At 49.6% G+C, this 69,041-nt stretch overlaps 5 protein-coding genes across 7 annotated transcripts; 2 read left to right on the top strand and 3 right to left on the bottom strand.

The window, feature by feature from the left end:
* Positions 1–6,439: 6,439 nt before the first annotated feature.
* On the bottom strand, positions 6,440–13,176 carry LOC149271626 (branched-chain-amino-acid aminotransferase, cytosolic-like). Of its 2 annotated transcripts, XM_089507265.1 has the most exons (10): positions 13,168–13,176; positions 11,012–11,212; positions 10,688–10,798; positions 9,989–10,108; positions 9,608–9,771; positions 9,343–9,485; positions 7,277–7,362; positions 7,037–7,177; positions 6,616–6,690; positions 6,440–6,481 (listed from the first exon to the last, which is right to left on the bottom strand). In XM_089507265.1, exons 2-10 carry the CDS (start codon positions 11,120–11,122, stop codon positions 6,440–6,442), a joined length of 993 nt encoding a protein of 330 aa, XP_089363391.1. In that variant the 5' UTR covers positions 11,123–11,212; positions 13,168–13,176. The 2 variants fall into 2 exon arrangements, with proteins under 2 accessions (XP_089363391.1, XP_089363392.1); XM_089507266.1 differs by lacking the exon at positions 13,168–13,176 and having other exon boundaries at positions 9,971–10,108; positions 11,012–11,200.
* An 11,385-nt stretch (positions 13,177–24,561) lies between these two features.
* On the top strand, positions 24,562–44,574 carry LOC149271625 (inositol 1,4,5-triphosphate receptor associated 2-like). The gene is made up of 33 exons (XM_089507264.1): positions 24,562–25,156; positions 25,742–25,852; positions 26,118–26,298; positions 26,804–26,880; positions 26,976–27,054; positions 27,158–27,316; positions 27,453–27,570; positions 27,750–27,800; positions 27,876–27,953; positions 28,229–28,285; positions 28,729–28,788; positions 29,041–29,105; positions 30,386–30,488; positions 30,824–30,931; positions 31,035–31,136; positions 31,340–31,503; positions 32,808–32,922; positions 33,171–33,363; positions 33,918–33,979; positions 34,110–34,181; positions 34,350–34,458; positions 34,754–34,916; positions 39,710–39,780; positions 40,217–40,327; positions 40,776–40,834; positions 41,475–41,615; positions 41,775–41,909; positions 42,244–42,429; positions 42,777–42,839; positions 43,139–43,194; positions 43,374–43,478; positions 43,588–43,683; positions 44,427–44,574. Exons 1-33 carry the CDS (start codon positions 24,562–24,564, stop codon positions 44,572–44,574), a joined length of 3,993 nt encoding a protein of 1,330 aa, XP_089363390.1.
* Positions 44,575–44,966: 392 nt separating this feature from the next.
* LOC149271624 (dynein axonemal intermediate chain 7-like) lies at positions 44,967–51,202 on the bottom strand. The gene is made up of 14 exons (XM_089507263.1): positions 51,191–51,202; positions 50,926–51,031; positions 50,524–50,615; positions 50,275–50,379; positions 49,735–49,872; positions 49,424–49,570; positions 48,587–48,690; positions 48,035–48,287; positions 47,665–47,773; positions 47,300–47,463; positions 46,924–47,119; positions 46,603–46,817; positions 46,238–46,402; positions 44,967–45,242 (listed from the first exon to the last, which is right to left on the bottom strand). Exons 1-14 carry the CDS (start codon positions 51,200–51,202, stop codon positions 44,967–44,969), a joined length of 2,082 nt encoding a protein of 693 aa, XP_089363389.1.
* Positions 51,203–54,009: 2,807 nt separating this feature from the next.
* On the top strand, positions 54,010–54,616 carry LOC149271623 (electron transfer flavoprotein regulatory factor 1-like). The gene is made up of 2 exons (XM_089507262.1): positions 54,010–54,054; positions 54,398–54,616. The coding sequence occupies exons 1-2, from the start codon at positions 54,010–54,012 to the stop codon at positions 54,614–54,616; spliced, it is 264 nt and encodes an 87-aa protein (XP_089363388.1).
* Positions 54,617–57,611: 2,995 nt separating this feature from the next.
* Positions 57,612–60,302, bottom strand: LOC149271622 (GTPase KRas-like). Of its 2 annotated transcripts, XM_089507269.1 has the most exons (5): positions 60,192–60,302; positions 59,696–59,874; positions 59,423–59,582; positions 58,248–58,363; positions 57,612–57,729 (listed from the first exon to the last, which is right to left on the bottom strand). In XM_089507269.1, exons 1-5 carry the CDS (start codon positions 60,300–60,302, stop codon positions 57,612–57,614), a joined length of 684 nt encoding a protein of 227 aa, XP_089363395.1. The 2 variants fall into 2 exon arrangements, with proteins under 2 accessions (XP_089363395.1, XP_089363396.1); XM_089507270.1 differs by lacking the exon at positions 58,248–58,363 and having other exon boundaries at positions 57,612–57,728.
* Between the last annotated feature and the right edge of the window lie 8,739 nt (positions 60,303–69,041).

Genomic DNA, 69,041 nt, shown 5'->3' with positions numbered 1-69,041 from the left:
CCTGGCCGGGGATATTAAAGAGTTTCTTCCCAAAGTTACTTTTATTCTGTATTTTTTTCTGTTTTCTGGTCCTTTCTGAATATTCAGTAATAGGAGAAGGAACACGGAGGTTCTCCACCGAGTCATTCGTTTCTGCGTCCACCAAGGCCACAAAGTTCCTTCTAATGAAGTCAGCCTTTGGGTAAAGGGTCCACAAAATCCCCTGAAATTCAGATCCGCCATGGTGGATAACACAGGATCCGGAATATAATGGCGCGATATAAAAGAATAAATAATACTAATAATACTGATAATAATAATAATCTGTGCATCTTAATTTATCATTTATTTATGTAAATCAAGACTGAAAAAATAAGATGCTTTCATCATGGCGTAGAGGGCATGGATGACGCTCAATACGAGGCCCGCTCTCCACCTTAAAATGCCTCTAATTTTCTTAAAATGACTTAATTTGGGTTTCATTTGCACAAGACCTGCTCCCCCCCCCCCGCCCTTGTAGTAACGGGATCCAGCGACCCCCTATTTAATATAATAGCCCCTCTCATGACCCAGCGGTAGCCGCTCCAGAGCCCCCCCTGCTGGTGCCGTTGGCTGGAGGTCCCTCCATTAGCGATTCCTCCTTCGTGGTCTGCGCGCCCGTGGATTCTGTGCTCTGGTACGTGGCCTCTGGTCCCTGGGAGCTGTTGAGGGGCCCTCAAGATAAGTATGAACCCGGGTCGTCTGCCCCTTCTGCCCCTTTTGCCCCCGGAGAATTAATCCTCTCCTCTCAGTAACCGGCGGAATATCCTCGGCACCGGTTGAGTTGAGTTCGGGTAAATGTATCTAATAAAAGGTTTAGTTAATGGTTTTATATTTTTTTACCGATATAAAAGGACAGGAATTGGTTAAAAGATGGAAAACCCTGGAAAATAACAACTTTTCTTTCTTCCCTGATAACCTGGCTTGAATCCTCCGCAGCCGTCTTTTCCCCGTCGAACGCTCAGCCTCACGCACCGAGTGAAGTGCTCTACAGAACAAAAGGCATTAGAATCCATTGTTTCAAGATTATGGATTCAATAAATTTGCCATCGTTTTTACGGGAGGTCGGAGGCCGCGCCGCGCAGGAACGTATTTATCTGCCGTCTACAAGCATTGATTAGAGTATTCAAATCCCCCTAATGCTGCATAATAGCTCCTTACAGGTGGAACGTATTCAGCTGTGCGGGGGTCCGGCGCGCAAACCGCACGCAGGGAACACATCATTAACCCTTTACTACAACCACCACATCCCAGGTTCGAGACGCCCGCTATGAGGACGGCCGGGGTCATCAAATTCCTAGTTTTTGGGACCCCTCTGTCTCTCGCTCATGCAGCTTCTGACCATAGAGCTCAATCCTTAAACCTGCACTGGAGGGCTATGGAGGAGGGCGTTTGAAGGCCCCTCTGGACAGGGCGTTTACGCGTTTGGTAACTTTATAAAATATCGTCTGACAGAGTAACGCTTTGTTTATAGTTCTCCGATCAGTCGTCTTTTGTCATTTCCATGACCATACTTAAGGATTTTGAATTTTTTCCTATAAAAAAAAAAAACTCCTATTTGAAAAGAACCTTTCTAAGCCTCCGTCTCCCCCAGAAAACAATTCCGAAAAGACTTGTTTGTTTTCAGCTCTAATTTCATGTTGTTTCAAACCGAAGTTTCAAGAAAAGCCCGGTGTAAGAGCGGCCTTCAAGTTTTTGGAATGAGCTCAGAGGGAGCGACAAACAGTCCTTGTTCTGAGTTATTTGCTCAGCGCGGGAAGGAGGCCGCTGCGCAGGTGCTGCAAAGTTTCCCTAAATCGACACCGCAAAAATCCCTCTATTAAAACTTTGCCCTAATGAAAGAAGAACGGGGGCTCCTGTGCTTGGCGGGGAGAGGAATCTGCTGGAAATATGTCCTGTTTGTTTTTCAGAGGACTATTTATAGAGAGGGGCAGTTACGGCACTAAAGGCCCTTTCTGCTGCCCGCCGTAACGCACATCCCCGCGGCTGGCTTCTGTCACATTCATTCTGTTTATGTTTTTGTCACATTTTAACACTTTTTTACTTTCGCAACATTGTATCGTCTCGAGAAGATTGTGTCGCAGCGACACCTGGTGGTGGGTGAGAGGAGTGCACCGCAGACCGACTTTTCTCATACACCGTATATATTTGCTTTCAGTCCTTTATCCCGATTATTATAAAACCGTAACTGAATCCAGAACCGAAAACCACATAAAAACCCCAGATTCTGCCGGCAGATCAGCCCCATCCAGTCTGCCCATTTAAAAGGGGATTTTAATTAACGATTTAATTTTTTTAATAATTTATTAATATATAGTAGTTGAATTTTATATAAATTCCTGAATAATCCAGTTCTGTGACTGTTACCCTTTAAACACCTGACAAGGTCATGAAGCCCATTTTAGAACTCGATTTATTTCCTCTATAGGTGCCATCGATCTGGAGCCCACCCTGTGCCCCCTCTTCCAGCCCTAATGTTTTCACACCTTCTTGCGGCCCTAATGGGTACTAAAATTTCAGGTTTTTTTCTGTACAACATTCTTTTTATATACATTTTGGTATATAAATCACTTTCAGTGTCTAGCAATTTCATGTAAATGTAATTAATTTTAATTTAAATGGCATTTATTACGTTTTTGTTAAAATGTTTGTGGTAGAACCCGATCCACTAATGTTTGGCACAGAATAAATATTTAGTGGATCGGGATCTACTACAAAGATAAAAATATAAATAAAAGAAATGTGTTAAAATGCACCTTTAATGAAATAAAAAATGAATTCAATGTAATCTTATCTCCGCAAGGTCTACTGAAGCAGGGGTGTTTTACTGAAACTGTCAGGGGTTAAAATAGGGTGAAATATTCTTATATTATTAAATTAAAATTAATTATATTTACAGTAATTGTTTGCGGGACAATTTATTGGAGAGTCAGTATTATGACTACAGCTGTACATTTTTAGAATTACAAGCATTGGGGTTTCTGGACAGGGGGGTCTGGGGATTGGGGTGACCCCCCCCATCCGACACTGGGATTTTCTCATATTTTCTGGCATGTGGCGCCATCTGCTGTTCAGATTCATAACTACGATGAGGCCGCCGGCTTCGCAGGAGTTTGAAGTTTTTCAAATTATCATTTTTTTTAAATTATTTTCTAGAAATAAAGAAATAATTTACTAAAATCATAAGAAGAAACAGGTGACTAGACGAGGGCCGACGGGGGGGCCGATCTGCCGGTGGGCTCTGGGTTTCTATCAAGATACAAGACTTGATACAAAGTAACCGTCCCAAAAGCTGAGAGTCTCCTTGACACCAGAGACTTGGCTGGCCGAAGTACGGCAGCCAAGATGAACCCCAGCGGCCATTGCGTCATTAGGGTAGTTTTTCTACTAATTATTTTTGGGGTTCTAGTTCTGGAATCCCCTCTTTCTTTATCAAAGGTCACTTTGGGGGCAGAAAGGGATTCTTCCCTCTTTGGAAATCTCTTCAGTTGGGGTTTTGTTTCTTCTGGATCAGCAGCGAGGGGGCAACAGGACGGACGACGGACTTTGGGACTTTTTCCAACTTTAATAGTCCAGCTTCTCACTTTTTAGGGTAATCCAGACCTCCAGGGGGCCCCCTAACTCTCCCAGGGGTCGGCCCTTTCCCATTACCCTTGGACCGCTCCATCTCAATGAAGCCGACATTCCTCCTTCGCACTGTATAGATGGACAGACAGTCCGAACGCGTTGGGATTTCTGCCGTGGCGACCAATGGTGACCGGCACGGCTAACGATTCATTCATCGCGACGAGGGTCCGGGGGGTCGACCGGCTTCCGTGGGGCAAATAAATGGAAGCGTCTCCTGGTCAAATCACGTTATCTTTGTTTAAATGATTACAAAGACAATGAGTGCTCCCTCTGCATGCGCGGCGGACGCCGGCGACATTTCTCAACAGCAGAAAGGATCGATTAGACAAACGGTGGACTCGTCACACGAAACGACGGCTTTTTCCCCATAATGGACGTTTTTCAAAGCGTTTTGCTCATAATAAGGCAGATGTGTGAACCGCCGTCTATAGCGGTGTCAGAGCCGTCAGGTTTAGTAAACGGGCGATTAAAGATATATAAAGTCTTTGATTGACGACAGACATCTGGCGGCGCGCATGTTGCGTGACTAAACGCCCAGTAATCACCGCTGTTTCTGTTACCCGTAAAGTCGGCGGTTACCGCAATCATCCGGACCTCGCATCTCCTGTAAAGTCATTTCACGGACAGCTGGGGGGGTTTGCAGCTCGTTAGGAAACGTTCGTTACGCGGGGTGCGGAAATATCACCCGGGTATTTAAGGCTAAAAAACCTACGAAAAACGCAGGTGGATGACACCCCCAACATGCTCTTCCGTGCAGATTTATTACACCGGTGCGTTAAACGGGGCAAATAACGATAAATCCCCCCCCCCCCGGATTTCCTGAAGATCCTGCCTTTATTTAAGGGAGATAAAATGTCACTTTAATTATAACCCCTCTGTAGTTACCCCACTGCCAACTGCCTGTGACCGAGCTCCGCGCCCCTCGTATTATCCCCGGGGGATATAAGGACCCCATTGGGTGGTTTTTGCTACATTTAGTCCCAGAATTTCATGGTAATTTATACATCCGGCATCCTGAACGCTGATCTTCCCCGCCAGCCATGAAAAAAAGGCAGTTTTAGTAACTTAATAAATAATAATAAATTATAATCCTTTTACGTGGCGGTGCTGCCCCCTACGGGTATCACAGGGTTGCTTTTTGAACTGAACACCTGGAACGCTGATGGAGGATCCCCAGCACTAACCTACAGGCAGATCGGCCCCATCCGGCCCCCGTCTAGTCCCCCGTTTCTCCTGCTGTAACGACTCAAACCTTAATCAGTCGTTGGTCTCGTCTTAGATTCAGGAGCCGTATGTCTATCCCATGCATGTTTAATCCCCTCACTGTATTACCCTCTACCACTTCTGCTGGGAGCCTGTTCTACTTATCTACCACCTTCTCATTACATCTAACCCTCTGTAATGTTAGACTGCTGCCTCTTCTCCGGATGAATATAAATATAATGTTTCATTCTGCCTGGATTTTGCCTGATACAGGACTATGGATTAATCCGGTTTTGGCACACAGGGGGTTAAACATAAGGGTGCGATATATTTGCACGAAACATAGTAAAGTTATTAAGTTGTTTTTTTTTAAATGTTAGGAATCTAAATCCAGGAATCTGTAAAGGCCGAAGCGTCAGACCCTGAGCCGCTATGATGTCAGACAGAGGGGACGCCGTCAGAACGCACCGCTTTATTGTGATTCTGCGGGAAAAATTCACATTTCATCAACACAATTTAACACAAAACAGCTGGAGTGACGCGAATGTCACACAAACACTTAATATCATCGTATAAACACCTGACATCATCGTATAAACACCTGACATCATCGTATAAACACCTGACATCATCGTATAAACACCTGACATCATCGAGATTGTGCTGAGCGCGGATTCGCGGAGCCCCCCTGAGAAACAACGTAACAAAACGGGACGATTGCACGGAAACTTCTTCATTAATAAATCACTTCCCAAAATGACACCAAACTTTTTCTCCCTGATTATTATTATTTTTGGAATTATTGCAAATAATCGGAAGTAATCTTCGGTTTCTCTGCGTATTTTTCTCGTCGTAAAACATTTTGGATTTCTCTTAAAAAAAAGTTTTGCAAACCATTAATTTGGACTGAAAACCAAAACGACTTCCGCTCACCCTAAAATCTGAAATTCCCGATCCTGCGCTCAGTCGCAGCGTAACCCGCGGGAAATAACGGGAAATCACCCATAAATCTTTCAATAAAAGAATTTCGGGAATATTTTTGGTTCTCAGTTGGGAAAAAAAACAGCGAAAAAACTGACTTTGGTGGAAAAGACCTGAAAAACATAACTGAAAACACGAGATTTTCACAGTTTTTTTATATTTGTCCGAAGCCTCCCAGAGACGCCAGCAGAGCGTACGGGGCAGGGGTTGGGGGGCAACAGGGCAATCCCCCCCCCCGAAAGACGGCAGCGTCATTATTCCCGTGATTCTAAGTAAGAGGCGGGGTTGAGCGGGGGGGGTTAGTGTGAGTGTCCAGGTGTGTGTTAGTGAGTGATTGCCTAAACGCTGCGGTATATACTTACTGATACTGAAAATCACTATTTTCACGAGAATAAACACCAAATATGGCAATTTTACCCAAAATACACATTTCTGTATAAAGGAGTGAAAAAGAACCTAAAACACGACATGTAATGATTGACAGGATTTGGGATACGGGGAGGGGGGTAATAGATGCGTCAGCAAACGGGAGTATTTATCTCACGGAATAGCCGGATGTCACGCGTGTCACGTGACGTGTGCCTCGCGGACGGTGTGGGAGCGGCGGCGTTTAGGACACGGTGGCCATCCATTCGCTCTCCACTCTTCCGTACTGAAACACAAAGAGGAAAAAATTTTTATGCGGCAACAGCGCGGCAACAGCGCTTTTTTTTGCTTTGCAATCAGTGCGACGGCAAGAATCAAGCGGCGGGAACCAAAGGGTTAATACGAAGAAACCCCCCTCACCTGGATGTCGCTGAGCTCCGCGAGGGCCCGGCGGGCGATCTTAGGTCCGTTCTCCATGGTTGGGATGCTCAGGTTCTACAGAAATACAACAAGCGCAGGCATTAAGCAGACGCGCGACGCTCGGAATTCCTCCTCCAGTAACCTGGCCGTCCGGGGGAGCCGTGGTAACGGGCCATAGAAACCCAGAACCTGCCGGCACATCTGCCCCATCCGGCCCCCGTCTAGTCGCCCGTTCCTCCTGCTGTAAAGACTCAAACCTTAATCAGTCGTTGGTCTCGTCTTAGATTCAGGAGCCGTATGTCTGTCCCATGCATGTTTAATACCCTCACTGTATTACCCTCTACCACCACTGCTGGGAGGCTGTTCCGCTTATCCTCCCTCTCAGAAGAAGCCCAGCCAGCACCTGTAATTGTTTCCTTACCTCGTCCTTGTACAGAATGTTGCCGATCGGACACACGGAGCAGGCGGTTCCCGTCCCGAAAATCTCCTTCACGCGGTTTGCCTTTAGTGCCGCCACCAGATCCTTCATGGTGATGTATCTCTCGGAGACCTTAAACTCACCCTGCGGACAGACGCGGCCGATAAGTCTGGGGGTGGTGGGAGTTGAAGTGACCGCGAGGCCTCTGATTGGCTACGGCCGTTACGCGGCATCGTCACCTACCCACTTGCGACTCAGGTCCAGAACGCTCTGCCTCAGCACCCCGGGGAGGATGATGCCGTCCAGCGGGGGGGTGGCCAGCTCCTCCTCTGCAATAAACAGCGATTTAGGTTAAAACTCACAATAATATTCAGTCTCTGCAAGAAAACGCAAAATAAACATTTCCCTTCATTCTTTTAGGGACGTATTTACTAAACGAGGCGTCGGATACATTTACAAATTCTCATTGGCTCTTGAAAATCTAAACAGCGAATCTCTGTGTTTGTAAATTAATCCATTACTTAATTTACCCATGAGGGGGGCAGATTCGCAATAACTGCCCCCACCCCTTAGATGGAGCACAGAATAATTTAATAACTCCTCTCAGCATGGAGGAGAGAAGAGAGAGAGAGGGAATGGGAGAGGAGAGAGACAGGATGGGAGAGAGAGAAGAGTGGAGACAGAGAGGATGGTAGAAAGAGACGGGGAGAGTGAGGGGGAGAGAAGAGAGAGAGAGGTGATGGGAGAGAGACAAATACATAAAGTAACTTTATTTCAAAGGAGGAGAAACGTTATAATAAGAGACCGCAATCTAACACTAGAGAGTCACAGACTGAGATGGAACGGAAGGAAGTTTTACTTTACTGAGAGTGGGGGATAAGTGGAACAGTCTCCCAGCAGAGGTGGTAGCGGGTAATACAGTGCGGGGATTAAACATGCATGGGATAGACATACGGCTCCTGAATCTAAGACAAGGCCAACGACTGATGGGCCGGATGGGGCCGACCTGCTGGGGGGTTCTGGGTGTCTCTTAGCGGTTTATTTATTTTATAATTCAGTATTCTGCGATGACATGTAATAAAAGGGTTAATCGCACAGAGCTGGTTTATAAAGATTTTTAACCCTTCGTTTCGTTTTTCGCCATCTCTTTAAACATAGAGAATGAAAAGGGGGGGCGATGACCCCGCGGGAATTATTTGGGAAACGGCCCAAGCGGGAGGTCCGAGTGACTCAATGACTCGGCCGCTGCGTGGAATAACTGGCTTAACGGTATAAATAGGACAGCGAGTGACCGACTTATCCTCCAGCAACACGCAACGGCTCGGAATGCCCCCCCAGTGACCCGGACGTCCGGGGAGCCGTGGAAACGGGTTAAAAACCCAGAACCCATCGGCAGAATCCTGCTGTAAAGAATCAAACCTTAATCAGTCGTTGGTCTCGTCTTAGATTCAGGAGCTGTATGTCTATCCCATGCATGTTTAATACCCTCACTGTATTACCCTCTACCACTGCTGCTGGGAGGCTGTTCCACTTATCCACCACCCTCTCAGTTATGAAAAGCCAGGAGAGCCTCATCACGTTGAAATGCTGAGTATCCCATTTGCTGAAGATAGTATTTTATGAATCACATTAGCCATAGTCTGCTAGGTTTTCCCAGCCCCGGGGCCAGCATAAAAATGCAAAAGGTCAGCAAATTTGGTAAAGATCATCTGGGGCGGGGGGGGGGGGGGTGAGGGGGGTTCCCTCCGTCGGATAAATCATTTTGATTGGGTGCTGCCTACCGGATAAATAAATCCAAGGCTAAGAGAAGCCCCTAACTGGGGCACAATCTGCTCACTAATCTCAGTGAAAATCCCTCAAATCTCCGGTTATTTCGCGTCTCGCGGAGAAGCGATTTGATTGGTTATTAGGCAGCCTGCTGCCGGCTGAGGATGACCAGAGTTGTTGGAGGTTTAAAAGTTACTGTTTGCTCTTTTTTAAGGGTCTCTCGCCTCTCTCTTGGGGGGATGGACCAGGAGTTTCCTACCAAACACTGAGGGTTCACTGATGAGTCTATGGGGGGCTGCAGGGTTCACTGATAAGTCTATGGGGGGCTGCAGGGTTCACTGATAAGTCTATGGGGGGCTGCAGGGTTCACTGATGAGTCTATGGGGGGCTGCAGGGTTCACTGATAAGTCTATGGGGGGCTGCAGGGTTCACTGATAAGTCTATGGGGGGCTGCAGGATTCATAAGTTTTCATACTTTTGCGTTTTTCAGTAATTCGTGTTACTAGGCAGAATCTGGGTGAGAAAACATCATTTCTACAAACCTCCGTCCTCATTCTTCCAGAACACGAAAACGTTCATGGTCCCGGCCTCCGTGATCTGATCGTCTTCCCCGTACAGCCACAGCACCTGCTGACACCCCTTTTCTATGGCTTCTTCCTGGGGGTAGATGGTCGGGCCGTAGTTCCTTAAAAATGACACAAGGACCACCATAAGGACGTGCAGGACCCCCGTGATGGGCCTAATTACCTATTCATTCAGTAGCTGCCTCAGCTCTCCGTGGCGGTCCAAGGCAGGGAGGACCCTCACCCTCCGGTCTTGCAGTCCCCGGTTCCCCCCTTCCAGGCTCTCACGAATTTTGGGTCGGCCCACAAAGAAATCGGTTTGAAGCTTCCTTTGGCAAAATAAGCTCCGACCGGACTCAGGATGACGTAGAGCAGCGCGGAGGATGACTTCTTCACGCCCAGCGACTCCTGAGCGATAAATGTATATATATTCATAGAAATCATTATATTATTATATATATTCATGTAAATATTACATTATTATATTATATATATTCATAGAAATAATTAAATATTATTATATATTTTCATGTAAATATTATCTGATACAGTAAATTCGCGTTACTATTAAGTAACAGGAAATGTGTTTCACGAGACCCCCCAGTGCTACGGCGTGACGACGGACCTCGGTTCCGATGAACGCGGGGCGGATGTACAGACTGGCGTCGCTGGAGTCCGGAACCCAATCTTTATCCAGATCGACCAATTTCAGGATACATTTCAGTAATTCCTCCTTATCAAACGCCTGGAAACACAGAAAATGTGAGTGTGAGAAATCGAGGACGCTTTGCGCACGCTCAGCGTTACACTAGTGATCAGACAGCTCTCTCCCGCACGCTCAGCGTTACACTAGTGATCAGACAGCTCTCTCCCGCACGCTCAGCGTTACACTAGTGATCAGACAGCTCTCTCCCGCACGCTCAGCGTTACACTAGTGATCAGGCAGCTCTCTCCCGCACGCTCAGCGTTACACTAGTGATCAGGCAGCTCTCTCCCGCACGCTCAGCATTACACTAGTGATCAGGCAGCTCTCTCCCGCACGCTCAGCGTTACACTAGTGATCAGGCAGCTCTCTCCCGCACGCTCAGCGTTACACTAGTGATCAGACAGCTCTCTCCCGCACGCTCAGCGTTACACTAGTGATCAGACAGCTCTCTCCCGCACGCTCAGCGTTACACTAGTGATCAGACAGCTCTCTCCCGCACGCTCAGCGTTACACTAGTGATCAGACAGCTCTCTCCCGCACGCTCAGCGTTACACTAGTGATCAGGCGCTGATAAAGTAAACAAGTCTCGCACCAGCGCTGTGGGGGGGAATAACGCACCGGCAGAGACATACGTATAGCAGATTGCAGCATTCGTTCCATGTTAAGTTTGGGGCGAAACACGCGAACCTTCCCGTCAGCTCCTCGGTAAGCCTTGAATCCTTCAAAGAGCTAGACACGGAGAGTAGAGAGTTAAACCAATTCACCTGTGCACAAGCAGGGCAATCCCGGCAAACAGTCAGTAAAATGAAATGTAAAAAACTCACAAACCTGGAAAAAGTGACATGAGAGCCGCCTGTAACCGTGTCATCAGGTTATATATATAGGGTATATATATATATACTGTATATATATAGGGGGCTGTGATATGGGGGGGCGACTCACCTGCATGCCGTAGTGAAGGGCCGGGGACGCGGGGTGAATGGAGAATTTCCCAAAAGGCTTAATGACGGGTTTCTGCCACCCGGTGGGCGCTGTCCACTCGATGGTGAGCATGTGATCGGTGAACACGGTGCCGAACACGAGGCCCGACAGATCCGGCTTCTCTCTGGGTTTGGTCACCCGGCTGATTATTAAGTCTGATGCCTAAAAACAAAGAAACCTCACAATCACCCGAGTGTCCCTGATTAAGTTGGCCAGTCCCTCCCAAATCCCTATTTCCTTATCTGATGCCTCCCCTGATGCCCCTCTCTCCCCCCCCTGATGCCCCCCTCTCTCCTCCCCTGATGCCCCTCTTTTCTAGGAGGTCAGAATGTTTGCTGGGTACGAGGGGATCGCAGGGTTCTACGGCCCTAAAAGCCCCGATAATGTGTATAGAAACAGCAGGGAACGGCTTTATACATTAAACGGTGTAAATAAACTCCATTATTTTATATAAAGTTGTATCTTTCGCTCAGATTTATAAACGCGTGGGGCTGGTGGTCTCGGGGTCTCGGCGACGTAAGATGTGAAGAAGTTGTTGACGTGGCAACAAAGTTCTAAACAGGACGGAGATTAAAGGGCCGATGGAGGCCGACCAAGGAGGATCCGATCCACCAAGTGGGACGCTGAGAACCCCCGCTTCTTCCCTGTTGTGCGTCTCGGCGGGGTCTTCTGGCTCGTCCCGCATTTTGGGGGGGTTTTGATATAAAGTGACCTTCTTATGAGGTCATTCATCGCGTGACCTTCGCCGACATCAAAAAAATGGAGTTCTCGTCATTCTTAGTTTAGAAGACGATTTTGTGCTCGTGTGGGTCGGGGGAAGACAACGCCATGCAGCTACTGGGTCAGGGGTAATAAAAGGGTTATTACCCCAGTCTCGGGGTGAAGGGGCAGATTCTCAGAGTTATTACCCCAGTCTCGGGGTGAAGGGGCAGATTCCGGGGTCTCCTTCATATTCTCCTCTGATTTAATGATATCTGAGCGGGAGAAGCGGGCGAGTAGACGGGGCAGACTCCGGGTTGCTATGGTTACTACGAGAGATATGAGCGTGACGCGCGGACACGTGAATTATTAACTCCTCGTCTACCAGCAGGGGACGTCCGGTCAGCGCAAGTTTCATCCCATCCTGAGCCAAAACGTCCCCCACAGGGAGGAAAAAGAGTTTAAACCTCCAGCGGGGACAAATAAACAAATAAAACAAGTTGCCATCTCAGCAGAAAAAAACGTTTAAACAGAACGTTTCTTCCAGCAGCGCAGAAAAGGTCGGTGACATCAGATCTCACGCTGTGATGTCACCGAAAGGCTGCACCGCCATTTGTCGGATTTGGGGGCGAGGGGGTGTTAGGGTCTTGGGGTTAAAGTGACACCCCCGGCATTCTGTAGATGTTAACCCTTTAGGTGAGCGTTGCTCGGTAAGGAGCAATTACATGGACAACGGGGTAAATCATGCTTCAATCTTATTAACCCCGTGTGGGGCATCCGTCTTGGACGTGGCGGATAGGAGGAGCGGATTGTTCTGCTATGCACTACTTGTACTGCGCTGCGGAGTATGATGGCGATATATGAGTCACTTATATTAGGATATCCCTGCAGACCCAGAAGAGAGAGAGCGCCGGATCTGCCCCAGCAAACTGCCCCCTCGGGTGTCACGCGTTCCCAGATTATCCTAAAATCCGATTCTCGGCGTTAATAATCTTTATACATTCCTGCCCAAACTGCCCCAAACTGCCAGGAAAAGCCCCAAATCCCCCTAACATTCCCAGGCAGCGCAGGCACCTGATCCTATTAGATCCATTTGGTGCAAGTTACCCCTCTAACCGCAAGTTACCCCTCCAACCGCAAGTTACCCCTCCAACCGCAAGTTACCCCTCTAACCCAAAGTTACCCCAAAACGCTGGGAATGGACCAAAAAACTTGATGATTTTGAGTCACAAACGCCATTGTTTTATATCACGTTCCGAGAAACCCTGCGATACCCTCAGAGGAGGAGAGAGGCGAACAGAGCGTGAATGGGGGGCATCAGGGGAGTGAAGAGGGGCATCGGGGGAGGGACGAGGAGCCCAGGGATAAGGGAGAGGGACTGGCCAAACTAAACAGGGACACTTGTCACATAATCTCACCTTGAAGGAGTCGGCGGCGCGTTCTCCATCGCTGCGTCCCCCGTCGCCCTGGCAGCCATCTTTACAATTCTGTAACATAGAAGAGAGCGGGGAGAGAGGGGTTAATAAGAGCGCCCGCCAGTCATCCCTAGGCGTCCCCCCTACCTGTGTCATTCCCGGACCTCATGACATCATCAGAGACCCCCTTCCAAATGGATATCGCCTCAGGAATCAGGGGTCAGAGGTCAGTAAAGCCCTGGCTGCGGGGGCAATAATCTTCTCACGGGGAATTTAGCGGGGCAGGAATATTTGAAGCCATTGTATTAGCCTCTACCACTTCTGCTGGGAGGCTGTTATACCTATCCACAACTGCCTCAGTGGACTACAATGCTTTTCCTCCCCACTTATCATTACAGGATATTTGTAAATGTTTGCGGCGGTCGCACTGATACCCCCATGACTGGGAGGCAGATCTGTGTGTGGTGTCAGCGGGTGCGTCGGACGGCAGGTCAGCGGCTCTGAGATCCCCCCCAATTCTATATATAATTTCCAGGCTCCAGATGATTCTTTTATAGAATTTATTCCTCCCCAGACAGGAATCAAATAGAAATTCCCTAAAATTCCCTAACACACCGGGGCAAATGCAGGGGGCAGGTACATGACAGGGGCAGGTACATGACAGGGGCAGGTACATGACAGGGGCAGATGCAGGGGGCAGGTACATGACAGGGGCAGATGCAGGGGGCAGGTACATGACAGGGGCAGATGCAGGGGGCAGGTATATGACAGGGGTAATCCGTGTGTGGGCGTGCCGTGTATCCGCGCGTTTTCGGTGTCCGTTCGCAGAGCATCCGGTTCTATCTCTCCGGGTTTCCGGCCCCCGTCATGTATTGTGAGCGGATTTATCGTGCACCCCCCCCCCCGGGTTTTCGCGGTTTATTCTGAGGTTTATTCCCAGGCTCCGTTACCTCTCCCGGTGCGCAGCTCGCCATGGTCTGCCCCGCCCCGCCCCCGCAACGTCAAAGTCCCGCCCCTAAGCTTCCCTCCCCATCCCCTCCTCTCCCCCAAATCCTGACCCCTCTCTCCATCCTTTCCCTCCCTACTCTCCTAACCGCTCTTCCATATCTCCTCCTTGCCCCCCCATTGTGACCCCATCCTCACCCCCCCAATCCTGACTCCTCTCCCCTTCATCTTTACTTCTCCCCATCCTCCTCTCCCCTCCATCCTCACTCTTTTCTGCCCTCCTTACTCCCTCAACCCTCTCCCCATCTACCTTCCTCCCCATCCTCACTCCTTTCTCCCATACATACACCTCTCCTCCCTATCCTCACCCCCTTCCATCCCCCTTCTCTCCTCCATCCTTTCTCCCTTATCCTCCGATCTCCTCTTTGCTCTCCTTCTTCACTCCTCTCCCCTCCCTCTTTACTCCTCTCCTCTCAATCCTTACTCTTCTCCCCCTTTATCACCACTTCTCCCCCACCCTCTCCTTTCTCACCATTCTCCTACTCCTCCTCTCCCCTCCATCCTCACTCCCCCATACTTACTCCTCTTCTCCCCATCCTCATCCCCCCCTTCCATCCTCCTTCTCTCCTCCATCCTTTACTCCCCTGTCCTTCTCACTTCTCTCCCCCTCGTCCTCTAATTGCTGCCGGTTTATGAAGCAGGTGGTATTGGGCAGTAAGTCACAGACTGGCACCTGCCGGTACCGGCTTTGGGGAATGGCAGCCGGGCAGGGTTGGCCCACAGGGGCCGGTTATTGATGGGAGTTGATATCCCTGTTTAACCGGTTTGACGTCTGCGGTTTCTGGTTAATGATTTCAACAGAAATTCTTTACATTCGACCCGAAAAAGACCTGAAATTCCAGGAGGAAGTTTATTGGCAGCCGAGAGAATCCGAGCGTCGCGGAGAAAACGTAAAGACCCCAAAACTTCTCATCAACCCTACAAAGCGATTTAACAATAGGGGAGCGAGAACTTAATGGGGAGGAATAAGTGCAGACCCTGAGAACAGGAAGTTGAGGCGGACGCTCCCATGGGACACACATACGGGGGGGTTAATACGCAGATATTGATTATATTAATCCCTGAACACAAATATATATTATATTATTGTACGCGGGGGGGGAGCGCCGCGCCCTGTGATTTTTGGCAGCGTTCGGTAGGAAGCCGAGTGTCACGCGTGTGCGAGCCGCAGCCAACATTCTATAACGTGATAATCGGGGTCATACGGGGATAAAGACTCCTCAACAAACAATCGACACGGAGCCTGCCGGCAGATCGGCCCCATCCGGCCCCCGTCTAGTCGCCCGTTTCTCCTGCTGTAAAGACTCGAACCTTAATCAGTCGTTGGTCTCGTCTTAGATTCAGGAGCCGTATGTCTATCCCATGCGCGTTTAATCCCCTCACTGGATTACCCTCTACCACCTCTGCTGGGAGGCTGTTCCACTTCTCCACCACCCTCTCAGTAAAGTAAAACTTCCTTCCGTTCCATCTCAGCCTCTGATAATATAACGGGATATAAAGTCAGTGCTGGGATTATATAGGAACCGCAGTCCGTTCAGGGATCGGTAGAACAGGTAGATGTGGCCAGGAGCAGGTGGCTTCCCGAAAAACCCAACCAGCCCCCGGGGAGAGGCACGGAGCAGATAATTAAATCACGGTAAATACAGACACGCCTAGGACACGCTACCCGCCGGCCCCATGGCACAGAACACGCCAATGTCACCGGCTCACGTATCCCCGATATTCTGGTTTCTCATCTGTAGAAACATATAACCGGGACGCACCGCGCACGCACAGCCCGAGGTCTCAAAGCTCCGCCCCTCCGGCGCACTCTGCTACATAGTAACAGAACAGCCAATTCCAAAACTGACCCCCAACACTTATCTTAAAATCCTCAGCGGACCCCCAGCCCTGACCTTGAGATTGTGAACTGACTTTGACATCCCGAACTATCTGACCCCAGCCCTGGGCTTTTCCTGGGGGGGGGGTATCTATCTGGGCTTTTCCTGGGGGGGGTATCTATCTGGGCTTTTCCTGGGGGGGGCGGGTATCTATCTGGGCTTTTCCTGCGGGGGGGGGGTATTTAATGTAATTTGGATTGTATATGAGAACAGGACTGGAATTGTTTCTTCTTCTGTATCGAGGTTTGTGTCCTTAGCTGCGTTTCTGCCCCCGGCGGGGGGGTGGGGGGGTTGCGCATGGCGCGTGTCCCTGACTTACTGGGGCAACTAGGAAGCCTCTTGCACCGTTATATAAGGTTCTGCCCCGTAAGATGTCTCGTGGGGCTCACAATGACCCATTCATACCACCAACAGCTGAGCAGCGGATCAAATGTAACTAAATCTACCACGGGGTGAGTGGGGGGGCTGGGGGGGTAAAGGTTTATCACATCAGGCTTCACCCTTTCAGTGCCGCCCAGGGCTCAACAATTATAATAATTATGCAATAAGAATAACAAATTTGCCTATTTCCCCCCTGCCCCCCCCGGTGTTTCACATTTATTTATTTATTTATTTATTTTATAAAAACAAAGTCTTTTCTGTAATTTTGTTGCTTGTTTCGTATAATCCACCTGATTACTGAAATCCCGGAAAATACCTCAAATCTCAGGTCATTTTACTAATTCTGCTGCTTTTACCCCCGGGACTGATACCCCTGACATGCCGGGGGGGGGGCTGGGGGGGTAGAAAGTGGCTAAAAATAGTTTCTGGTGGCAGGGAGATTTCCAGCAAAGTGTGACAGCCGGGGCCGGTGACAGCTGACGGCTCCCCACAGCGGCCTGGCCACGGATCAGCGGCCCCCGCGGCCCCAGGTCACAGAAACTGATCCAGATGCCACGGACGGGCTGGAACCTGTCCACGGGGCGGTTCAACTGCTATGACTGGCTGGGCAGGTGTGACCCCTGGGGGCTAATGTCTGGTCATGTGACAGTGGAGGAGGGGAAGAGGTGAACCAGTGCCCCCCCCCTTCCCGCTCAGTTCTGTAATAAATACCCCCAGCAGTGCCACAGACCCTGTAAATACCCCAGGGGTGCCACAGACCCTGTAAATACCCCAGGGGGGGCTCCGCGTCCTTAAACTCCCCATTTCAGCAATTTTTCAAGGAAGACAGAATTTCTTCAAACTCAGCCCCGGTGTTCTTGGGGTGCCTAATCCTGCCCCACAGTCTAGGGGCAAGTGCTGTTTTGGGGGGTATTAAAGTTTACGTGTAGCGGTGGCGCTGCCCGGGGCTTCATCCAGGTATTAATATTATTAACAAAGAGCTGTTCCGGTGAAAAGTTTGAAAAGTGGTGTTATCGCCATAGCAACCAACAGAATGGTCCAATCAGAAGGGACATTTTACTGGTTGCTATGGTGATGAGAACCAGAAGCAGTAAGGACTGTTTTTTGAAAAATTCAGGACACTTGGTTACAATACGGAGAATTTCCAGCTCTACAAATCTATGGATTGCATCATACGGTGTTATATACAGGCATACAAGCCGGCCCCCGCAGGGTGTTATAGAGAGGCGCAGGGTGTTATAGAGAGCCATCATGGGTGTTATAGAGAGGCGCAGGGTGTTATAGGGAGGTGCAGGGTGTTATAGAGAGGCGCAGGGTGTTATAGGGAGGTGCAGGGTGTTATAGAGAGGCGCAGGGTGTTATAGAGAGGTGCAGGGTGTTATAGGGAGGCGCAGGGTGTTATAGAGAGCCGTTAGGGTGCTATAGAGAGGCAAAGGGTGTTATAGAGACCCGTCAGGGTGTTATAGAGAGGCGTAGACTTTAAGAAGCATGAGGGTTTGGGGTTATACAGGGGTATTTGGGGTTATACAGGGGTATTTTGGGTTATACAGGGGTATTTGGGGTTATAGTGGGTTATACAGGGGTATTTGGGGTTATACAGGGGTATTTGGGGGTTATACAGGGGTATTTGGGGGTTATACAGGGGTATTAGGGGGTTATACAGGGGTATTAGGGGTTATACAGGGGTATTAGGGGGTTATACAGGGGTATTAGGGGGTTATACAGGGGAATTTTGGGTTATACAGGGGTATTAGGGGGTTATACAGGGGTATTTGGGGGTTATACAGGGGTATTTGGGGTTATACAGGGGTATTTGGGGTTAAACAGGGGTATTAGGGGTTATACAGGGGTATTAGGGGTTATACAGGGGTATTTGGGGTTATACAGGGGTATTAGGGGGTTATACAGGGGTATTAGGGGTTATACAGGGGTATTAGGGGGTTATACAGGGGTATTAGGGGGTTATACAGGGGTATTAGGGGTTATACAGGGGTATTTGGGGTTATACAGGGGTATTAGGGGTTATACAGGGGTATTTGGGGTTATACAGGGGTATTAGGGGTTATACAGGGGTATTAGGGGTTATGCCGAGCTGTAGCCCCCCACGTGTTGCGCGGACCGGATCTCAGACTTTTCCTGTTGCATAAACTGAAACATATGTTGCGTTTTCTTAAATTCAACAAATAAACAGAGAGAGGAGGGTGAGTGATCTCTGCACACCCAGCTCCCTCCACTCACAGCTCCCTCCACACTCATCTCCCTCCACTCACAGCTTCCCCTCCACTCACAGCTCCCTCCACTCACAGCTCCCTCCACACTCATCTCCCTCCACTCACAGCTTCCCCTCCACTCACAGCTTCCCCTCCACTCATCTTCCTCCACTCACAGCTCACTCATCTCCCTCCTCTCATCATGCCCCGGGTAGCACTTGCCTCGTTGCTGGCCATGCCTGGCTGAGCTCCGTCCTCGCACTGGGAGTCACTGGGGCGGACTGGGAGCTGCAGACACGTTGCAGGCTGCAGGATGTGTGACATCAGCTGTGGGAGTGATCGGCTCCGGCTGCCAACCTGCCGGGTAAACTGGGCAATCTGGGCACTGCACACTGCTATACTGGGCACTGCACACTGCTATACTGGGGAGACTGGGCACTGCACACTGCTGTACTGGGGAGACTGGGCACTGCGCACTGCTATACTGGGGAGACTGGGCACTGCACACTGCTGTACTGGGGAGACTGAGCACTGCACACTGCTGTACTGGGGAGACTGAGCACTGCACACTACTATACTGGGGAGACTGGGCACTGCACACTACTATACTGGGGAGACTGGGCACTGCACACTGCTGTACTGGGGAGACTGGGCACTGCACACTGCTGTACTGGGGAGACTGGGCACTGCGCACTGCTATACTGGGGAGACTGGGCACTGCACACTGCTATACTGGGGAGACTGGGCACTGCACACTGCTGTACTGGGGAGACTGAGCACTGCACACTACTATACTGGGGAGACTGGGCACTGCACACTGCTGTACTGGGGAGACTGGGCACTGCACACTGCTGTACTGGGGAGACTGCACACTGCTATACTGGGGAGACTGGGCACTGCACACTACTATACTGGGGAGACTGGGCACTGCACACTGCTGTACTGGGGAGACTGGGCACTGCACACTGCTATACTGGGGAGACTGGGCACTGCACACTGCTGTACTGGGGAGACTGGGCACTGCACACTACTATACTGGGGAGACTGGGCACTGCACACTACTATACTGGGGAGACTGGGCACTGCTATACTGGGGAGACTGGGCACTGCACACTGCTATACTGGGGAGACTGGGCACTGCACACTGCTATACTGGAGAGACTGGGCACTGCACACTGCTGTACTGGGGAGACTGGGCACTGCACACTGATATACTGGGGAGACTGGGCACTGCTATACTGGGGAGACTGGGCACTGCACACTGATATACTGGGGAGACTGGGCACTGCACACTGCTATACTGGGGAGACTGGGCACTGCTATACTGGGGAGACTGGGCACTGCACACTGCTATACTGGGGAGACTGGGCACTGCACACTGCTATACTGGGGAGACTGGGCACTGCTATAGTGGGGAGACTGGGCACTGCACACTGCTGTACTGGGGAGACTGGGCACTGCACACTGCTATACTGGGGAGACTGGGCACTGCTGTACTGGGGAGACTGGGCACTGCACACTGCTGTACTGGGGAGACTGCACACTGCTATACTGGGGAGACTGGGCACTGCACACTACTATACTGGGGAGACTGGGCACTGCACACTGCTGTACTGGGGAGACTGGGCACTGCACACTGCTATACTGGGGAGACTGGGCACTGCACACTGCTGTACTGGGGAGACTGGGCACTGCACACTACTATACTGGGGAGACTGGGCACTGCACACTACTATACTGGGGAGACTGGGCACTGCTATACTGGGGAGACTGGGCACTGCACACTGCTATACTGGGGAGACTGGGCACTGCACACTGCTATACTGGAGAGACTGGGCACTGCACACTGCTGTACTGGGGAGACTGGGCACTGCACACTGATATACTGGGGAGACTGGGCACTGCTATACTGGGGAGACTGGGCACTGCACACTGATATACTGGGGAGACTGGGCACTGCACACTGCTATACTGGGGAGACTGGGCACTGCTATACTGGGGAGACTGGGCACTGCACACTGCTATACTGGGGAGACTGGGCACTGCACACTGCTATACTGGGGAGACTGGGCACTGCTATAGTGGGGAGACTGGGCACTGCACACTGCTGTACTGGGGAGACTGGGCACTGCACACTGCTATACTGGGGAGACTGGGCACTGCTGTACTGGGGAGACTGGGCACTGCACACTACTATACTGGGGAGACTGGGCACTGCACACTGCTATACTGGGGAGACTGGGCACTGCACACTGCTGTACTGGGGAGACTGGGCGCTGTACTGGGGAGACTGGGCACTGCACACTGCTGTACTGGGGAGACTGGGCACTGCACACTGCTATACTGGGGAGACTGGGCACTGCACACTGCTGTACTGGGGAGACTGGGCACTGCACACTACTATACTGGGGAGACTGGGCACTGCACACTACTATACTGGGGAGACTGGGCAATGCTATACTGGGGAGACTGGGCACTGCACACTGCTATACTGGGGAGACTGGGCACTGCACACTGCTATACTGGAGAGACTGGGCACTGCACACTGCTGTACTGGGGAGACTGGGCACTGCACACTGCTGTACTGGGGAGACTGGGCACTGCACACTGATATACTGGGGAGACTGGGCACTGCACACTGATATACTGGGGAGACTGGGCACTGCACACTGATATACTGGGGAGACTGGGCACTGCTATACTGGGGAGACTGGGCACTGCACACTGATATACTGGGGAGACTGGGCACTGCACACTGCTATACTGGGGAGACTGGGCACTGCTATACTGGGGAGACTGGGCACTGCACACTGCTATACTGGGGAGACTGGGCACTGCTATACTGGGGAGACTGGGCACTGCACACTGCTATACTGGGGAGACTGGGCACTGCTGAATGTCATCTCGCTATGTGTGCGACTGTCTCTCCGTATCACAGGCTGATCACTGATTGGTGGATAAACCCTGTTAGATGTTTTTGTTACTTTCACAGGTTTGTCTTTGAGGATGCCAGACTGTCTAACCCCTGTCCCAGCTAACGTCTCTCCACTTCCACAGCTCTCTCTAACGTCTCTCCCCATCCACAGCTGTCTCTCTCTAACATCTCTCCCCATCCATGGCTGTCTCGCTAACATCTCTCTCCATCCACGGCTCTCTCTCTAACGTCTCTCCCCATCCACAGCACTCTCTGTAACGTTTCTCCCCATCCACGGCTCTCTCTAACGTCTCTCCCCATCCACAGCTGTCTCTCTAACGTCTCTCCCCATCCACGGCTCTCTCTAATGTCTCTCTCTGTAACGTCTCTCCCCATCCACAGCTGTCTCTCTCTAACATCTCCCCCCATCCATGGCTGTCTCGCTAACATCTCTCTCCATCCACGGCTCTCTCTCTAACGTTTCTCCCCATCCACGGCTCTCTAATGTCTCTCCCCGGCCACGGCTCTCTCTCTAATGCCTCTCCCCATCCACAGCTCTCTCTAACGTCTCTCTCCATCCATGGCTCTCTCTCTAACGTCTCTCTTTCCATCCATGGCTCTCTCTCTGAGGTCTCTCTCCATGCGCAGCTTGTTGACATGTCCGTGGCCTTGTTAAGGCAAAGTCAAGGTTGAAGGAACTGATCGCTGAGCAAATAAAGAGGTGTAAACAGCCGCCAGGGGCCGAGAGCGCTAAACACACAACACACCTACACTCACACCCCTCAGGGTCAACGCGGCGCGAAAACACCGGCCCCCGGGTCCCAGCGCAGTCACAACACGGCTCGAATCGGGTCAGGGCAGAGGGAATCGGGTCAGGGCAGAGGGAATCGGACACCATCAACACGAAAGCTGGCACTTTAAGGCTGCAGCTGCCTAAGCCACGCGTTACGTTTTTATGCCCCAGGTATCCAGCCGGCTCACTAGATCCCCGTTCTCTGGTGCTGGAAGATTAAAGCTGCTGTTCCACCCACTCTGCGGAATTTAACCATTTAGTAACTAAACGCAGACAGAGGGATCGTTCCCAGCCCTGCCCAGAAATGATCCTGTAACCTCGCATCATTTATGCCGGGAACTCCTAATAGTCACGTGACATGAAACAGCCTCTTAAAACTCTTTATGTTGTTTCTTATGTGATCAGATTTCACGATACCGCTGAGGGGCCCTGGCCAAACAGCAGCCCTGCCGGGGGCCACGGCCATTGCTATGGGCTTGTGAGTGTTGTCTGTGGCCCTCGTTGCCCCAGCGGGGGCCTCTGAATTATTTCTGATAATTGTTACAATGAAAGCTCGTCCTTCTGCTGTAAGAATAATCACAGTGACTGGGAGTTCAGGGGTTAATGGGGATTTTAACCCTCTTTTTGCCTCTTCTGGTCATTTATTGAGCTTTGGAGTGTAAGCTCTTGAGGGCAGACTGCAGTTTTTTTCGTTTTTTTTCTAACATAAAAAATTAGAAATACGGAAATAAAACCTCCGGGCCGCGTCACCCGCCTTTCCACGCAAAATGAACTAATTCCTGAGACCACTAGGTGGCGACAAAATCCTTCCGCATCCTGTTAGCCAATCCCTTCTTTAAATCCTCTCGCTGTATTACCCTCTACCACTTCTGCTGGGAGGCTGCTCCACTTATCTTCCACCCTCTCGGTAAAGTAAATCTTTCGTTCCACCTCAGTCTCTGACTCTCTAGTGTTGGATTCCGCTCTCTTGTTGTAATTTTTCTCCTCCTTTGGAAAAAAAATTCCCTGCCGTCGTTTATTAAATACCAAAGTTAGATTGTAAGCTTTAAGGCCCAGCGCCCGCCACACCTTTTATTATCGTTATAGCCCATTGTACAGCGCTACTGTATCTGCTGGTGCTGAATACATAGAGCGGAAATGGAGCATCACATAAAATGGGGATGCTGCCCCTTTAAGTCTCCATAATTACCCCAGCCGAAGGGGCAGATTAGTATTAAGTATTGATTTATATAGCGCCGTCATATTCCGTAGCGCTGTACAGTGTGCCGTATTCCGAGTACACTTCGTGGAGGGTTTAGGTTTGGTTATATTAGCCGGTGGCCCCAGCGGCCCTCCGAGCCGCTGTCCCGGGGAGGGATTAAGTTTGGGCAGGGAGGCGCTGCAGGGGTTAATAAGTGATTAAGACACCTGCGTGGGGGAAGCCAGACTCCGCTCCCTGCCGCTGCCGGAGGGTCTCTGCTCCCCGCCGCTCCAAGCATACAAACCAGGTGGGTCTGGAGGGATAAAAATGTTTGTTTTTATTTTCTAAATTAAGCCGGTCCCGCAGAAAAAGGCAAATATGGATTTTTTATTATTTTTAATGACATTGAAGTCTCTGTTATGCGAGTCCTGCCCCGGCCGGCGCTTACCTGCTTAATGCCAAAGGGTCCTCTGCACGGCTTACAACGTAAAAGGGAACGAAAAGCAAAGCGGGGGCCGAGTGGAGCCGACATGGGGGGCCGGGGAACAAAATACACGAAAAGCCCGTCGTTTCTGTGTAAATATGAAGCGTAACTTTACTGCGAGTCTCTAAAAATCCGAGAAATGTGTTTAATGCCCAGAACCCCCCGGCAGATCGGCCCCATCCGGCCCCCGTCTAGTCGCCCGTTTCCCCTGCTGTAAAGACTCAAACTTTAATCAGTCGTTGGTCTCGTCTTAGATTCAGGAGCCGTATGTCTATCCCATGCATGTTTAATACCCTCACTGTATTACCCTCTACCACCTCTGCCGGGAGGCTGTTCCACTTATCTACCACTCTCAGTAAAGTAATACAGGGGTGAGCCAAGATTACCGAGCTCCCGAAGAGGCGCTCTCGCGGTTCACGGGGAAATGTTTGCTTTTAATTCTATTTTAATTTTTTTATAGGAATTTAAATAACTTAATGTTTTGTTTTTTTTCTTCATGTGTTTTTTCGTTTTTTTTGTTAGTTTTTATCAGAATTTAACGCTCTGAGTCATGGCCGAATCCGGATCCACCACCAAACGGCACAATCCGGTGGACAGTATCTGCCGGAAAATCAAGACCATTCAGATGCGCGACCAGGACTCCAACCCCAACCTGCAGATTCCCAAATTCCAGTCCCGGAACTTTGACAGCCCCCAGTCCAGCACCAAGAAAAACCTGGAGGAGGTTCTGAAGAACCGGACCGTGAAGAACACGGACCGGGACCTCGTCTGCTTCTCCAGTCCCTGCGTCAACAACACCTTTTCCCCGAATCCCCAGGTCTCCTCTCCCTGCCCCCCCCGGCACGCGCCGGACAGCGACTCCCCGCTGGGCAACGGCACCTATTCCGTCAACGCGGTGTCCAAGGACAAGGTCGCTAAGGTTTGGCCCTCGTGCCGGGCGCAGAGCTGCTCCACGCCTATGGTCTTCCCCCGAGATCTGCCCTTCAAGTTCCCCCACTCTGCCCTGCCTGTCCCCGAGGGCCGGAGCCTCTTCGTCGACGACCGGGTGCTCCCTGCCCCCCACAGCTTCTACTTCACGGACCGGAGATCCGATCATTTCCCTCTCCAGTCCCCGGTGGTGAAGAGACTGTCGATGAGCGAAGCCGGTAACTTCTCTAAAAACATGCATTTCCAATAAAAAAAATAAATAAAAATCCTCTGAGCTGCTATTGGCTGCGGGGAAGCTGTGACATCATCCCAGCCAATAAAAATATTACATATGATGATGACGCCTTCATTGCTGAACAGTTGGATTAGAGTGCGAGCTTTGGAGACCACTTCAGTCTCTTAATAAGCCAATAAACTTTCCTAGAAACCCAGAACCCCCCGGCAGATCGGCCCCATCCGGCCCCCGTCTAGTCGCCCGTTCCTCCTGCTGTAACGACTCAAACCTTAATCAGTCGTTGGTCTCGTCTTAAATTCAGGAGCCGTATGTCTATCCCATGCATGTTTAATCCCCTCACTGTATTACCCTCTACCACCTCTGCTGGGACGCTGTTCTACTTATCTATTACCCATCTCCCACTCGTCTGTCTGTGACCCGGGCTGGTGTTTGTCAAACATATTCGTGATGGGAATATCTCATTCGGTATTCTATGTATTTCTATAATAACTTTATTATCCGTGAAGCCGCCGTTTCCGTGACGATACTTTTGCGTTTAAAGAACCTTTTAACGGTTTCTGTGTTTTAGGTCTGCGACGGGCGATGGAAGCCAAGACTGAGACAGCGTCCGAAGTGAGTTTAATCTGCGAGGAAGACTTGCTGAACAGCATTTTCCACGCGTGTGACACGGACCACAGAGGTTGGTGGCCGCCGCTCGTAGGGGGGATGCTTTAGAGCGGCGCGCGGATTGTTTGAGCGCCGTTTAGATTAATAGATTGTTAATAATTTCTTTGAATTGACCAAATAATCAAAATCTTCCTCCAAATAAAGTAATTTCTTATCGGTGGGCGGGGTTATATTTATTCGCGTGGCAGGAAGTCCGTTTCGGCGGCCTTGGCACAGGAAGTAATGCGCGCGCGGGAATAAGGCTTCCCCCATGTGATGCGCGTGGCGTTATTATGCAGGCAAGGTGGCCGTGTCGAGGATCGTGGATTACTTGCGCCACACCACGAGCCGTGGCTCCGAGGACAGCGGTCTGGACGAGCTGTGTAACATGCTGGATCCCGAGCGACGCGACATTTCCATGGACCTGGACACGTATCACGCCATCATGAAAGAGTGGATCGACGACTGCCGGAACAACGGGTGAGTCGGGTGAAAAGTCGCGTCCGGCGCACCCCCCTTACGAAAAATTACTGCAGTTTTTTGGACATGAAAAAAACTGCAATGCTGCACTTTTACTGCATTTGTACTTCACTGTACTGCACTTTTACTGCAGTTATTTTTGTAAGGAAGTACAAATGCGATAAAGCTGCGGTGCATTGAATTACAACTGCAGGTTTGCAATATAACGACGTAAAAGTGCGGTATTGTAGTATTTTCATGTCCAAAAAACTGCAGTAATTTTTCTTAAGGGCCGGCCCGCCTATCCTTCCGTTATTTATTTTCTGGACGGTTTTTATTTTTTATTATTTGGAAAGTTTATTATTTTTATGGAGAGTTTATTTTCTGGACTTATTTATTATTTATTATTATTATTATTATGAGAGTTTTATTATTTTTCTGGACAGATTATTATTTATTATTAGGAAAGTTTTTTTTTATTTTTTTTTTATATATTTTTTTTTACCGGTGGTTTTCTCCTTTTCAGGGCGGATAGTAAATGTAAAGACTCTGTCCTCGGCGTGGAGGACTCCATGTTTAAGCTGCGCGAGAGTCTTCTTGCAGGTCCGTTCTCCGATCCTAAGACTGTTCTCATGCCGTTCGTTCCTGTCTCTCTCTTTTCTCTGTGATGGCGAACGCTCTCCCGTCTGTCTCTGCAGTGCGGCGGATCTCGGGGACGATGAACGTCACTTCGGGGAGTTTGGAGGCTTTCGGAGGAGACGTCTCCAGAGGAGATCTGTGAGGGGAATCTTACTGACCCCGCTTTGTGTTATTTGGGGGTCTGGGAGGTCCCCCCAGAACCCCCCCCGACTGACCCCGTCCTCTACATTCTTCCCCTCAGGGAGACCTCGGACCTCATCACCTGTGTGGCGGATCTTCAGTATAACAACCAGAAGCTCCAGGAGCAGCACCACAAGCTGAAGACGACCGTCGAGAACCTGGAGGAAGCGAATCACCGGCTTCTGGAGGAGAACGAAGAATTACGGACCCAGTGGAAGAGGTGACCCCGACCTGCCCCGCTCAGCAGGAATACCCCACGCTGGGGCAATTAACTGGTTAAATCAAGTCGGTGGTGCGCACGAGGTTAATTAACTCCAAATGGTTCATGATTTTTATTATCCCCCCCCCCGTTTTAGCGCCCAGCAGTCGGTAACCAGGGCGAGAGCGCTGAAGGACGAGTTGGAGGAGATGAAGGTCAGCGCGTCCGCGTCGGAGGAGAGGAAAGCGCAGATGGCGTCCCAGAACAAGCAGCTGGTAAAAAACCCGCGCCTTATCGGACCCCCCGTTATCAGGGGCCGGCTGTCGGCGGTCACAGGCGAACGGAAGCCTCGCGTGGCCTCCAGGGGAAAAAAACAGGGCCCCGGTCTCTGCGCGGCGACGGCCGTTAACAAATAAATATGTTTACAATAAATGTTTTTTCTTTTTTATTCAAGGAAAAGGAGAATTTATCGCTTGTTCATAAAATCAGCTCCTTGCAGGAAGAGGTGAGATTCCTGACCCCCCCCCCCCCCCTCTGTAGTGTTTGGGTTAAAAAAGCATATTTTGTGTTATCTTTTCAGAATATGAGGAGCATGCAGGAGGCCGAAGGCCTGAGGAAGACGATATCCGAGGCTTCTGATAAAGTCGCCGTTCTCCAGGTAAGCTGTGAAAGCTTTCTGTACCTTAGAAGGGGAGAGGAATGATCTGCGCTGGGGGGGCAGAAGGAAGTTTTACTTTACTGACAGAGTGGTGGATAAGTGGAACAGCCTCCCAGCAGAGGTGGTAGAGGGTTATACAGTGAGGGTATTAAACATGCATGGGATAGGCATACGGCTCCTGAATCTAAGACGACACCAACGACTGATTAAGGTTTGAGTCTTTACAGCAGGAGAAACGGGTTTTTTAGTGATTTTTGTGTATTTTTCCGGTTTAGTTGCAGTTAAATGATTCAGAAAACGCCGCGCAGAAGAAGGAGGCTGCGCTGCACATGGTGAGCATAATGAATATCGTTTATTCTTTTATTATATAAATATATTTATTCCCCCTCACATCGTGAATAACGCGACACGGAACGAGGGTGAAAGCAGGGAGTCGAGTTTTTGCCCCAAATGATCTAATTTTCAATGTTTTTATCATTGAAGGAATTATCTGATCCAAATTCTTGCTCTTTGGGGGGGGAGGGGGGATATTTGTTGCTATAAAATGTCTCGTATTCGCACGCGAGGTCCTGGCATCCTATAGATCCGTGAGATGTAATGCGTGACATCACGGTGCAGCCGGTGAATGATGTCATCACGAGGGAGGGGAATGGGAATAACCTGTCTTGAAGTGAAGGTTTTTTTTATTTTTTTATGTACAGGATGTTAAGCAGGTGAAGCTTTAGTTTCTTTTAGTTTTTTTTTCTGAATTTTGTTGAATTTGCTTCCTCTGCAGAAGGATCTCTACGTGGAGGAGCTGAGGTCCACGTTGGCGGAATATTCCGCTGTCATAGAGGTAATGACTGGGAACATGGCTGACCGTTCAGGGGCCGCACTGAATGAGTTGTGGTTTGGGGGCCGGGCTCCTCGGTGTCTCGATTTTGTTGACAGAGTTCCAGCTCTATAATTTGTCTTCATTGGTGAAGTCGGATGCGTCGTCGCGTTTGTGGGGTTCGTCGTGTTTTTGGGGGTCGCGGAGAATCCATTAATCCGGGGTCTCAGCTGATCGGAAACCAAATTTTTATTTCTTCTCCGCCGTTTTTCCTAGAATCTGAGAATTGAAAAAACTAAACTGGAAAATAGCCTCCAGCAAATGGAACAGGAGCTGCTCTCGTAAGTAATGCTCGCTCACTCACTCACTCACTCAAAGGTTTGGGGTCACTGAGTGGTTTTCATGGAAAACAAGGACATTTCTGGCTGTAATATAATTACAAAAGGGATTTATAACCATTAATTATCCTTTTAAACTTAAACTTGGATCAGGGAGCACACAACCAGCCACTGGAACACAGGAGTGATGGGAGTGATAAAGGGCCATTGGAGCACAGGAGTGATGGGAGTGATAAAGGGCCAATGGGACACAGGAGTGATGGGAGTGATAAAGGGCCATTGGAGCACAGGAGTGATGGGAGTGATAAAGGGCCAATGGGACACAGGAGTGATGGGAGTGATAAAGGGCCATTGGAACACAGGAGTGATGGGAGTGATAAAGGGCCATTGGAACACAGGAGTGATGGGAGTGATAAAGGGCCATTGGAGCACAGGAGTGATGGGAGTGATAAAGGGCCAATGGGACACAGGAGTGATGGGAGTGATAAAGGGCCGTTGGAGCACAGGAGTGATGGGAGTGATAAAGGGCCACTGGAACACAGGAGTGATGGGAGTGATAAAGGGCCATTGGAGCACAGGAGTGATGGGAGTGATAAAGGGCCAATGGGACACAGGAGTGATGGGAGTGATAAAGGGCCATTGGAGCACAGGAGTGATGGGAGTGATAAGGGGCCAATGGGACACAGGAGTGATGGGAGTGATAAAGGGCCACTGGAGCACAGGAGTGATGGGAGTGATAAAGGGCCACTGGAACACAGGAGTGATAAAGGGCCATAGGAGTGATGGGAGTGATAAAGGGCCAATGGGACACAGGAGTGATGGGAGTGATAAAGGGCCATTGGAGCACAGGAGTGATGAGTGACGGGAGGGCCTCTGTACGCCGTTTCTAGCTATGTCTTTTAATTAACCCTGTCTGCTCTGGATTTCTGATCCATTTCATGTAATGGAAGAAATGTGCTTTTCTTTTTAAAATGAGATTACCCCAAACCGTTTAATGGTAATTTAGGTGTTTTTTAATTCACGAAATGCAAGATAACCCCCCCCCCCGACGGTGTGTTGGTAGCGCTGCGTTTAGGTTTATTGCGCCGTCTCGCTGTCTTCTTAGTCCGATGACCTCCGGAATCGTGCCGGCTCTGTGGAGAGGTCATTGGTGGATGATCTCTCCTCTGCTCCAGACCGTAGTCTCTCACTCACACTCTCCGGGACGGGCCGGCGACCCTAAACGCTCCCAGAGTTTACGTTGCACAGCCTGGCTGCCGTCTCACCCGGTTCTTTCTTCCCAGGAACGGAATCGCCTCCCCGTTAACGTGTAAGTTTAACCGCCTGATGTCTGGAGGTCTGAACTCCCTGCACTCTGAGCTGGAGCTCGCCCAGCAGTCCTCGGAGGTAACGCTTCATTCTTTGTGTTAATAAGGGGGGTTAAATCTATTATCGGACGTCTCGCATCCAGAACTTTCTTGCTTTAACGCTGGCCTGAGGAGCCTGGACCCGTTTGGCCTCCTGGCCTGGAGATCGAAGTCGCGTCCCCGGGGTCACGTCAGGTCTCTGTAGGATACGTAGACGATGTTTTTGAAGGTCTTTTCTGATATTGACGCGGAAGACCCTCCATCAAACTGCTTTTAATCCCATAATCTGCCTCCCGCGGCATCGCGCTCTTCCCTCCACTCGCACTCGCACTCTCTCTCTCTCTCTCTCTCACTCTCTCACTCTCTCTCCCTCAGATCTCCGGAGCCGAATGGATGTTTTCTTCCGCTGGGAACACGTCGCCCCTCGATGTCACTTTAGACCGCGAGGTCCTCCTGCTGCTTCAGGGTCCTGGACAAGAACAAGTGGGGGCAGAATATAAATCCATCCTGCAAACCTTGGTGAGAGCGCTTAATCCTATCCCACCCCGGTCACTCTGCTTCTTCATTTTGGGTTTATTTCTTGCAGCAGGAGGATTCCTGCGCGATGGCCGACCTCGTACTCGTGTCTCTCCAACGTCTGATGGATTCCGGCGTCGAAGTAACCGACTTGCCGGGGAAAATGCTGGAGGTACGGACGGAGACGGCGGAGCTCTGTGCGCTTCTTGGCGTTCTTGTTGGGGGGGCCCACACGTGATGTATGTGGAGATACCGGCGGGGGGGGGCCCACACGTGATGTATGTGGAGAAACCGGCGTGACGACGACCCAACCCGGGCCTGGCCGTCCGTGGGTAATGCTGGTTTTTTTTTTTTTTTTGTTTTATTTTGTTCCAGATCATAAAGTCGGACCTGAGAGAGAAGAGAAGCGTTTGGTCGCGGAGTCTGAAGCAGTTGGAGAGACAGAAGGAGTCTCTGGACAAGGAGTTCGTGAAGATGGCGAGTAACCTGCGGCGCGCCAAGACCGAGCACCTCCACCTGCGCAAGGAGCTGTCGGCCAGGTGCGCTAAACGGCACGATTCTCGCCGATTTATTCCCGGTGCGGCCAAACGATCGGATATTTATTAAGTGCAGTATCCATGGAAACCAGTGGAAATTTCTCATTTTTCGGTTTCTTTGCCCAAGAAGCGTTCCGGTTTTGCTTTATAAATCCGGCCAATTACTTTTATTTTTATTTTTTTTGTTAAGTCCCTTTTTAGAATGGTTCCATTCAGGTCAAAGTTGTATTTAAAATGGGTGACATCACTATTTTAGTTCATCTCTAGATTGTAAGCTCATAGGCCGAGCCCTTGTTTTCTAATGTATTGGGCCGTCTTAATCTGCTCTGTCAGACCCTTTGAACGCAGGGACTGTAAGAAGCGCGGCGGGAGTTATCTGCGCTATGAAAATAAAAATGTTCTCTGGCAGCCGATTCATGCAGAAACTTTGGATTCTGCCCCAAAAACCTAAAACTATTCCAAACGTCCCCGGAATTCTCCCTCCTCTGATATCTCAGCCGCGGGCCTGGCGTGAGCCGCCTCCATCTATATAATATATTTATTTTTTTTTAAATTCCTTTTTGAGTCTTGGAATTTTTTTCGTTAATAAAACTTCCAAACTATTTCTATCATTTATAACAATTTTAGGTAAAATTTAAAACAATTTTGTAGATTTATTAATCCTTAAAAAATAATAATAAAATAATAATGGATTTCTGTAAAGGTGTTTTTTTTTTGGGGTCTTTTATTCCCTTTTTTATGTCTTTGTAATGGGAATCTGTATCTTGCGAGGCGGGGGGGCTCGTTGCCCCATAGGCCACCTGCAGTAGTTGCCGTTTAGCGAGCCGTCGCCCCCTGGCACAGGCGCTGTCATTCGATTGGCTGTCGCGTCGGCGCAGAGAGAGAGACCGGGTCCAAATCACCGTCTGAGGACTCGGCTGAGTTTGGTTTGATGGAAAATATCTCAGAATTCGATTCCTTTAACCCCCGGAGGGTTTCCCGTTTATTGTACGTTTGGGTCGCGGGGGTCCGGTGGCCTGAGGGTCCCACGCAGGCGGATGTTACCCCCGGGGGGCAGTTTGTGCCTGAGACCGCTTTAGTCGGGTAACATTTAGACAATTTGGGGCAGAAGAGATGCTGGGAGAGGCATTTGGGTCTCTTCCCCCCCCCCCCCCCCCGCCTCCTCTGAAAGCTGGAAATGTTTTTTTTTCTGCAGATACTGAAACTTTTTTCTGTGTATTTACAGGAAAGGCAGGTGTTAACCCCCCCTCCCCCTCCCCCTCTGTGCAAAACGTCAATTTCTTGTGGTTTTTGCTGTTTCTGCGCAGACTTCACGAGCTGGAGACGGTCCGACAGCAGCAGGACGACGCCGAGGGCAGAACATGCGCCGCTCTCAGCCGACTCCTGGACTCCAGCGCCAAGGAGGAGGCTTCCAGTAAGAAGGTGAGTCCGACCCGGCCCCCGAAACCCTCGAGCATGTGAACACGTCTGGAACCGCGTTACCGGGGGGGTCTTTAACTCCCTTAAAAAAAAAAAAAAAACTCTTCCAAAAACCGTTACTCTGGGAGAGAATTTTTAGCCGAATCGTGTAATTTCCGGTTTCCTGGAAAGCTGCCGGCGCTCGGTGTCCGGCGGTAAGCGGCGCTCGCTCGCTGCGTTCGTGTATGCTAATGAGCTGCTCGCGTATGCAGATCGGGGAGCTGGAGGCCGCCCTTCGCAGCGCGAGGAGCGCGTTGGAGGAAGCCGCCGGCAAACAGAGGGAGCTCTCGGCAGAGAAGGCGGCTCTGAGCGCCGAGCAGCGGGCGGTCCGGGAGAAGAGCGACGTCAGCAGAGTGAGTAACGCCCCCGGCCGCGAAGGGTTAATCCACCGGCTGCGGGGCGGACGTGAAGTTAGAGAGAAGGGAGATTAATACGTCTTCTGAGTGCCGGTGAAGGGTTAAAAAACCCGGACCTATCGCACGCTGCCGCGAGAATCCGTTCTCTTTATTTTACGGCTTTTTGGGCAGCGGAAATTCTGCGGGTTTTGGGGTTTTTGCGCTTTTTAAAGGTCTCTCGCGGGGTAAAGAAATAGGAAGTCCGGGGGCCGCGCGTCTGTCTACGGAAAAGCCCCCCCCCCCCGAGGTTCATGTAATTTATTACGTTTGCCGGTTTTTAGGGTTTTGTGATTTTTTGGGGCGCAGCAGTCAGATTTTCTCCGTTTTGGAACAGTTTGCGCCCCAGTTTATTATGGGGTAACTTCATAAATTGGGGGCTTATGAACCCCGGGGCAGGACCTGGTAGAGGGTAAAAGCTGCTTGGGGTTACCTGCCCTGCTTGGGGCACGATGGCGTCTTTATCCTGCTGTCGGGGGTACTTCACGGCTGAGAGTGTTTAGCAGGTGGCGGCTGCCCCGGGGGTGGGTGGTATTTATTCTGATCCGGTGACTTCTCTCCCCGCAGAGACAATCAACTCGCTGCAGGAGAAGCTGTTCAGAGGGCAGCTCTGTGGCCTCCTGTGTCAGGTGAGAGCCGCGCATGTCCGTGTCCTGCCCTGCATGTTTATACTGTGTGAGTGGTAGATAAGTGGAGCAGCCTCCCAGCAGGAGTGGTAGAGGGTATTATCCAGGCGTTTGGTGTTTTTTGCCCCGTTAGACGTGTTCGGAGCGGGACGAGGAATCTGTTTCTGCGGTGAACGACCCCGAGCGGGCGACGCGTGGCGAGGAGGTGAGTGCGGAGGGAGAGCGGCCGCCCCGATGTAAACAGAAATCCGCAGAAACGTCTGCCGAGCGGAGGCGCCCCAATCCCCCCCCCCCCCCCCCGCCGGGATCGCCCCCGAAATCCGCAGAAACGCGCGTTTTCCTCAAATGCCTGTTTTTTTGAACTCCTTTTCAGAAAAGCTGTTTTTATAAGAGATTTGGTATCCAGGAGACCGGCCGCTTAGCCGGAGCGCACAAACCTGCGCGCCACCGGGGCCCCGTCTGCGTCTACACCCCGCTGCTAGGTGAGCGGCGCTGCTGCTGGGAAATCCACTTATTTTTTAGGGGCGGAAGAAAGCATAATGTGCATTAAATAAAAAAAACAAACCCATACGCGAACCGGATCCCAGTGAAAGGGGCGATTTTAAAGGGCCGGCGTCCCTATTTATCAGGCGGATCATTTGTGGGGTTTATGAATTGCGCGTTATGATGTATACAGGGCGCGGGGCGGGCCGGGTGGTTGCAGTGCTGTTCGTTTGGCGTTCCCGCTGTAAACATTTCTCTATGATTAGGGGAACTGAAGTCTCTTTCCATTTTAAGCCGCCGCTCCGCCGCCGACTCTTTGTGTTTCAGATGCGCTGACGCTGGAGATCCTGCAGCTTTACCCTGGACGTCGCGCGCACAACTACCCCCGAGACCCGTCCAAACGCCCCGAGCCCGGCAGGCCCGCCACGTCACGGGGGGCTTTACTCAACCTAAACAAGTGAGTCCCGCGGCGCTGCTTGCGCAATCCCGGCTCGGATGGGGCCCTGGGCGCGCAGGACGAGGGCTTTCGTTTGTTTAAACGTCCTCTTATAACCTCGTCCAGAAAACCCGCCGCCGCTCCTTAAATGGGCCGCGTGGGGCCGGTGGGAGGGTTTAACCCCCTGAGCACCGCAGGCAATAGCAGCGCTTTGCAAAGGGTTAACAGAGTTTGGTTATGGAAATCCGGAGGAGACCCCCCCCCCCCCCTCGCGTTTCACTTTTGTCACGTCGGGTCCTTTAAAAAAAAAAAAAAAGCCGGCACGTCCTCCGCACCTGTCCGGGGGGCCTGACGGCTGGGATTCGTTACTCACCGGCAGACGGATAAACAAACGAGAGGCGCAGCTTTCCTTCTAATCCGCGGACGCTGCGAGCAGAAGAGCCTCGGCGACCTCCTGCCGGGAGAGGTTCTTATTACGCTCTTTGTGGGGTCCAAATCGCCCCCCCCCCCGAAGGATTTATTTACTGAGGGTGGTAGATCAGCGGAGGTGGTAGAGGGTAATACAGCGTGGGTGTTAGACAGCCTATCCCACGCATGGTTGAGTCTTTATGTAACGATTTCAGGCTTTCGATTCTCTGTTTGTTTTCCTTTTATTTGTAAACAAAAATTTGTTTCCTAAACGTTTCTCAGTTTGGGGTTTTTATGGGTTTTTCGTTAATTGGTCGTTTTGGGTCTCGTTTTTTGGGATAATTTTGTTAGAAACGCGGTTTTTATCCTCATCTGATAAAGCGTTTGCTGCTGAATCCTCCGGCAGAGCCCAAGGGGTTAATCCCGTTTACTCCCCCTCTCAGAAAACGTGATTTTATATAAAAAGTCCGGACGGGGAGTTTGAGGGCCGAATTAATTTTATTTAAACCTTAATTTTTTTTATTCCCACAAACCCGTTTTTATGCTTTTTATATATATTTTACGTGTTTTTCTTCTCCCCGTCCCATAGGGGCCGATCCGTGTCTTTGGGGGTTCAGACCGATGCGGCAGATTTCGGGGGTCCCTGCGATGGATGTCGGCCGGTCGGAGGTAAGACGGCAAAAAAAAAACGTTTTTTAACTTTATTTTCTGATTTTCTCTCCGCCCCTCTTTGTATTTCCTATAAATATAGAATTCCCTCTGAACGAGAGACCTCAGAGGTGCCGGCCGGCATGGGATTCTACGCTGCTATGCGCGTCGAGGGCTTTAAATCCGCCGGGGGGGGGGGTAAGATTTTTCCGCAGTATGTCATTACCCCCGCCGGGCAGTTGCTGACGGCTTCCAGATACCCCGTATATAATCTATATGTATAATATATATGAGCCGCGGCCGCTCCGGCTTCCATCGCGCTTCTTCCTCGGGGTCTCGAAGGGGTTTTATATATTTATTTATTTTTTTTATGGGATTCTCGCTACTTCTGGATTAACCCCTTAATAGCCCCTCCAATTGACCCTATCGCAGCGACTCACTAATGGGTGTTAGAATGGTCGTCATGGAAACGGTGACCGGTCGGGAGGTAAAGATATTCTGAATGGAGTCGCCTGTATTCAAGCAGGGATTCCAGCTGTGATAAAGTAGGGAGAAAAGAGCCAATCGGGACGCTCAGATATCATAGAATCAGAGGAGACTGTGTGACCCCGGAATCTGCCCCTTCACCCGACGCTGGGGTAAAACACCGGAAAATCTGCCCCTGCACCGCGACGCTGGGGTAAAACACCGGATAATCTGCCCCTGCACCGCGACGCTGGGGTAAAACACCGGATAATCTGCCCCTGCACCGCGACGCTGGGGTAAAACACCGGAAAATCTGCCCCTGCACCGCGACGCTGGGGTAAAACACCGGATAATCTGCCCCTGCACCGCGACGCTGGGGTAAAACACCGGATAATCTGCCCCTGCACCGCGACGCTGGGGTAAAACACCGGATAATCTGCCCCTGCACCGCGACGCTGGGGTAAAACACCGGAAAATCTGCCCCTGCACCGCGACGCTGGGGTAAAACACCGGATAATCTGCCCCTGCACCGCGACGCTGGGGTAAAACACCGGATAATCTGCCCCTGCACCGCGACGCTGGGGTAAAACACCGGATAATCTGCCCCTGCACCGCGACGCTGGGGTAAAACACCGGAAAATCTGCCCCTGCACCGCGACGCTGGGGTAAAACACCGGATAATCTGCCCCTGCACCGCGACGCTGGGGTAAAACACCGGATAATCTGCCCCTGCACCGCGACGCTGGGGTAAAACATCGGATAATCTGCCCCTGCACCGCGACGCTGGGGTAAAACACCGGAAAATCTGCCCCTGCACCGCGACGCTGGGGTAAAACACCGGATAATCTGCCCCTGCACCGCGACGCTGGGGTAAAACACCGGATAATCTGCCCCTGCACCGCGACGCTGGGGAATTTTCTGCGCGTTTTCAGCGTTTAATCCGTTTAGTTGGGAAAAAAACCCCTTTAGTTCAGAAACGACAGGAAGATGAAGCAACGATTTACTTCCCCATTTCTATTTAAACGTCATGCTGAGGGGGGGTTACTGCGACCCGGCGCCCTGCTGAGGGGGGGTTACTGCGACCCGGCGCCCTGCTGAGGGGGGGTTACTGCGACCCGGCGCCCTGCTGAGGGGGGGGTTACTGCGACCCGGCGCCCTGCTGAGGGGGGGTTACTGCGACCCGGCGCCCTGCTGAGGGGGGGTTACTGCGACCCGGCGCCCTGCTGAGGGGGGGTTACTGCGACCCGGCGCCCTGCTGAGGGGGGGTTACTGCGACCCGGCGCCCTGCTGAGGTGGGGTTACTGCGACCCGGCGCCCTGCTGAAGGGGGGGTTACTGCGACCCGGCGCCCTGCTGGGGGGGGTGGTTACTGTGACCCGGCGCCCTGCTGAGGGGGGTGGTTACTGTGACCCGGCGCCCTGCTGAGGGGGGTGGGGGTGGTTACTGTGACCCGGTGCCCTGCTGAGGGGGGGTTTCTGCGACCTGGCGCTCTGGGGGAGGGGGGGGGGAGTTGCGGTTACTGTGACCCTAGGGTGCCCCGGTAATTATAATTATAGAGTTAATAAAAAATATGAGGTTGGGGGGATAACTTGTGCATCGCGTGGGAGCGGCAGCCTCATCTTTACGGGGAGGAATAATCCTGCAGATCCTGGGAAGTTGCTGATTGGTTCAGGCAGTGGGGCGGGGAGAGACTTCAGGACAAGAAACTGATCAGATGGTGTTAAGAGCCCCCCCCCCCCCCCCCCCCGGTCCTTTACTTTTTATCTCCGGAATTATTTGTTATAAAAGTAAAAAATATTTATCATTTATCCTAAACGTTTACATTTTGGTCTTTTTATTCCTCCCCGGCAGCTGCTATTTGAAGTAATAATCCGGAGAGTTTTCTCGATGATTGCGTCCGATAAACATTTATGAAGTCGTTGTAAACGTGGATTTTATAAACCACCTCTTCCCGGCGGCCGCGTCTTCTTCTTGTAAACGATTCCTGGCTGGGAGGTTTCAGGACTCCCTGTCCGGGGGGGGGGGGGGGGTGTCGGGACTTGCTGTCGGGGGGGGGGGGGGTCTCGCTGTTGGGGGGGCTTTGGTTTTTTTTCGCACGGATGCCGCGTTTTTGGGTTATTTAATTGTCGCCTGAGACGCGATTTATCCAAATTCCTCGTTTTCTCGCACGGAGAATATTTCTGTATTTTCACGAAATGATGAGAAAATCACTAATTCCTCCCCGGCATTTACTGCCAACTCTGTGCGTTCAGCTTTTTCTCCATATATTTTATTTAGCTTTTTTTTTGTTTTTTTAATGTATTTTGTTTTTTATTGATTTTATTATTTATTTAAATATTCTGTATATATATAGTTAATGTTTTTTCTTGGGCTGCTCCGGCCGGGTTGAGGCCGTTCTTCTGATTGGGAGAATTGGGTGTTTTGTGGGTTTTTAATGATAAAACCCGAGCCCCCTGTTTAGTAAATCCGTCCGATTGGCCGAAACTCGAAACATCAAAGCAAAGCGCCATAAACCCCCCCCCCCCCCCCATGTCACACGATTCTCCGAAAAATTCAAATCAATGAAGTGCGAGCAGCCGGGATTTGCATGCGGAGATCTGCGGGGGGGGGGGAGCAGGGTGTCGGGGCGGGGGGGGAAGCAGGGGGGGGTCATAGAGAGAGCCCGGGTCTCTCAGTTAATTCTCATGTATTACGGAGCCGGCACAGACCGGTCCATTTTCCACCCCGGGGGCCGATGTATTGGGGGGGGCTGGGCGCTCGTTTCTCGTTTTGCCTTTAGGGAAATTCCGCTCGGTTCTCCCGCGGGAGGCGGAATGTAAATCCTGATGATTCACGTTATTTACCGTCACAATTATTTCCATACCCCCCCCCGCTGCTGATTAACCCCCTAAGCGCCAGCCGCTGACAGAATGTTTTTGCACCTACTGGGATGCAATAAGAGAGCGGAATCTAAAGCCAGAGGCTGAGATGAGATGGAAGGAAGCTTTTCTTTACTGAGAGGGTGGTAAATAAGTGGAGCAGCCTCCCAGCAGAAGTGGTAGAGGGTAATACAGTGAGGGGATTAAACATGCATGGGATAGACATGTTGTTCTCTGGGCTCCTCCTCTCCGTATAGCCGGTTTGTTGCCCCCGCGGCCGGTAACGAGGAAGTGATCTGTGTTTCAGGAGCGAGTCTCGGGGCAGCAGGCGGAGGTCGAGGATCTCGGCTGCAGGTCGGTGTCTTTTGTTTAAACGTCAATTTGCTGCTTTTTACATTTTTTTTTTTTTCCGCGTATTCATTGTTTCTGCCTACAGGTCGGATCTAAACTCCCCCCCGGCCGCCGACGGCCCCTCACCGTCCCCAGAGAGAACCCTCCTGCCGGCTGGTAAGAGATCCCGTAGTTTTTATAGATGGGGGTCTCAACCCGATTATTAAAAGAGAAGAAATGTCACAAGAGACCGGAATCTAACACGAGAGGGTCAGAGACTGACTTTACTTTACTGAGAGGGTGGTAGATAGGAGGAATGGCCTCCCAGCAGAGGTGGTAGAGGGTAATGCAGTGAGGGTATTAAACATGCATGGGATAGACATACGGCTCCTGAATCTAAGAAGAGACCAACGACTGATTAAGGTTTGAGTCTTTACAGCAGGAGAAACGGGCGACTAGACGGGGGCCGGATGGGGCCGATCCGCTGGGGGGGGGATTCAGTTTCATTGTTTTTGGGACATTTTCATTTTTTTAAAAACCTATATTTTTCTGGCGTCACGTTAAGGATTCTGTAAACTGACTTTTTTTTAACCCTTTAAATTCTCAAATCTAGAGCAGGACCCCGAGCCGGGTGTGATGGAGGAGCGGGGAGCGGCATCTGTGGATGTGGCAGAGATGAGCGGCAGCAGAGGACAATCCGTGCCGGGTGGCGGATCAACGGAAGGTAGTGGGATTACAGCAAATTTACTGCATGATTTACCCCTCCGGGCCCCCCCCAACAGTCTCACCTGCAGAGAGATACCCGGCGGATGGAAAGGGTCCGGCGCGTTTCACCTTTTTATGCGGTCGTCAGATTTTTGATGGGTACTGCAGGGGGGGGGGGGGTCTTTAGCAAAAATACCGAATCTGGTGATGCGGGGACAGAATTTCCAGGGAAATATTATTAGTATTGGGGGGAAATGTAGCATTTTTAATATTTAAGTTGTGGCTGTGAGTGATCAGAGTGTTTTATAGGATGAGAGTCCGGGTACCCAGTCAGCGGTATTTATATTCCACTTTCCCTCCGCGCGCTGCTCCGCCCCTCTGCGCTCTGCCCCGCCTTTCCGTTTTACGCCCGTTCCATGCGTAACCTGCGGCCGTCTCCTGTGTTTCCGCTTCTCTCTGTATTTCAGGTCCGGTTCTGCCGCCGGGGGCCGGTCCGGGTCGTGAGAACGCTGGCGGCTGCAGCCCGGTGAGTCTCTGCGCCCGGGGCGCCTTTTATTTCCGCCCCGATTTATATTCTTAATATCAATTAACTCTTTAGAAAATAGTTTATCCCGTAATAAAAGATCTAATCAGCCTGTTTATTAACAGGGGGGTCCAGAGCAGAAAACTGGGGGGCCGCACGGATCCACACCCGGCAAAGGTGAAAAACATTATTCTGTTCCTAAGTTAAAACGTGCCCGCATTAATTCCCAGCGGAGGTCTTGTCGCTGACCTCCTAAGTTTTTTTTATTATTAATTTTTTATATTTTTAATCATCTGCAGGAAGCCCCCCGGCTGTTTCTCAATCGGGTTCCCAAAACTCAGCGTTTGAGGAGAATCGGTAAGTTTGGGGGGGGGGTTACTGCCCGGGGGGGGTAATTTTTTTTTTGGGGGGGGGTTATTTTATTGGGGGGGCAGGTTCTTCCTCCCCTGACGTTCTGTTTGTTCTTATTGCAGCGGCTCTAACGGCGAGAAGGCGATGGAGGTAAACGCTGAATCCGAAGCACTCGCCGTCCCTTTTCTGGAGCGAACGTTGAATTTAAATTTTCCGATCCCTTTTCTCGTTCTGAAGATTTGAAGCCTCGGTAAATTGTCTTTTTTTTTCTCTTTTTCCCCCCAAACCGTAGACGGAGTTCCTGCGATTATCTCTGGGGTTTAAATGCGATTTGTTCACGCTGGAGAAGCGGCTGCGTCTGGAGGAACGATCCCGCGATCTGGCCGAGGAGAACCTCAAAAAAGAAATCGCCGGCTGCGTGAAGCTCCTGGAGGTGACGGCTTCGGAACGCGGGATCGGGGGGGGGGGGTTAAAATATTTTATTTATTAATAGAATTACTTTGTTTTTTCATGAAAATCATTCATGTTTTTATTTTTTTGTATCTGGATCGGGGAGGAATAAGTTTTTGTAACCTGGTGCCCGTCCTCCTAGGCTTTAACCCCGCTGTGCGAGGAGGACAATCAGACGCACGAAGTGGTGAAGAAGTTGGAGAAGAGCTTGCAGTTCCTGAGTCAGCACTCGGCGCGGGTCGCCTGCCGGGCGGAGATGTTGGGCGCCATCCATCAGGTGTGGGGCGGGCTGAGAGGCGGGACAGGGGGCGGTACACGGGGTAGGGCGGGGAGCGGGATGGGGGGGCGAGGAGCAGGTTCTCGGGGGTTTTGCGTTTTATCTTTTTCTTTGCTCACAGTGAATGGAAACAATGTATCCGCGATGCGTTGTTGTGATGTCATAACGTTACTGGGAGGGTTAATCTTTTCACATAAAACTCCTGTGATTTGGTGAATTTTCTGGATGTTTTGGGGCCGTTTTTGATTATTTAATAGTTTATCGTCTTTATAACTGGGGGTCCCAGGGCGGCCCCGGCCCCCCGGGGTGATAACGCCTCTCTGTTCCCGCGCAGGAGAGCCGCGCCAGTAAAGCCGTCGACGTCATGATTCAGCACGTGGAGAACCTGAAGCGCATGTACGCGAAGGAACACGCCGAGCTGGAGGAGCTGCGGGAACTCATCCAGCAAAACGAGCCCCCCCGGCCGTCCGCGGAGCGAGGTGGGGTTCTGGGGGGGCCGCGCTCGGCTGCTACGGACTGCGTGCTTTACTTCTTATATTCATGTTTTGGACGCGGTGATTTTTTACGCTTTCAGTGTTTTGTGTTTTCTGTAAACGCACCGGACGCCGCTCATCCCAGCTTCCTGCAATAAAGCGCTTTCATCACCTGTCCGCGAGGGCCGCCCGGCGCTAAAAATATCCTGTTTATCTCTTTTCAGATGATTTGCATAAACTGCCAACATCGCTGATTGCAAAGGTCAGTCCCGCAAACCGCACCGTTTAGGGCAATAAATAAAAAAGGTGTTTTTTTTTTTTTTTTTTTTTTTCTTTTCCTCTTCGTTTCCCAAACCGTTAATCACCAGAAAATCTGTTACTTTGTACCCCATAGCCGGCGGCGCGCAGGGTCAGTATGCCGACCTACACCCGCGGCCTGGGCACCTCGCCCCCCCTGGTAAGTCTGATTTATCTGTAAAAGAGAGAGTTTCATGTGCAGAACCCGGTGGCAGATCGGCCCCCATCCGGCCCCCGTCTAGTCGCCCGTTTCTCCTGCTGTAAAGACTCAAACCTTAATCAGTCGTTGGTCTCGTCTTAGATTCAGGAGCCGGATGTCTATCCCATGCATGTTTAATCCCCTCACTGTATTACCCTCTACCACCTCTGCTGGGAGGCTGTTCCACATACCCACCATCCTCTCAGTAAAGTAAATCTTCCTTCCATGATTATATTAAGCCGGTTTTATTCTGTTTTCAGGACCCTTTTGGATCGGAAAAGCTGGATGGCAAATTGCACAAGAGATCAAACAGCTGGTGAGCTGGAAATGCGTTTCGCACTCGATGTTTTGCACGCAGGGACCGCAGGATCAGTAAAAGGGAAATGTATCATATTTTATTATAATGAACGTCTGGACATTTTACTGAAAAGCCTCAAACTTTTTAAATATTGATTTATGGAAATATTGAAAGATTTATTATTTTTGTGACATCAGGAAGCTCGTGGGGACGAAGCAGACTACAAATACCAGTCCGATATTACAGCGCTTTGTGGCCAATTACACGCGAACCGACCCCGCGGAGGAGAATTTAATCAAAGAGTGAGTCTCGAACGTCACGCTTACAAAAACTATATATATATTTTTTTTTTTTATCTGTTTTTAAAACTTGGCTGGAATTGTAATTTTTTTTTCCCTCCTGAACGCGCAGAGACGAGGGGATCACCGAGCCGCTAGAAGAGATGAAAGACCGGATAAAGCCCTACGCCGTGGATCGGGGTTCCTCCCCCGCGGAGCCGTGGTCTACGTGAGTCCTCAAGGTTTTCTTTATTGTCTGAATAGCGTAACCCCAAAATCTATATATTTTTCCGTCTGGGCCGCCTACCCGCGCTTCAACAAACTGCGATTATTTGAGCGTTTTATTTATATGAAAATAGATTGAATTACTTTTTTTTTTTTTTTTTTTTTTACATAATAAATCCAGCATATGTGGGGTGCCCCAGTTTGGGGGGGGCTCCAGGGTGCTTTGAAGTACTTGGGTGTGAGAGCGACCTGCTGGAGACCCCTGCGTTGGTTCTCATCAGTCATCAAAATAGAGGCCCAGAACCCGATGGCAGATCGGCCCCATTCGGCCCCCGTCTAGTCGCCCGTTTCTCCTGCTGCAAACACCTTAATCAGTCGTTGGTCTCGTTTTAGATTCAGGAGCCGTATGTCTATCCCATGCATGTTTAATCCCCTCACTGTATTACCCTCTACCACCTCTGCTGGGAGGCTGTTCCACTTATCTACCACCCCCAGTAAAGTAAAACTTCCCTCCGTTTAAGATCCATGCATCAGGGTAATGTAGGCTGATCTGATAAAATATAAATAATGTCTCTTTTTACGCGTTTCTATGTAAATATGTTTTTTGGCAGTTACAGGAAGCTGCACTTCTGGGCGTCCAACACGCGACTCTTTCTCTCGAGCGTCAGCCGTCCGGTTCTGATCTCCCTCCTGGCGGTTCTTCTGCTCGTGGTTCTGCTCGGCTTCCTCACCGGGCTCTCCTTCCAGCGACCGGCTGACGGGGAACCGGTTGGACCCGGAGATTCGTGGACCGCGATCCAGCAGTTTTTTTGGCCTTACGCCGGTCTTCACCATAACGGGCAGCCGCCGGTGTGACGGCGATCGCTGCGACCCAACGTTTACACGCCGTCCGTGATATAAATGGCGCTTTAACCTTATTAATTAATGTCTATTTCACTGATCAGCGGAAAACACTTTCCGCTCTCTTTTCTATACATTTGTCTTAAATAAATATATTGGAATAAGACTGTCTGAGACGTGGATCGTGAAACTTAACTTTTTGGGTCTGTGCAGTTTACAAAAACCATGAGATCTGGCAAAGGGCAAAAAAATATTTTTTTAACCTGGGCAAAATGTTTTGTGTTTTTTTTTTGTTTGTTTTTTTTTTTTTTACTCGTACCTCACGCTTGATTATCTGACCTTTAGTGCACTTTGGGCTCCTTTCTGTCTGAATGTGAATCGTGTGAATATATTTATTGTATCCGAGAGTTTAATAAAGTTCTAAATATAGAGTATTTATTATTTTTCTTATGAATATGACAAAACTCTGGTGGCGTTTAATAACTGGTAGACGGCGTCCGCAAACAGCGGGTGCGAGAGTTTGACAGCCTCCATGGCGCCTGCGCCGGCGTGTTCTCGGACCGCGTGATACAGCGTGGAATGAAACTCGCTGCCGGCGTGGAGTTCCTCCGAGAAGAGCTCGCTGTCCTCGCAGATCTTCAGTCTCTGGGTTCTCCGCGGGCTCAGCATGTAGAGAGACCGGCCGTCTTCACCGGGTACGGCGGCCTCCGCGCGTTCTTTAACCTAAAGTGACGTTTTCATCTGTTAACTATTCACGTCCCAGTCGCTGCAGGATATCATTAACTGTAGGCACTATAATAGCATTTAATATAGATTTGAAAACTAGCCCCCTGGTGGCCCTGCCTGGTAATGCACCTGTGGAGACCGCTGGGGCAGTTTGGTTTTGCATATTATTGTCTTTTATTAACTTTTATTTGTACTATCTAAAAAAATATTCATATATTGACGACAATTCCCAAAACAGGGCCGACGCGCAGGCTTACAATATAGACGCAAGAGCTAAAATAAGGATCTGGACCACCCCGGGATTGGTAAAATCACCAGTGCCAATAACAAAAAATCTGCAGGTTTATGAGAAATCTAAAGTTTAAGATCCTGCTACGGACCCTCGTAATCCCTGGCTGAGGAGCGAGAGGTCGGGGTCAGCCGGGAAAAAAGGGCTGTAATTTAAGCCAGACCTCTGGATTTAAAATCCCAGTTTTTTGGGACTGGGGGGGGTTCTCATGACTCAAAGTCCTTTACAGAAATTTATGTTTATCTGATATCGTAGGTTTTCTATAATCACCTTGATAACGATTTGCTGAGATCCACAGCTGTGGTTCCATTTACTCCAACCAAAGGCAAACGAGGCGGAAAGGAGGGCCATTTCTTTGTAGGCCATGTTCTCCGCTTCTTCATCCTGTCCAAAATAAATAAATGACTTAAAAAATTGCTATTTTTGCTCACTTTAATGCTTTTTGGTCCATTAACATTAAACTGCCCCCCTACAATTTCCTACACGTTTGTCTGGTTTGGTTGCGTTGGCCTCGGGATTTGCTGTAGAGATGTCACGGGGCATCCGGTAAAAGTCTCCTTTCAAACCAATCGTAAAAGGGTTCGGGTGACGACGGAATTATTTGGGGGTTACATTTTAAATAGAGGCCGGTTGCACCTTAACAGCCGTGCTCAGCCTCTTTGACAAACCTCCCCATCTATGCGTGAAAAGCTGTCGCTCGCACCTTTTTATTCACGATGACGAATCTCACGGAGTCTGCCGCGGTAAAGACGTTCAGCCCGACGCGCCTCATGGCGGATTTCAGGTCGAAGAGCGTCATCCATTTCCCCACGAGGTGGGACAGGTCGCTTTCTGTATTGGAGACGGCCGCCAGCCTGCACCGGTCGTCCTGCAGGAGACAGAAACGAGGTATCTGCTGTTAATCGTCAAATAAATTACTCTTTAATACTAAAAACAGCTAAAGCCACACAACCCATCCCAAGACGGTTCTCGTCATTATGGGGTGAATTGTCACGGGCTTGCGGCCGGAGATGAGTATCGCGCATAGAAACGGTGAATAATCTAGAACCGGTTCTTGGTAACGTCTACCTCGACGTCTATCTGGATGTCGGTGAAGGCCGAGGCGATGGTGAGCGTCAGCCGGTTCCTGCCCCGGGGTCTCAGCTCCCAGGACTCGTACGGCATGTTCAGGTGGGAATCCTGGATCAGGGTGAAGGTGTGAAAAGCGTCCATCTTGAAGGACAATTCCCTGAGCTCCGGGTTGTAGGTCTTCTGGGTGACGGCGTCTGTTTTCCAGTTCTTGCCTGAAGGAAGAGGACATGCGCGGTGTTATGCACGGCGGGGGCATGAAATGAAAGCAGAAAGATATGGGAGGAAATGTTTCTATCTTTACAAATAACTGAGTATTACTTTCAGGGTCCCATCTTGCCACCTGAGGTTCTTCAAAAAATATAACGTTTTTGGGGACTCTGAAGGAGACGCCAACAGGGGGGGCAGACAGCGTCTCCATATCCTTCTCCTGCAAAGACGTCCCCAGGTAGCTGCTGAGGCTGGTGAGAGACGTTCCGTTGGGGTAGGAGAAGAACTCGATTCCTCCTTCAAGGAGCTGGAAGAACACAAAGCCTGATAAGTACTCGGTTTCTGGAGCGCTCGCTCAGCGCTGCTCAGACTCCCCTAGGATGACACCGGCGGCTTTATGGAGAAAGCATTTCTTAAGTGTCCCCAAAATGTTTAAAACACCTTAAAAACAGATGAAAATACCCTGAATTTGAAACACAGTTATTACCTGCACCATAGTCCAGCTTTTCGCTTGTTTCCGCTGAGGGGGGAGGGTAATTACATCAAAAAAGTAAATGCCTCCGAGGGTCGTATACTGGCGCAAGTCGACCACATCGTCCTCTAGGGCGTCATCAGCCTGATCCTCGTTAAGTAACGGAGATGGAGACGGACCTACTGAGACCGTACGGAATAAGGGGGGGGGGGGAATAAATATTAATATCATGAATTAATCGAATTTTATATATTCTCTGGTTTCAGAACCTTAAAATTCCTTAAGATTCCCTTTATTGGTTCAACAAAATGTGATCATCAGGAGAGCTGGAAAAATAGAAAGGGGGATCTACTAAGCGAGGGAAACAGTTGGAGCCAAACCTTGGGATGTGTCCCCCGGCTGGCCGGCCCCCACGTTCTCGGACTCCGATGCGTTGGTTTCGGGGGCTTCGGTTGCGCTCTTTGTTTCTTCTCTGGCACTCAGAACGCTCTGCGAAGCAGATATTTCACAACAATAAAACCACGAACCCGACGCTTACAGACAAATCATCATCATAAGACGTGATTCTAGGATATATTAACATTCTGATGACCTTTTTATGCAGGAAGGAGAGAAGAAATGGTTGTTTTTGGTTTCATGGGCACTAAGTTCACGGTTAAAATATATGACTATCCTCTAAAACACCAATAATACAAACTTCTTTTTAACTTTACAAAGTAGCGCTAAAGAAAGAAAGAAAGAAGATCCCACCTTCCTGTCCTCCACTGTGAGCTCTTCTTCAGCCGCAGCGCTCTTCTCTCCGGGGATTCGTTCCTCCGGGACCCGGTCGGCCTCCGCTTCGTTCTCACCGTCCGCCTCCTTCACACGCGGGAAGAAAGTGCGGCTTTGGCAGGAAAGGTGGTCGTAGGCTGTGCGGAGGATGCGGACGGCAACGCCGCACACGGCCAGGGGTTTCGGTAACTCAAAGCCGACGGCTGCTTCTGTGAATTCGTATCCTCTGAACCTGGAGCGAAAGAGAGGCGATTGATCGGGATGTTCCTAATATAACGGCACGAATTCAGCAGCTGCCGCTGAATTCAATTATTTAATATTTTCATTTTATTAAGCTGACATTGGGGGGAAAAACCAACAATTCAGTTTATCAGCAAGGAAATGATTCTGCAGACAGTAAACCGGATTTTGGATATGAAATAAAGTGTCAGCAGAAAAGTGTCGGTTCTATGACATTAACTCTTTGCCCACACACTGTATTTCTCTACATATCAGTGGAAATAAATATTAATAATAAACACGCGGCGGTACCTGGGGTTTTTGTTCAGATTGGCCCACACGCACACGGTTACATCGTCATTCCCGATAACTTTCTGCATGTTTCCGGTGTCGACGTCAGCCAGAGCCGCGGCGTCCTGCGGGAAATAAACCAAACATTTTACATCCACAGATCCCGCGTGGCATTAATCGCGTGGGGAGGCACTGATTTGAATATATATAATACATTTTATTTTTTCTTGTAAATGAATTATTTTGCTGATAGAGCTGAATTCTCATTGGTTGTAAATACATTCCTGATTTCTGATTGATACATTATTTCATTACTATAAGTTGTACTAAAGTTTTATATATATATATATTAGGTTATATTCTGATTGATTTATTTTCAACCAAATTAACCCAAATCATTAACCATCTCAGAACTGAGTATTTTTGTGGGAGAATGCATTGGATTAAAATATTTTTATAAGAAGGTGATCTGTGTGTTATTGCAGAAGGTTTATAGTCTTCTTATAATAAATGTGACATGAACTTTGACCTTTCAATGATTTATTTATTATTTCTCGGGTATAATGTACCTTGAAGAGGGTTTTTTTCTTTTATATAATTCGGGATATAAACCAAATCCCGAATTATGTATTTTCAGTGGCCGTGCCACCACCTTATGGAATAATCTACGTTATCGTCTTCAATGATATTAAAAAAAGGAATTCAGGCTCAATATTTTTCGCATTCAAGTTGAAATAAACGCCCCGCGGACTATTATCCGTCTTTAATAAGGAAAGGTTAGGTCCCTGACGCTGAATGAAGCAGCGTTTGCATTAATCAGACAGAGAGGCAGAAGGAACCTGCAGAGGGCGCTCTTGCCTTTAACAGATGCTGGGTGGCATCATTGAATTTTTGCTGAAGAAGTTCTTGCAGCTCCAGGACAGTTTGCAGATACCGCGCCGCTTCAGCCTCGGGAAGCTCATCCGCAGGGGTTTCGTCAAGGAGGAATTCCAGCTCCTCGATCAGCTGGGGAGGAATTCCAACAGAACATAAGCGACCACAGCGTAAAAATATTCTATCCTACTTTATTAAAAACAACTACAAACGACTTTATTAAAAACTAAATACAGAATGTTTTAGTGTAAAAATCGCTTGCCTTTATTATTAAAATACAATTTTTGGACTCTTACTTTCAGCACCAGGCTACTCTTGCTGAGCACAGACTGGAAGTCTTCGTTCTGCTCCTCCGTCCAGAGGCTGATAAAGGTATTGATCTCCTGGGGGATGGAGGGGTCGGGGGTTCCATCGCAGCGCAGGTACCGGTCCCACTGCAAATAGAAAAATCTGCATGAGTGCGGCGCACGGCTGCGGCCGCCATTCTTGGAAACGTGGCAGCTGTAACTAAATAGCAAAACCACATAACTCATTTTACACGACTGAGCTGGAGCATCCCTTCCAAAACCTTCTAAATGATTTAAGTCTGGTAAGAAATGTGGCCTCCCAGCAGAGGTGGTAGAGGGTAATACAGTGAGGGTTTTAAACATGCATGGGATAGACATACGGCTCCTGAGTCTAAGACGAGACCAACGACTGATTAAGTTTTGAGTCGTTACAGCAGGAGAAACGGGCGACTAGACGGGGGCCGTTGGGGGCCGATCTGCCAGCGGGTTCTGGGTTGCTATGTCATCATTCCTATCATCACAGTTACTCTTCGGTTCTCTGGTACCTACCTTTGCTTGAATCCTTAGGTGTCTCTTCCACCTCCCGGCTTCTTCTATCTTCTCCTCGAGCAGCCTTCTGTACTCCTCCAGTTCCTCATCTCTGCGTTCAAGTAGCTGTCATGACAGATATTTGGTTATTTCACGAGCCCCTTCGGACACCCGGTTTATTTAGGAAGACCTGCTAATAAAAAAATTCCCGCCGGGAGAGGATTGTGAGATTCACTCCGTTTTAAGGAAGCGAATATCCTGAAGACGGACCTTTGCCTCTAGTCTCTCTCGCTCCTCTTTGGCCGCTCGCTCTCTTTCTCGCTGCTCGGCCTCCTCCTGCTCAGCCAGGAGCCGCGCTTCTTCTACAAAAAGCATACAGAGCTTATTGAGGTGGGGTAGGTAAGTGATGTTAGGGGTCCAATGATCCGGGGGGACAGAGGACCCGCGGCCTCGTCATGCACAACTTTAGTGAATGCGTTTTAATGCACTTAACAAATCCTGTCTGGGTCACCGGAGTGTCCCTTAAGAGTCTGGATCTGGCCGGTTCCGACACAAAACACGTTGCGTAATCCAAGCGTGATCCAGACTGAGGCAACATACATGTTACATACATGATCACAGAATAAGACGGCAAAGACCGCACATATAGAGAGAGTCCTGAGCGGCACCGACCTTCCTCCTGATGCCTCCTGTCTTCCTCCTCTTTCTGGAGCCTCAGTCGTTCCGCTTTGCTGACTTTTCCTTTCTTCCCCGAAGCCGCAGACGTTCTCTTCGACGACTTTAATAGAGAAAAATATTAATAACCAAGATTCTAAGATTCTAACCCAGAATCGCTCGTTGCTGATCAAGGATACAAACAGTCAGCCGGTCTCCTGGAGTTGGTCCGGCATGAATCGTCTCATATCGATGGCTGACCAGTCCGCCCGGGGCAATTTACCGCATGCACCATGACTGCCTCCCAGCATTTCAAACCCAGGCTTTACCAGACCTTTAAAATGACTTTGTGCCCTATTGGCAGCCATTTGTGTAACTGAGGGGCATTAAGAAGCAGAATTATGGGGTTTATTTACCCCGTTTAATTTATTAACCCGTTTCTTGCTGTTTCTATACACATTATCGGGGCTTTTAGGGCCGTAGAACCCTGCGATCCCCTCATACCCAGCAAACATTCTGACCTCCTAGAAAAGAGGGGCATCAGGGGAGGAGAGAGCGGCATCAGGGGGGGAGAGAGGGGCATGGGGGGAGGAGAGAGAGGGGCATCAGGGGAGTAGAGAGGGGCATCAGGGGAGAAAAGAAGGTTATCGGGGGAGGAAAGAGGGGCGCAAGAACCTGAGGTCCAAACAGGGACTGGCCAGACTAAAAACAGAATATTGGTACGTATGTAAATGATTACCGCACTGGGACTGTAACAAAGATCAAAACGCGATTATTATTACATCATTTTATAGTATGTGCTGCCTACGGACCAATCCCATTTAGGGATGAAAAATTAGCAAGGACCCCCAATATGATCTCATGCAGGGGATTAGCCAATTGGTTCCATGGATGCTGATTGGCTATAAAATAGATTCGTAATATATAATCGTAATAATATATTAAATAATAATAATCGGATAATAATAACATTAAATTAATTATAAAATGATTTCCGGCGGATAATGTCAGAAACGCAGCTCGGCGACAGCCTAAAGCATCAAATATACTTATATCTAAAATAACTAAAGTCCTCCCTACCTTCTTCTTTTTACGTTTCTTTGGTCTCTAAAATAAAACAGAACAGAAAAGGGACAGAGAGAGAGATTTATTGCGCCTGACAATCTATTCATTAAGAAGGAGATATAATGAGGGGACCGAGGGAAGAAAGAAAGGAAAAAAGCGATGAATGAAACGAGTAGGGATCATGTGATCGGTAAAATGTGTGATATACATATATATATATATATATATATATACATCCAGAGCCGCCCGGTGACCCCCTCTACACTATCCATACATACTGGAGATAAAGTAGAATTAGTGATACTGGAGCAATGCTTTAAAAGTGGCCTTATCACCATAGTAACTAGTAGAGCACTTACTTTACTGAGAGGGTGGTAGATAAGTGGAACAGCCTCCCAGCAGAAGTGGTAGAGGGTAATACAGCGAGGGGATTAAACATGCATGGGATAGACAAACGGCTCCTGAATCTAAGACGAGACCAACGACTGATTAAGGTTTGAGTCGTTACAGCAGGAGAAACGGACGACTAGACGGGGGCCGGAGAGGGTTACACGTGTGGGGTGTGTATGTATGTTGTGTGTTACACACATGGTGTGTGTATGTATGGTGTGTGTATGTATGTTGTGTGTTACACGCATGTTGTGTGTTACGCGCATGGGGTGTGTATGCATGTTGTGTGTTACACGCATGGTGTGTATGTATGTTGTGTGTTACACACGTGGGGTGTGTATGTATGTTGTGAGCTACACGCATGAGGCGCAGGTATTGTTAACCCTTTGTGTTCGAGGTCTCTCACCATGATGCACAGAGCTCAGGGGTTCCTCTTCGTTCTGAGACGCGTCCCGTTGTCACAGCAACCAGTGGGTGGTGTGGTCCGTGACGTCACTACTGTGCGCGGTGCTGTTGCCGGAAGTTGGGCGGAGGTGAGAGTCGGGGTCACGGACAAAACAACGGGAGCGGAGCTTCACAACTGCCCCGTTACCCCATGTCAGCGGGCGGGACCTCAGGGGCCCCGCTAAACATACCCCTAGTGTCCGGAGCCAATACCCATAAGGCACCGCTGGGTATACGCCCAGTGTCAGGGGCCAGTCCCCTGGGGCCCGCAGAGTGTACGGCTCATGTCAGGGGCCAGTCCCCTGGGGCCCGTGGAGTGTACGGCTCATGTCAGGGGCCAGTCCCCTGGGGCCCGCGGAGTGTACGGCTCATGTCAGGGGCCAGTCCCCTGGGGCCCGCGGAGTGTACGGCTCATGTCAGGGGCCAGTCCCCTGGGGCCCGCGGAGTGTACGGCTCATGTCAGGGGCCAGTCCCCTGGGGCCCGCGGAGTGTACGGCTCATGTCAGGGGCCAGTCCCCTGGGGCCCGCGGAGTGTACGGCTCATGTCAGGGGCCAGTCCCCTGGGGCCCGCGGAGTGTACGGCTCATGTCAGGGGCCAGTCCCCTGGGGCCCGCGGAGTGTACACACTGCAGTGTCTGGTGCTGGGTATAGGGTGTAGGACACGAACGGGCAGGGCCACAAAAAGTGCTTTTCTTACCCCAGGTGTAGATCCGCGCTGAACGGGTTCTTATGGAAACTCTTTATATCAGAGAGTCAGTTATTATAAAAGGGTCTCTTTTCCCCAAATTCTACAGTTTTTCCGGGTTTTGATAATAATAATGGGGGTTTCAGGTACATGAAAGAATTTGACGGCTGGCGGGTACCTCGTGACTCGTCTAATCTGCCCATTATAAAAATATATATATGTTGTATATGTTAAACCCACTTAATGGGGGCCGTTGTCTCGCCTTCCTGTTCTTAGGTCCGACGTAATTCCTCCCCATTAAGCTGCTCCTCACGTGATGGAATATGACATCATTAGGCGTGAGGAGGAGCGGGGTAAGCGTAGGGCCGGGGCATTGGTGTGTTAGTACTAAATACCCCGATACCCCCCACAGGGTATGTTTCGCGAGGAACCAAATACTGTGTAATGAAAAAATGTGTTCTTTTTTTATGTTTTAGGGTACGATGTGCTAAGGAGGGGGTCTGCCGGCGATTTGAGGAATGGCCAATCCTTTAAGAGGAGAAGTGGTGAAGCTTTATAAAAATGTAAGTGCTTTTTTTAAAGTTTTCATTAACTCCTTCATGACCGACGACGAATTAGGGGCTTCATGAAAAATAATGTCCCTAGAGGACCAGTGACGCACCTGGTACATCACAGGTTAAAAAAAAAGGGTCCCATGTCGCAGCGAACGTGGGGTCATCGCTGAAGCTGACTTCTCCGTGACTAAAGCAGATCCCCGGCGGGTGATCACTGCAGCAGCCAATCACATGCATCGATAAAGTCAGATGACTCTCTGTTGCCTGTTGCCTTTAATTATTATTTTCCTGAGTCTACGTGGATAAAAACTTTGAGGGTTTTTTTTAACAAACCAAATCTGTTTGTTTTAAGCTGCTGTTCCTCGGGCGGGAATACCCCAAAGGCGAGGACTACTTCAAAGAGCGTCTGAAAAACGCCTTCATGAAAAACAAGGATGTGAGAGATCCTGAAAAAATAAAGGAGCTTCTCGCTCGGGGAGAGTTTGTCGTCAAGGAGATCGAAGCTTTGTATTATCTGAGGAAGTACAGAGCCATGAAGCAGAGATACTATGAAGACGACCAGAACTTGTGACATCACTTCACCAAAACGGGCCAAAAAGATGGGCTTTAAGATAACGAAAACGATCAAAATCATCGAGATGCCGAGAGACGACGGCCGTGGGCTACACACAAAAACGCGCAGCTTTATAGGTGCTGTGTCTGCTTTTTAAATAAAAAAAACATGAGTTTAGTGACTGGTGTTACCATGGTAACAGATCTGTTCACACTGTTCAAGCCCATTTGTACATCATGTCGATGTGCGCCGGTAAGAGGAAAGCAGACTGTATACGGTCCCAATGAACTCCCTTTATCTGCAGACCCGGAGTCGCCGTCGCTGTCAGGCATGTGATATTTTGGGTGACTTTCCCAGCTCAAACACCGCACTGAGCTGACGCTTTATGGCGATGCTAATGAAGTCTGTTCCTCCATAGACTTTCATTAGCGAGAGAGTCAGGCTGGGTGATTAAGACCGAGCCATTCTATTGTTTCCCACAGGCAGTATGATAAAGAGCCAGGTGTTTGTCTAGTAGATCAGGGATCAGATAACAGAGCGAGATGAGAACATATGCGACGACTGATTAAGGTTTGGGTCTTTACAGCAGGAGAAACGGGCGACTACACGGGGCTGATCTACTACATGGCGTGCGTCATTTTACAAAGAATAAATCTCGGTCACCATAACTCATTTATTACATTACAATAAATAGGAGCATTGCACAGTTAAGGACAAAAGTAAAATGACAAAGTAATGGCACACACCGAAGATACTCCTATTAAATATGAAACAATTAATTCAGTGGTCGTTTTAAAGTGTAGTTAATTCTGTCAACGTCCATATTGTGTTCAGCACAACCGGCACGTATCAAACCGCTAAAAAAAGAAAGAAAATAAAAGCACAACATACAAAATGTGCATGTTTCTATACAAAAATAGTTACAATACATTCCAGGTAAACATGTTACATTATCTGTCCCCGGCGGAGGAGACGCGCAGCACGTCATGCGACGCTCGCCAAGCCGGAGGACTCGACGTTAAGACAACAGTATGGGATTGGCTGGCCGGGCGTCTATATACAGGACAGGGAAGCTGCAGCAAAGCACTGGGGGCTGGAGCTTTAACAGAATACGGTGAAAAAGACGATTCCCAGGGTAATTAAAGAGCAGCCCTAGTGCCAGAGGGGGTATTTAGTCCCCCCCCCCCGAGAACCACCCGCTATACTGTAGCAACAGGCCCGTGCTGTTTGCCCCTTTGGATCAAAGGCACGAGGAGCGGGGCATCTGATTCAGGATACCCCATCGGGCACAATTTAAGGAAGCGTGGAGAACTAGACACAAAACTATTACTGGGAAAAGGACACAGCGGGCGAGCGGCTCTACTACCAACAAAAACACTTTCTAGCCAAACCCCCCCCCCGCTCCTATAGTGCATGCGCGTCAACATCCGTAGACCAGAGAACATTGCAGCCATTGTGCCCGTCCCATACCCACTGATCCTGTACACTTTTGGCATAGGGTGGCATCCTTTGTACAAGAGGCTAATTAGACGGAAAATAACCCCTTTTAGTTTAATTGCGCTCTGTTCTGGGGTAATGTGTCATTGCGGCTCTGCGGGGGTAGCTCTGCTGTGTTGCCCCCCCATCCCCGTTCCTGGGGTAAGAGAAGAATGCTAAAGCTTTGCATTCAAATCGCATGGAAGACATGATCAAACACTCACACTCACCCCCCCCCCCCTAAATACACCTGGTTATTCTTTAAAAAGCACAAACGCTCACTTTACCTCAATCTGAGCTTTACTTATTTTTGAGGTAGGACACGGCGGCGGCGCAAACGTTAGGTAAATGCCCAAAAGATCCGGGGAATTCACCCAAAAATAAAAAGCATTCGATACATCAGGCGCTGCTCCCGCTGAAACATTTGGGGTTTATGATCCCAGCACCTGCTCCACCTTCCCAACCCCCTGGGTGAAACGGGGGGCTGAATCTGTAGAGCGGGGGGGGGTCTCGTCGTACAGACCTGATCTGGCTGACACTTTCAGGCAGCCCCAACTCCCATCACTCTCGGGCAAAGTTCATAAATGTAGATCTATGCAGAAATCTAAATGACCGTTACATGGTATTAAAGAATAGAAGCCATTCATAACAACCGCCGGGAAGCAGAAGAGCAGACAGGAGGAGGGTTTTTTTTTTGTAAAATAATCTTTTATACCCCTCCGTAACAGGTAACGCACTCGACAAACCCCGACACCAAGAGTGAAAAGTTAAGGGGGGGGGGGGGGTTGGTTTCTTTTTGTTGGTTTTCTAAGCTCGAAAGGTCTCTCGCGCCTCCTTTAAAACTATTGCAAAGATTAGTGCGGTTCTGTGTCTTCGCCCCGTGTTCGGGGTTAGAGTTATACGATTATTTTGGACACCTGCGCAAGAAAATAAAAAGTTGTCAGTTCCTAGAAACGAGGAGTTAAAAGACGTTCGTGCCAAACACCACAAGCACGTTATTCAGCTACGATAGCACCATTTCCATTACGTCACATTGTGGGAATGGGTTTCAGTTTCGGTGGAAAGACCCTTAAACGGTCATCCAGGGGGGTGGGGGGGTTGTTGGGATTGGTTGGATGAAGAGACAGCCTGCGTTACGCTCAGCGGCAGCAGAAACGCTCTTAAAACACAGTCCATGCCTCCATTTAGAAACAGCTCTTCTTTATGGTGCAAAAAAAAAAAACTTTGTCTTTGGGGGGGGGGGGTAGAGGATGTCCAACGGTCAGGATGTGGGGATGAACCTCTCTCGGCCCATGAGCTGCAGGTCCCGGAGCCACGGCGTCTTCATTCAGAAAACGGAATACTGGCACGAAAAAGGATTATTCCCCCCCCCCAACGTAAAACAGAGGGTTTTTTTTTTTTTTTTTTGTTTAAAGCAGAAGCCACAGAGGTCCCACGATGTAAAGCGATCAAAAAAGCAAAAACGCCAATAATTTAGTGTGATGTACAAAAATATCACGGTTCTGCATGCCTAGAACAAGGGGGGGTTGGGAACTATTCACAGAATTATACACTTTGGCTTGGACTTTTTCTTCTTCTTTTTGCCGTCCTTGCTCATCTTCTCCTTGTGTTTCCGGATTTCACGGACTAAAGTGTAGAAAGCATCATCCACACCCTGAAAAAGGAGACAAAAGAGTGTAAGCTGACTGACCCAATAGTCAAATAACATCCCCCAACCCAGGGAAGCCGTCACCTCCGGAGGGGCCCAGGTGACCATAGGCATGAGACGTGGCCCGAGCAGGCAGCCTGGACCTACGCTATACCCAACGGCCTTGATGGATCACTTTTACCCCTCCTGTGTTTCCTATATCGGGTTCTAAACCATTCCATAAAGTAATATGCTCACCGACGGGTAAGGGGAAGTTTCTATACATTATAAATGGTCCATCCCTGGTGAGCCTCTGGCCCTGCATGATGTATAGTTAAGTCAGCTAAACTGTTAATTTATACTTGGCCAATTGATCACCTTCCGCTGAGAACCTTGCCAGTGTTATCCCATCATGATGAATAGTAAAGCAACTCTCCACTTAGCGAATAAACCCCTTACAGTCCCACCTGCAGCACACAAACAGGCATTACGTTTCTCGAGGTACACGGCCCCCCATCGTTAGGGCCACGCCACTTACCCCGTCACATTACAAGGCATTTTTTAATTTTCACACAGCCTGGAGTCTTTTCTTCTTTGCTGATCTTTTTCAATCTGTGCTGCCGGATTTCCCGCACCAGGGTATAAAAAGCATCCTCCACTCTCTGCATCGTAAAACACAACGCCTTTAACGGTTGGGCTCTGGGGCACAAAGGCATCGGGAAAGATTTTGGGCCATATGGGGGGGCGCAACCGACCTCTCATCGAGCCCCATGACTACATTACAACCCTATCGGTCACGCAGGGCGGCTTTTAGGAACCTCAGTAGTAACATTTATGACCAGGAGGTGCATAAACCACCACCCTCCCGCCGAACATTTATAGACAGGCTTACAAATAGTGAGGATTTATTTTCTTGCCCATGTGACCGGGATGGTTTAAAATCCACATGCCATATGTGGGGGCAGCAATGATTGACTTAATCGTACAACTTTATATATAATCAGTCAGCTTGGGGGTCGATCGTCAGACTTTAATGAAAGTTAAATTTTTCAGTTTATAGAAGATTGATAAGCGAGGCCGCAGCACGGAATTTCATTGGATACAAGAAGCGAGAGATTGTTTTATCAATGCAGAGAAGGAGAGGATCCCACCACCAATCACGGCAAACAAGATGATCAGGTCAAGACATGCGCGCCTCAGACTCCAGGCTGTGATTCTCCCCCCCCCCCATTTCTTTGACATCTGCGCACGCACACGCATTTGGCACAGCGCTCTCGCCATCAGGGGCAGGTCGGATATACCCCAGACACACATTAGAATGAGACTGCAAGGGGTCACCTTTAAAGCCAGAATCTGATCAGCCTTTCACCAAGATTAGAATCACAGGCACGGAGGGGATTAAAGCAGGTGGTTTGTGAAGCAAAGTGTGGAGACGAGCAGAGCTGCCAGTTACGAGGTTTCATCTTCAGCAAAGAGAATTATTTAACTGAACCCGACCGGCAGGGTCTTAGTACGCGATACAAATCATCCTTCGCATGGATTCGGGAAATCAGAGCCAGAGATATATGGAACCCGGAAACAAATCCCAAATACTACATCCGCTTCTGAAGATGAAAGCGTCGAGGCAGCTTATAACCTCCTTAAGAAATAACAGGCGTCGCGTTCCGCGTAGAGAAGGCTCGGCTTTACGCCCGCAGGGCTCTCGCTCCCGGGAGGTTTACCTGTCGCGTCTTTGCCGACGTTTCGATAAACGGAATCCCGTAGCTCCTCGCCAGGTCCTGGGCTTGCTTCGTGTCTACGGTCCGGGACGGCAGGTCGCATTTGTTGCCGACTAAAACCATCGGGACATCCTCAGAATCTTTAACTCTCTTTATTTGTTCTCTAAAAAGGATTTTAAAAAGAAAAAAAAACAAAACACAATTCTTGTCAATGAACCGAGAGCCTCGGGGGGGGGGGGGGGGGTGTCATTACAGTGTGGCTCGCATTAACCCTACCTATAGTTATGGATGTCCTCGAAGGACTTGGTATTATTGATGGCGAATACACACAGAAAGCCTTCTCCTGTCCTCATGTACTGATCTCTCATGGCGCTGTACTCCTCTTGACCTGCGGTATCCAGAATATCCAGGAGGCAGGTCTCGCCGTCAATAACCACCTGCTTTCGGTAGGAGTCCTACAGAGAAAGAAAATCAAATATATGAAGGAGTCGCGGATATGAGATTCTAGAGAACAGAATCGGGCAGAAAGACCCAACTGATAGATAGACGTATCCGACAGATATAGACAGAGGTCTCCGATGTATAAGAGCAAAATAACGCAGTATTCCTCAGCCAATCAGATGAGGACGGCGATCCATATTATCCTTTAAGGTGCGGCTTCTTAAACAAAATAATATTCATGCGGCAACCACAGAGCGACCTTTGTCGAGCGCCACGTTTAGCGGACATGGCGCATTTAGAGTGGGCAGCCGCCCTCTGCCCGCAGTCTCACCTCGATGGTGGGATCATACTCGTCCACAAAGTGATTCTGAATTAGCTGGATTGTCAGGGCGCTCTTCCCGACGCCTCCAGCTCCAACCACCACCAGCTTGTACTCCGTCATTTTCTAGAAAAATCTGAAAAGATAAATAGGAAGAAGTCAACAAGGTCCCGTCCCAGAGACTGTTCCGGAAGACACCAAACCACACGGACGCCACCAAACCGCCACCTGCTCCGTATATAGCAGCCTACGGACTTAGTAACCTATAATAACGTACCATCTCCTGCGGGTCCCAAAACCCCTGCCCCCCACACAACGGTGCGAGTGTCTATTATACCCCCCCCCCCCGCAGGTGCAAGTTCTGGTCCCCGCCGCATCCACCCTCATCACAGGAAGACCCTGAATTTGGGGAATTAAACGGGCGACGCGGAAAGTCTCTAACGCCGGGCCGAACAAATGGAATCAGCGGCTTAATCCAAAGGAACGGATGAACGCGAGACGTCACCGCATGACCCTCGATCCACCCGAATCCGGTTAGCAGAAGGTCAAAGTCTGCGAGCCGTTCACCTGCCGAGAGCCGCGCAGGGCCACGTGAGCCACTAACTCATCACAGTGCGTGAACTCCACTGTCCCTTTAAACGCCCCAGGGGGTGCCGAGTGCCTAGGGGTCTCCTCTTAAAGCCGTCACCGTCCCTTCAAATGCCCCGGCATGCTGAGCGCCTAAGGGTCTCCCTCTTAACGCCGTCACAGTTCAGCCCGGAGACCGTTCTTGCAGTTACAAAGCTAAACAGTGTCTCTCTTTCCGCTGTTCGGATCAGAATCATCGCTCCATCGAGCTGGAAAAACCCAAGCGAGGTCCGGCCCGAGGTCCCAATCAGGGGTCCGATAAGGAAACATTTTATTGGCCACCAGCGTAAACTAAACATGTAGCCCATGGCACCGGGACCCCCGATACATTAGAAGCAGACACCTGCGCTCAGGTAACCCAAACCAAGCCTGAGCCTCGCGTAACGATTACTAAGCCCGATCCGAACGAAGGAGAAAGTTACACAATTACAGCGCAGGCTTCCCAAGAAACTAAGGCGGAATTTGCAGAGCAGAAGCGACTATCCCGACACAAAGGGTTAAATATTTCACAGGGGCCCCATCAGTGCAAAGTAACACTTAAACCTCCAATTATCCTGCAATACAGGGGCCTATGGGCTGAGCGTAAGCGGTGTATATAACCCCAGCCCCCACCCGCAAGACTCAGGTAGGGGTTTTAAGCCCAGATTATCTGCCCCCAAGTCGTTACCCCTCGACAGACGCAGCCAACCTCTCGGCAACTTACAAACCGTCGCCGTGTGCGTTAAAGTCTGCCGTCAACCGGGGCCTTCAGATCCACCTGTAGCTGCCGGCAGCCCCGACAGGACCCGCGCCAGTCAGGTGCACGGGGTGTGGTAACCGGTTCCACAACCTCGCACGCACATCACATTCAGAAGAATAGCGCGAGTCGGGGTATGAAAGCTGCCCCCACCGACACGGCTCTGGGGTGAAATAAATAAAGAGCCAGAAAGCCGCCCCCCCTCCAGCTATATAGAGTGTCACGGAGCCAGATGGCCCTTCGTTGGAACATTCAGGCACTTTCACTGCTTCTAAACCCCTGGCCCGTGTTTAAAGGTCAAGAACGCACGTCTTGCACTAATTGTTGGTGAAACACTGTTCAGGAATGAGACTCAAGTGACCTCGCCAAGTTTATGGGACAGAATCTAATTATGCAAAGTAAAGGTCATCTTAATATTGAGAGACCAAATGAGCCATTGTCTCGGATCAGCTTGCAGCGCTCCAGTTTTTAAGAGCGAGCGTGCGCAGAAAGGGCCGCTTTCAAGCTCGTGATATTATGGTTCCTGGTTACGCGGGGGCCACACTCGGGGTCCCAAGAAGACGGAGCCAACGCTAACAGATTCACAGCACTCGGCACAAACTCAGAAATCCGACTGCGCCAGAGAGCAGAACCCGCGACGGGGTAACCGCTCCACCAATACAGAGAGGTCATGTGTGGCCCCGGGGTGCCCCGTGTTACGCGTCGGCAACACCTGAGCTTGGAGGCTTCTTGCTACAAGTGAGCGTTTTGGAACTCAGAAAGACGGTGAAAACACGCCAATTCTCCCGCGATGGTTATATGACATCATAACATAACCACGTGAGCTGCCACCTCATAAACCGCAGTGTTTCCAGATCTTATACTACAGCGGTAACCTCTCTTCTCAATGAGGAAGCCCCCCGACTCCAAACCCCACAGAGGTGACAAGAAACACCGATCCAGAGAACCCCCGAGGGGTAAAATCCAAGGCTAGGGGGCAGCCAGAGGAGGCCACTTACCCACACAGAACCCTGTTATACGATTCGCTACCAGACTTCCTACTAAACGTCTAAGTTTAAAAGCCCCGGTGAGGGCAGATCTATAGCAGAGAGGCCTCTGGCCTAGGGCCCCCAAGGGTCGATGAACGTTAAGCCTCCGCTATGTGATTAGGGAGGATAGAGAAGCCCAAAGAACCAGAACTGCAATCCCCAGCACCCCCACCTAGAGCCACTCAACCCAGGCCCCCCCAATGAAGGGCAGAAGACCCCCCACTCAAACCAGGCCCCTGCCCCTCACCAGGAAAGGGAACCTCCCTCACTCCTCTCAACCCAGTCCCCTGCCCCTCAGCTTTCCAAAGGCTGCCCAATGAAGGGTAGGGGGACCCCCGGTCAACACTGTCCTTCACCAGGCAAGGGAACCTCCCTCAACCCAGTCCCCTCGCGGGGCAAGGGAACCCCAACTCAATCCCCGTTTAGGGCTGAGGAGAAGGGGAACCCCCACAGCTCAGGCCCTCGCGAATCATCCCCGCAAAAGGCAGGGGAACTCGACAAAGGCCAGGCCCCTCACCACAAGCCACCCCCAGAATCACGGCCCCCGGGCCACGCACACCCAGCGCCCACTCACCTGCTTCCTGGAGAGCGGCTCACGGCTGCATCCCGGTAATACGACCCGACCGGGGAGGCTGGATGCCGCGGGAAAATGGAGGTTAGCCCGGTGCTCAGGCAGCGAGTGAGCGGGTTCGGCCGGTGTGTGTATTCAGTGCAGGCCGCCTTACCCGGGCTGAGCACACAGAGCAAAGCGCGCAGCCGGAGCCTCCCAGGGGCTCTTTAAATACGATCTATAAATAAGACGGGACCTTTGCGCTGACGTCACGCCCAGCTGGCTCACTCATTGGACAGCAGCGGGGTCGAGAACGGAAAAGTCACGCCTATACCATAAGGCACGCCCAATATCACCGCCCTACGGTATCGTCACTCAACGTCAGTCAAACGGCTGAGGGGCGGGCGAGGCCGTGGTCGATCTGCTGTGTTACCTCAGAGGGTTAAATCACGGTATTGCCTCACAGTAGAGGGGCAAAAAGTGTTAAACCGCACTATTACCCCACAGACGTGAAACAGAAAGGGTTAAAACGCAAAATTACCTCACAGCAGTGGGACAGAGATGGGTAAATCACAGCATTTATTCAGAGTGTGAAACAGAAAGGGTTAAACCACACTACTACCCCATAAATGTGAGAAAGCACATTTGCGCACGGTAGTGGGGCAGAAAGGGTTAATTCGTAGCATTACCTGACACTAGTGGGGCAGAAGGGGTTAATCAAAGCATTACGTCACTGTAATGGGGCAGAAGGGGTAAAAATGGCAGCGTTACATCACTGTAATGGGGCAGAAGGGGTAAAATGGCAGCGTTACGTCACTGTAATAGGGCAGAAGGGGTTAGGTTGTGTTTCATTAGAACAACGGGGAGCCAAAAGCAGCAGCTGATATGAAATTACCACCCCTCCCGGTGGCGCATGCACAGCACAGACCGATCCTGTGGGAAGAGAGTTAAGTAGAGCGTTATATATACAGTGACGGGACCTATATCTGTCACCTACAGGAAAATGCGATTCCCGCCTTTTTTCTGTGTCACCAACAGCCAAGGGGTTTCGCTCGGCTCGTGTTTCCCGACATACCGTCCAGTCACAGAAACCCAGAACCCGCCAGCAGATCGGCCCCATCCGGCCCCCGTCTAGTCTCCCGTTTCTCCTGCTGTAAAGACTCAAACCTTAATCAGTCGTCGGTCTCGTCTTAGATTCAGGAGCCGTATGTCTATCCCATGCATGGTTAATACCCTCACTGTATTACCCTCTACCACCTCTGCTGGGAGGCTGCTCCACTTATCTACCACCCTCTCAGTGAAGTAAAACTCCCTTCCGTACCATCTCAGTCTCCAATCCTCTAGTGTTAGATTGCGGTCTCTTCTCGTAACGTCTCTCTATCTCTTCTCTCCCCCGCCGGACATATTCAGACGCTGCAGATCATTTCCCTTCTTAGTCGTCTCTCCAGAATGTTTGCTGAATGTTTATTTTTTACCTTAGTCGTCTAAAAATGTCACCAAAAAGAAAGTCTCCGCATTCCCAGAGAGCGAACGAAGAGCCGCCGGCGGGAATAGAGCAGAGAGTGGCTCCCGCGACCCGGAGAAAGACCTCAGAGAAGCGGAGGGGTACCTGGAGGCTCCGGGGCAAAAGCAGGACAGTTCGCATGTATGTATATTCTGTATCTATAACTTTCCTTCATGTCTTTCTCTCCATCTGTTTTAGGCAGCGCATGTTTTTGGCAGTTATTATCCCTTTTATACCAAAAAGACGATGCTTTTGGTAAGTATGGAACTATATTGTGTGTGTTCACGTGTGCTCATACGTGTTTGCGTGTCTCCGTTTAACGTGTTCATAGCCCAGAATGGAGAAAACATACTTTAACCCCAGACTCTCCGTTTAGAGCTATAGGCTAAAATCACGGCTCTCCCTCTAACCGACCCCAAATTAATGGCGAGCGCCGGGTTATGATGCCAAATCCCGGCGCTCGGCACACGTGGGATAGGGTAAGGGGGTAAAGTGTATAAATGTTTGTGAGCATGCATGTATGTTTGTGTCTGAGCATGTATGTGTAAGTGTTTAAGCATGTATTGCGTGTTATCATGTATGTGTAAGGATGTATGAGGGTGTATGTGTAAGTGTGTGAGCATGTATGTGTGTGTGAGCGTGTATGTGTAAGTGTGTGAGCATGTATGTGAGCGTGGATGTGTAAGTGTGTGAGCATGTATGTGTAAGTGTGTGAGCATGTATGTGAGCGTGGATGTGTAAGTGCGTGAGCATGTATGTGTAAGGATGCGAGATGGTTTGGGTGAAAATCCCAGCAGATCAAGAGTTTCTGAAATACTCAGGCCAGCCGTCTGGCACCAACAGCCACCATGCCACGTTCAAAGTCACTAAAATACACTTTCTGCCCCATTTTGATGCTCGGTTTGAACTTCAGCAAGTTGTCTTGACCGCGTCTACATCCCTAAATGCGGCCATGTGATTGGCTTATTAGCTATTTGTGTTAACAAGCAATTGAACGGGTGTACCTAATAAAGGGGCCAGTGAGTGTGTGTGTATATAAATATGTGTGTGTATATATAGATATATATATGTGTGTGTGTCTATATATATATATACCGGTATATATATATATATATATGTGTGTGTGTGTATATATAGATATATATATGTGTGTGTGTGTGTGTGCATATGTATATATATATGTGTGTATAGATGTATATATATATGTGTATATATATATATGTGTGTGTGTGCATATGTATATATATATATATATATGTGTGTGTGTATATATGTATATACTGTATGTGTTTGTATATATATTTATTATTATTATTATTTAGGAGATCCAGCCCCTGAGTTCTGAGTAGGAGTTCTATTTATTACATGGCTCGGCAGAATTGTTGGCGTCTGGTGATTGGTTGGCGTTTCCGCGGTTTTCATGAATGACGCATTCCTACCTCTCCCATGTAAAGTTGCGCGCAGAGAGCCGGAGTATCTGCTGGTCGCTCCCGACCTGATTAGACAAGAAACGCGCCGGTCGTGACACTTTGTGTTGCTGTAAGTAAAATATCTGCCGGCTTGGGCTCCCACTCCTATCACTGTGTAGGTTTTATTGTCTCATTTATTCCTGGCTGATATGAAAAGTGCATTTATTGTCAACATTCTGTTTGTGAATTTTTACCCCTAAATGCAGCTTTCTTACAGTGTGTCGGGGTGTTTGTACCTCCTCTGCCTCGCCTTCCCCAGGAGGATTAACTATTGTGAGATATTCAGGGAAGTTTAGATAGAACCCGCCGGCAGATCGGCCCCATCCGGCCCCCGTCTAGTCGTCCGTTTCTCCTGCTGTAACGACTCAAACCTTAATCAGTCGCTGGTCTTGTCTTAGATTCAGGAGCCGTATGTCTATCCTATGCATGTTTAAATCTCCTCGCTGTATTATCCTCTACCACCTCTGCTGGGAGTCTATTCCACTTATCTATTACCCTCTACCACCTCTGCTGCGAGGCTGTTCCAATTAACAACCACTTCTGTTGGGTAAAGTAAAACTTCCTTATATTACATCTCAGCCTCTGACCCACTCTGGTTGTTCTTTGACTAAAAGGCAAAAAGCTTAAGACATGCTAGCTGGGGCAGTTTCTCCTGGTGTTTTGGAATAAATAGATTTTTTCTGGGCAAACAGAGCCTCTACCTGTCCCCACAGATTAAGACTGAATCTTCTGGCTACTCAGATAACGAGTGGGGGAGATATTAACCCCTTACGTTATCATACGGGCCATCTCCAGGTTACACAGAGTCTCGTGTCATGTCAGAGGCAGAAGATTTTTGGGGGGATATGGGCAGATTTTCAGGGTCTCGTGTTATTCTCAGAGTCATGTCAGATTCAGGTGGAAAATATCTTTACCTTGTGACCACGGTTTCCATAACGACTGAACCATTTGGCTTTCACCCTGCAGTAGGGTCCATGTGAGGGGCTATTAAGGATCCACAGATCCCGTAGAAAGGTCTCAGTGGTCGCTTGTGACATTATGCAGGGTCGTGTCCTGCAGGGGTAACTCGGCTGGCGCAATAAGTCGCCGGCTTCTCTGGTTATGTCATGAGGTTAGAGTCAGTTTCCGCTTTCTGCTCTCATTGCTCGACGAGGGAATTTACTAACGAGCGAGGAGGGCTCGGTAATTGTAGCTGTCCCTTCTTTCCTTGAAATCATGTTTTTGTTCCCTTCGCTATAATTTTTTTTCACACTTCCTTCTACAACCGGTTTCGTTTCAGGGCATTTCCCGCCTTCTGTCTCTCCCGCCCGTCACTCTGTTCCAGAACTTTCCTTGCATCAACGCCATTTAAACAGACGCTGCAGGTTCCCAGGCAGGGTGTTCTATAAAGAATGCATATTAAAGTACTCTGTAATCGCTCTAATATTACATATTCTTCAAATCTGAAATCCTAACAAAAACAAACAAAAAACAACGCACGGCTATTCCTAGGAAGAAGCTGCAGCTCTCTAAGGCTAGGTTTCCACTTGGTTTTTTTTTGCTAAAAACGCCCATAAAAACGCCAATAGCGCCACCTGGCGTTTTTTTTGTGAAAAAACGCTGCAGCCAGATGTTAGCTGTTCTTCAATAGGAAATCGCACAATGCCAGATCCGCTCGGCGTTTTTCTGTCTGGCGTTTTTTCAGTCCTCTTTGGCGTTTTTCTGCTTTTTTGGGCTCTTTGGCAGTTTTTCAAAATCGCAGCATGTTGACGCTCTGGCGTTTTTTGCAAGGAAATCTTGGCGTTTTTCTCCAATAGAAGTCTATGGGAGAGAAAAAACGCCATGAAAAAGCCTTGTGGGTTTATTGCCTTGGCGTTTTTTATGGCGTTTTTTCCACAGTTACAATGCAGAGGATGGACCCGGTATCTGTGTGTCCTACGAGAAATAGGCTGGAAACAAACAGTTTCACACAAAACAAAGTCCTGGACTGGTTCATATTGAATTTTACACCATTTGGAACAAACATCCATTACAAACAAACCAACGGGATCCTGCCTGCCGAAAGCAACAGCAAACAATTTGCACCATCATTTGGGGCCAATCTTCCTCGAGGAGCAGACATTCGAAATAAAGCCTGCCTTACAAACCACAGAAAAGAGACAAAAGGGTCCGCCGGGGCGTAGAACTCTACCAAGGAAATGACATCAGGAGGGGGCAGATACTCGCCATTTATCCGAATCCCTTTAGCTGGGTGAAACTTCTAACTTGTAAAGGCTGGAAAAACTGCCTAAGGTCAAAAAAAGCAATTTCCACAGAAAGGCTAAAACGCCAGAAAAAACTCCAGAAAAAAACGCCAAAACGCAGGAAAATGCAGTGGGAGTTTTCTTGGCGTTTTTCCTGGCGTTTTTCATCAAGAAAAAAACGCAGGACAAAAACCCAAGTGGAAACCTAGCCTAACACTGATTGGTGGCCACCCCTTGTTCTTGCTATTTTCATCATACCCCTTCCATTATTATAATGATTATTTTTAATCAGAATTCCCACTATTTACAGCGCATACATTCATAAACTGAAACTGATAGACTAAGACGACCCAATACATTAGGGAAAGTGGGCTTGGCCCGCAGGCTTACAATCTACAGGCTGTGAGCTGGAATCATATGTATGTTTTATTTTAGAAATTACAGCCCTTTTTATTAAAACGTCTGGCAAACAAAACATAAAACAAACAAAAGAAAAGCCTTGAGCACCAACTCACGTAAACGAAGCACGGGCCTTTCTCTTCGGACGGAAGACATGCAGTCCTCACTCACTCACTGCTTGAGTCCTCACTCGGACCTTTGTAGCAGCCCGGTGCAGGTGATGAACTACCTGCGTGATCCAGAACTCCTGGACTGGACTCCCCACCCACTGTGCTGCAAGTAAACTATGGAGTGGAGCACTGGCCCTCCCTTCTCTCCAAACTAAAT

The sequence above is a fragment of the Sceloporus occidentalis genome, unplaced genomic scaffold (assembly GCF_023333645.1).
Source record: "Sceloporus occidentalis isolate IW3139 unplaced genomic scaffold, rSceOcc1.0.p SCAF_483, whole genome shotgun sequence".
Classification (NCBI taxonomy): Eukaryota; Metazoa; Chordata; class Lepidosauria; order Squamata; family Phrynosomatidae; genus Sceloporus; species Sceloporus occidentalis.
Note: the sequence above shows the minus strand (reverse complement) of the source record. Positions and strands in the feature narration are given on the sequence as shown.

What these genes read in the sequence shown, in the direction of transcription:
- LOC149271626 (XM_089507266.1), bottom strand. Translation starts at nt 11,122, where the DNA reads ATGCTCACCATCGAGTGGACAGCGCCCACCGGGTGGCAGAAACCCGTC. An exon ending in CCCTTCACTACGGCATGCAG is followed by an intron (nt 10,799 to 11,011) that starts GTGAGTCGCCCC and finishes CTCCGTGTCTAG; the next exon opens with CTCTTTGAAGGATTCAAGGC. An exon ending in AGGTCCGTCGTCACGCCGTA is followed by an intron (nt 9,772 to 9,970) that starts GCACTGGGGGGT and finishes TTTATCGCTCAG; the next exon opens with GAGTCGCTGGGCGTGAAGAA.
- LOC149271625 (XM_089507264.1), top strand. Translation starts at nt 24,562, where the DNA reads ATGGCCGAATCCGGATCCACCACCAAACGGCACAATCCGGTGGACAGT. An exon ending in GCGCGAGAGTCTTCTTGCAG is followed by an intron (nt 26,881 to 26,975) that starts GTCCGTTCTCCG and finishes CTGTCTCTGCAG; the next exon opens with TGCGGCGGATCTCGGGGACG. An exon ending in TCGCCCAGCAGTCCTCGGAG is followed by an intron (nt 30,489 to 30,823) that starts GTAACGCTTCAT and finishes TCTCTCCCTCAG; the next exon opens with ATCTCCGGAGCCGAATGGAT.
- LOC149271624 (XM_089507263.1), bottom strand. An exon ending in AATCTGAACAAAAACCCCAG is followed by an intron (nt 48,288 to 48,586) that starts GTACCGCCGCGT and finishes CTTTCGCTCCAG; the next exon opens with GTTCAGAGGATACGAATTCA. An exon ending in GGCAAGATGGGACCCTGAAA is followed by an intron (nt 46,818 to 46,923) that starts GTAATACTCAGT and finishes CTCTTCCTTCAG; the next exon opens with GCAAGAACTGGAAAACAGAC.
- LOC149271623 (XM_089507262.1), top strand. Translation starts at nt 54,010, where the DNA reads ATGGCCAATCCTTTAAGAGGAGAAGTGGTGAAGCTTTATAAAAAT. An exon ending in TGGTGAAGCTTTATAAAAAT is followed by an intron (nt 54,055 to 54,397) that starts GTAAGTGCTTTT and finishes GTTTGTTTTAAG; the next exon opens with CTGCTGTTCCTCGGGCGGGA.
- LOC149271622 (XM_089507269.1), bottom strand. Translation starts at nt 60,302, where the DNA reads ATGACGGAGTACAAGCTGGTGGTGGTTGGAGCTGGAGGCGTCGGGAAG. An exon ending in AGTATGATCCCACCATCGAG is followed by an intron (nt 59,875 to 60,191) that starts GTGAGACTGCGG and finishes CTTTCTCTGTAG; the next exon opens with GACTCCTACCGAAAGCAGGT. An exon ending in CGTCGGCAAAGACGCGACAG is followed by an intron (nt 58,364 to 59,422) that starts GTAAACCTCCCG and finishes TTTACGATGCAG; the next exon opens with AGAGTGGAGGATGCTTTTTA.